Source organism: Schistocerca piceifrons, chromosome 1, assembly GCF_021461385.2.
Source record: "Schistocerca piceifrons isolate TAMUIC-IGC-003096 chromosome 1, iqSchPice1.1, whole genome shotgun sequence".
NCBI lineage: Eukaryota > Metazoa > Arthropoda > Insecta > Orthoptera > Acrididae > Schistocerca > Schistocerca piceifrons.
The window spans coordinates 696777325-696849413 of NC_060138.1; positions in this window are offsets into that span (position 1 = coordinate 696777325).

Genomic DNA, 72089 nt, shown 5'->3' on the forward strand with positions numbered 1-72089 from the left:
GTGCAGTTTTTCAATAGCGTCTTTTGTTTCCTTTATACCTTTCGTGACAATCGCCAACTCGTCTGCAAAAGCCAGGCATTTAATCTGTAGGTTTCCTAAGATTATCCTCTGTTGTGATGTTTCCCATTCTTTTATTACCTTATCTAACACCAGATTGAAAAGGAGAGGTGAGAGGCCATCGCCTTGTCGGACACCTGTGCGAATTTCAAAGGGCTCTGATAGTTCCTCACAGAACTTTACTTTGGAGGTCGTGTTGGTTAAAGTTTGCTCTATGATAGCCCGTGTTTTGTTGTCTACTTTGTATTCTGCTAGAATTTTGAAGAGAGTTTTCCGGTCGATAAAGTCGTACACCTTTTTGAAGTCGACAAAGGTAATGATCAGGTTCTGTTTGTGTTGTAAAATCATTTTCAGGTTCCAAATTTGTTCCGCACAAGACCGCCCTTTACGGAAGCCTGCTTGGTATTCCTCAATCAAGTGGTCGGTCTGGCATTCTAGTCTGTTCAGTAAAGCTTTAGAGAGGATCTTGTATGTGACCGGTAGTAGGGATATTCGTCTGTGGTTGTTCGGGTCAGTCTTGTCACTTTTCTTGTGTAGTGCGTGTATCAGAACAGTTTTCCAATCGTCAGGAATTTTCATGGTCTTCCAGATATCTTCCAAGATCCTGTGGATGTCTTTGGTGAGTTCTGGGTCTTGTAACTTCCAGATTTCCGCGATGATGCCGTCTTCTCCTGGTGCTCTACGATTCTTGAGTGACTTGATTATTTCTCTAACTTCTTCTAGAGTTGGAGGTTCACTGTCTGGATTGTACGTGCTCGCTTCTGTCATCGTTTCTTCCATAGGGGGGTCCGTGTTGAGCAGTTTTTCAAAGTACTTTGCCAGAATGTCACAATTGTTTTTGGTATTGGTTTCTAGGGTTCCATCCGGTTTTCTGAAGCACAAGTTGGGTGGTTGATATCCAGTCATATTTTCTCTGAACGTTCTGTAGAAGTTTCTTGAATTGTTCTTCATGAAGTCTGATTCGATCTCCGTCCCGTTTATCATAGTGTCGTTTTTCACTGCGAATGATTTTGCTTGATTGCTTCTGTGTTTTCAAGAAGTTCATCCAATTTTCTTGGGATTTATGGTTACTAAATTTTTTCCATGTACTGATTCGTTGGCCAATAGCTTGGTCACACGTGTGGTTCCACCAACGGTGTTCCATTGTGCGTGGTGCTTGTGCTAGTTTCATGGCCTCTCGGATTCTTCGTGAAAGTTGTGTCCAGTCTGTCGTTTTCTCCGTTTTAATTTTGTCTAATATTTGCGTCTGCTTTAAAGTAAGGTATTCTGGATCTGGTCTAACAATTTTGTTCTTCTGGAGCTTTTTCTTGGGCAAAAGACGAATCCTGATCTGTAGTAGGTGGTGGTCTGAGTCGAAGTAGCCTTTACGTGTGTCTATGTTCAAAATTTCTTTTTGTGAGTCTTTCTGGGTTATTACGTGGTTGATTTGTAGTTCTTGCTTTCCGCTGGGGAATTTCCATGTGGTAAGTTTCCGTGTTGGTTTCTTGAATTTTGTTGACATAATGGCGAGGTCGTGGCTTTTGCAAAAGTCTATCAGGTGTTTTCCGTTTTTGTTGGTGTCCTTGGGTAGAGTATGTTTTCCTGTGGTATGTCTGTATATCTTTTCTTTTCCGAGTTTAGCGTTGAAGTCTTCCAGTATTATTTTGACTCTATGTGCAGGAATTTTTCTGATAGTTTCTTCCATTGTCGTCCAGAAGTCATCAATTTCGTCCGGGGTTTTCCTGTTGTAGTCATTAGTCGGTGCATGTGCGTTGATTATTGTGTAAAATGTGTTGGCTGATTTCACTGTGATGGTGCTGATTCTTTCGTTTGGTTACGAAAAGTCGATTATGCTGTCCGTGATGGACCTGTGTACTGCAAATCCTGTGCCAAAAAGCCTTAGGTTTTCCTTTGTATATTCCGAAATTCTCCGTGTTGAAATGGTTTTCGTCTGTGAATCGTGTTTCTTGCAGTGCACATAATTTGATTTGAAATTTTTCGAGAGTGTCTGTCAGTTGTTTCATCTTTCCTGTCTTCATCAGTGTGTTCACGTTGAGTGTGCCGATGTAGTGTTTACGTTTGGTCTTGAGGTAGTTTGAGAAGTTCCGATTCTCCTCATGATGTCTGTGAGTCCCCGGAATCCGATGCTTACGACGATCCCAGTCTATTGACTGGGGCCCGAGGTAATGAGTTTTTTCTCGTTGTACCATCATGATGTTTAGTAGTGGGACGTATGGCATGCTGCCAAGTACAACCTGACTTTCCAGATCAGGGGGTTGGTTGAGGCCGCCACTGACATGTGGAGCAGACGCCTTTTGTAGCCGCCCACGGTGGGAACAGACGCTACTAGTAGTTTTGGTCCGCCCCGAGTATTTCATTTCCTTGGTACCACCTATATCTAGGAGGCATTCCCCTATCCGCCACCTGGGGAGGCGCTCGGTTGCGGGTCTGATATATATATATATACTCCTGGAAATTGAAATAAGAACACCGTGAATTCATTGTCCCAGGAAGGCGAAACTTTATTGACACATTCCTGGTGTCAGATACATCACATGATCACACTGACAGAACCACAGGCACATAGACACAGGCAACAGAGCATGCACAATGTCGGCACTAGTACAGTGTATATCCACCTTTCGCAGCAATGCAGGCTGCTATTCTCCCATGGAGACGATCGTAGAGATGCTGGATGTAGTCCTGTGGAACGGCTTGCCATGCCATTTCCACCTGGCACCTCAGTTGGACCAGCGTTCGTGCTGGACGTGCAGACCGCGTGAGACGACGCTTCATCCAGTCCCAAACATGCTCAGTGGGGGACAGATCCGGAGATCTTGCTGGCCAGGGTAGTTGACTTACACCTTCTAGAGCACGTTGGGTGGCACGGGATACATGCGGACGTGCATTGTCCTGTTGGAACAGCAAGTTTCCTTGCCGGTCTAGGAATGGTAGAACGATGGGTTCGATGACGGTTTGGATGTACCGTGCACTATTCAGTGTCCCCTCGACGATCACCAGTGGTGTACGGCCAGTGTAGGAGATCGCTCCCCACACCATGATGCCGGGTGTTGGCCCTGTGTGCCTCGGTCGTATGCAGTCCTGATTGTGGCGCTCACCTGCACGGCGCCAAACACGCATACGACCATCATTGGCACCAAGGCAGAAGCGACTCTCATCGCTGAAGACGACACGTCTCCATTCGTCCCTCCATTCACGCCTGTCGCGACACCACTGGAGGCGGGCTGCACGATGTTGGGGCGTGAGCGGAAGACGGCCTAACGGTGTGCGGGACCGTAGCCCAGCTTCATGGAGACGGTTGCGAATGGTCCTCGCCGATACTCCAGGAGCAACAGTGTCCCTAATTTGCTGGGAAGTGGCGGTGCGGTCCCCTACGGCACTGCGTAGGATCCTACGGTCTTGGCGTGCATCCGTGCGTCGCTGCGGTCCGGTCCCAGGTCGACGGGCACGTGCACCTTCCGCCGACCACTGGCGACAACATCGATGTACTGTGGAGACCTCACGCCCCACGTGTTGAGCAATTCGGTGGTACGTCCACCCGGCCTCCCGCATGCCCACTATACGCCCTCGCTCAAAGTCCGTCAACTGCACATACGGTTCACGTCCACGCTGTCGCGGCATGCTACCAGTGTTAAAGACTGCGATGGAGCTCCGTATGCCACGGCAAACTGGCTGACACTGACGGCGGCGGTGCACAAATGCTGCGCAGCTAGCGCCATTCGACGGCCAACACCGCGGTTCCTGGTGTGTCCGCTGTGCCGTGCGTGTGATCATTGCTTGTACAGCCCTCTCGCAGTGTCCGGAGCAAGTATGGTGGGTCTGACACACCGGTATCAATGTGTTCTTTTTTCCATTTCCAGGAGTATATATATATATATATATATCAGTTCATGATATCCAGTATTACAATTTTACTCTTTCTGGCGGACACACGTCCAGATCGTCCGCTCTCAAAATTCTGCCATCTCTCTCCCCACATCCACCACTGCTGGCGGCTCACCTCCAGCATGCGCAACGCTACGCGCTGTTCACATCAAAAAAAATGGTTCAAATGGCTCTGAGCACTATGGGACTTAACATCTTAGGTCATCAGTCCCCTTGAACTTAGAACTACTTAAACCTAACTAACCTAAGGACATCACACACACCCATGCCCGAGGCAGGATTCGAACCTGCGACCGTAGCAGTCCCGCGGTTCCGGACTGCAGCGCCAGAACCGCTAGACCACCGCGGCCGGCCTCACATCCAACTGCCCAACACTACAATAGCAAATTGCAACAATCCATACCAGCCACACACTGCACTCAGCACACTCAGTGATTTTCATACAGAGCGCTACGTGACGTTACCAACACTAAAACGTAAACAGCCTACTTACAAAGCGGACGATCTGGAAGTGTGTCCGCCAGAAAAAGGAAATTTGTGAAGATGGATGTCATCAATTGATAGATATATATATGATGACTTTTGAACACTATTAAGGAAAATACATTGATTGTTCTCTATCAAAATCTTTCATTTGATAACTATGCCTATCAGTAGCTAGTGCCTTCAGTAGATAGAATCTTTTATTTAGCTGGCAGTATTGGCGCTCGCTGTATTGCAACAGTTCGAGTAACGAAGATTTTTGTGAGGTAAGTGATTCATGAAAGGTATAGGTTATTGTTAGTCAGGGCCATTCTCTTGTAGGGATTATTGAGAGTCAGATTGCGTTGCACTAAAAAATATTGTGTGTCAGCTTAGTGATGATGAGAATAAGTAAAGAGAGAAATGTCTGAGTACGTTCAGTTTTGCTCAGCTGTTTGAAAATCAAATAACATAGAAGTTTACCAGCACAGTCATTCATAATTTTCTAAGGGGACGCTACAAATGGACTAATCTTCCTATAGTCCAGCCTGAATCCAATGGAACATTTTCGAGATTAGTTAGAACGTAGACTTCGTCCAGACTCAAACGACCAAAATGACTACCTTCTCCGATTTCTCCGCTTGAGGAACAATGGTATGCCGCTCCTCTACATTCAGATAACTCATTGAAAGTGTCTCCAGCTGACATAAAGGCGAAAGGTGGACACATCACATACTTGAAATTCGATAATAGGTGTTCAGATGTTTTTGATAATACAGCGTATTCTATTTAGTGGCTAGAAGCTGTTTCCCAAAAAAATGGTGTTCCATTTTTCTGTTTGCGATAGTACACAAATAAAGTCATTTGTTTCTCTCCGAAACACGACACGGCTGGTACTGTCAAAATTTAGAATTCCAAATTCTGCCTGGTTGTGCTATTGACGGCGAGATCTTGATGAGGAAGGGAACACCCGACTGTACGGTGGTGAGAATGTCATTACTGTGTGTGCATCTGGCAATGTGGTATCGATGCAAGTCTTTCCTGAGGACGATGGCGGACTTCCGTGCCGTGTCTCCTCGATGCGTGTCCCACTTACAAATCATTCCCAAGCAAGGCTGGAAGGGAAAGAAGAAAGGCTGGTTGATTGTAATGTTTAGTCGATTTCGAGATCGTTACTTGCATATCATTCTATGACACTGTCTAAGTACGGGGCAGTAGCTTACCCGCGGAAGTTTTCAGGGAACCATCCCGGAATTCGCTCCACAACCTGGTAGCAATCTGAGCGCCGCCCTCCCAAATATGCATCAAGCTCTTTGGTCACTCCACCATCTCGTTCCGTGCATGCTGTCGGTTGACAGTAAGATGCTTGCGGACCTTGCAAGAAAATTCAGTTGCAACTGTTTTCGACTGATATTATACGACAGTATATTTCTCTTTCATATTGCATCGAAAGATCCTTGTACAATCCATTTTACGATGTGCGGGAGTGTTTTCGCACCTTCTACAAAACTGTTTTCTTTCCAATACCGTTAGCACGTGTTCGCGTAATCTATAGGAATTCTGGAAATGGTTCGTAGATTGGTTCCAGGCGAGACGCCATCGGCGCTGGTCGCCTTCTGGGGCCATAAACAACGCCGGGCCAGCCAATCTAGCCTCGTGATTGGTTTTTCTCTTCGAGCCTGCAAGAGGCACGCTGCATGCGCTCAACACTGCTCTCTAGAAAACAGCGCCTTGGAATGGCGTCACAGTAGACCCTAATTTAAAATTCAGTGGCAGCTATAAGAAAAGCCAACGATCGGCTATTTCATATTTTCAAAGAAAAAGGGAGAATGTTATCTCCTTTTTACTGTAGTCTTTACATTAATGCCACAGTTCGTCACTGACTGTCGCTTCTTGTCATACATTTAAAAGAACACAAATGTTACTAGCTGCAGAAGAAGGAGAAGTTTATAAACACATCGATTATATCAAATGGTTCAAATAGCGCTGAGCACTATGGTACTTAACACCTGAGGTCATCAGTCCCCTAGAACTTAGAACTACTTAAACCTAACTAACCTAAGGGTATGACACACATCCATGCCCGAGGCAGGATTCGAACCTGCGACCGTACCGGTCGTGCGGTTCCAGACTTAAGCAGCTAGAACCGCTCGGCCACAACGGCCGGTCAATTACATCAGAATCAGGTTTGTTACAGAATGTTTCACTCACTCTGTAGCGAAATGTGCGTTACATTGAAACTTACTGACATAAGAGTAGTGCCACGGCGATAGGTAAGATTATGGGTTGGTAAACTGATCAGCATACAGTTTTACACAGTTTTCACCTGCCAGAAAGCTGCATCATATAGCATTTTACACTCGCAGTGACAATAGATTAACTTACATTAATGTTATCTTTTAATATGCGGACAGAAAATTAATCCGATGAGTCGCCGGCAGCGCCTAAACACGGACGTATTTATACTACTCTGTCTGTCTGTCTCTCTCTCTCTCTCTGTCTGTCTCGCCCCCCCCCCCCCTCTCACTCTCTCTCTCTCTCTCTCTCTCTCTCTCTCTCTCTCTCTCTGAATGTTTACACTTTTGAGGTTCATAGTGATAAGACGCGAGGTATGATGATTTTGAGCAGCAGTGGGCACAAGTGCCTCCTATTTTATGAGCCACACTCTTTGCATACTACGACCTCACGGTTCCAGTCGCGCCTAATGGGTGTATCATCTGGAGACGACTAGCTCACACACACACTTCGCTGCTTCAGTCACGTTTAATTGTACTGTTTAGTTTGACAGGACACGATCATCGTGCCACATGGTGACATTATCTGGTGTCAACCCATTGCTAAACATTACTTTGTGAGGATGGTATCTATCTGTTCTTTCGGATATTTCCGAAATAACAGATACCATTGGTGATTTTTCAGCTCTCGAAGAATGAAATTGCAGTGAAATCCAACCTTTAGCTGCTTACAGGCGTTGATAAATATCAACGGAGACAGTTGAAAATGAGTTTCCCGACCGAGACTCGATCCCGGGATCTCCTGCTTGCTACACATAACACTGATCCGATGTTTTTATTATTCTTTTTGTTGTGCTAGTGAGGTTAGGTGACGAAAATCTGGAGAGAAATTTTCTGTCGGTTACACTCCTACAATTTGTACTTTAATACGTCAAATATTCAATGAAATATTCTGTTACTTACAGATGGTGCGAAAATACTTTCCGACTTCCGACATATTGAACAGTGAACAACAAAAATAACATCGCTTATGGACTACTGCCCACAGAAGACATAGGCCTATTTAAGGATTGAGCGTAGCGTACTGCGCATGTCGACATCATCAGGTGGTAAACGTCATGTGACTGGCGTAAAACGTTGTCTTACAGTTTTAGAAAATGGTCAAAACTTTATGTACTTTTATTTTTACACATTTTTTTACTAGCAGCAACAGCGAGTAATGCCTGCTGCAACGAATTCAAATCGAAACACCAGTCCGTGAAAAGAATAACATTTACTTTTTACAGAAAATAGCACAAACTCAAGTGACTATGCGGGCCGTAACATTGGCAGAAAAAGTTCTGAATGCTCACGCCACACATATTCCTAGTCTATGACACAAACTACAGAGATATGTTTATACTGCGGTCAAAGGTGACTGTACTGGTAAGATACTGAACTTCAACATAAATATTGCTATAGGCCCATGAATTTCTCCAAGTCAGCGGTGGACCCCACATTAATGACATTGTGAATCCTTACGTAGAATTTAAAAACTGTTTTCGCGTATTAAATACTGTAGACAAATATTACCAAATGGATTTATACGAAGAACTTGAAAACTTCATAAACGGCAAAAATATGTTCAGTGATAAAGTAGAAAGTAATAACTTTTTTTTTCTTTCAAAATCTTCTCGCTGCTAGATTTTCTGTTTCAGTATCACCAGTAACACCAGCGCATTTCTTCACATTTTCCTTAACAATAAATTAGTATTTATCCACGAATGAAATATTTTCTCGTGACTTCTGTAAGGAAAATATTCATTCTGTACTAATAATTTGACGGAATGTTATTCAACTATAACAACAGTCATCTTTGACTCCAGCAAAAAATATAAACCTACGGCAGTGTAAGCTGTGTTACAGTTTTTGTTTACTGGTCTACGTAAAAGATATAGGAATGTATATTCACAACATAAATAATTAATGATTATTTCATTGAATATATGACATAAAACGCACAAAAAGCGTTGGATCGAAATTCGCGGCAAATTTCTCGGCAGATTTTTGCCACCTAACCTCACCGGCACGCACAAGAACAACAACAAAATCTCACGTGTGGCATATGTAGTCACAGAAAAAACCGTATAATTAATAAATGGATACATTATAATGGCTGCCTGTTGCCCTGCATTACCAAACTATTCATTTCTATTCAACGTGACTAAAGCAGAAAACTGCGTTGTTTATGGAATTCATAAGACTTATTTACAGTCTACTACATTTATTTGTCTTTATTGACGTTCCATCACCCAGTTAACTAAGTGGACAGTTTTTTATACATTACATTTGGAAAGATGTTGAAATAAAAACACAGCGAGTACCTTCAAAAATTACCTTCACCAAACATTACAGAAAAAATCTAAGAACAATAAATGGAGAGAACTAATAACTAGGTATAAAAATGAGAGAGAAGGATTATAAAGAAGGGAAGGACAAAGAAAGACATTTGTAACACAGCTGCAGACCTCAACCAGATTCATATAGTACGCAGAAATTTAAGTTTATCATGTTTCCTACGTTGTGAAGGCAGTCCTAACACATGTGTTTAAACGAGGATAGTTAGAGCAGCCAACGTTTATGACGTCACGCTTATGCAGATCACGATTGGTCAACAAAGTAAGATAGTTTATTTGCCTGGGGAAGTGAATGCATGTTACTAAGATGTGCCTCCTTGAGATCGGAGTATAGGCGTAGATTATATAATGGTAAGACAGAGATTTAGGAACCAGGTTTTAAATTGTAAGACATTTCCAGGGGCAGATGTGGACTCTGACCACAATCTATTGGTTATGAACTGTAGATTAAAACTGAAGAAACTGCAAAAAGGTGGGAATTTAAGGAGATGGGACCTGGATAAACTGAAAGAACCAGAGGTTGTACAGAGTTTCAAGGAGAGCATAAGGGAACAATTGGTAGGAATGGGGGAAAGAAATACAGTAGAAGAAGAATGGGTAGCTTTGAGGGATGAAGTAGTGAAGGCAGCAGAGGATAAAGTAGGTAAAAAGACGAGGGCTGCTAGAAATCCTTGGGTAACAGAAGAAATATTGACTTAATTGATGAAAGGAGAAAATATAAAAATGCAGTAAATGAAGCAGGCAAAAAGGAATACAAACGTCTCAAAAATGAGATCGACAGGAAGCGCAAAATGGCTAAGCAGGGATGGCTAGAGGACAAATGTAAGGATGTAGAGGCTTGTCTCACCAGGGGTAAGATAGATACTGCCTACAGGAAAATTAAAGAGACCTTTGGAGAAAGGAGAACCACTTGTATGAATATCAAGAGCTCCGATGGGAACCCAGTTCTAAGCAAAGAAGGGAAAGCAGAAAGGTGGAAGGAGTATACAGAGGGTCTATCCAAGGGCGATGTACTTGAGGACAATATTATGGAAATGGAAGAGGATGTACACTCCCGGAAATGGAAAAAAGAACACATTGACACCGGTGTGTCAGACCCACCATACTTGCTCCGGACACTGCGAGAGGGCTGTACAAGCAATGATCACACGCACGGCACAGCGGACACACCAGGAACCGCGGTGTTGGCCGTCGAATGGCGCTAGCTGCGCAGCATTTGTGCACCGCCGCCGTCAGTGTCAGCCAGTTTGCCGTGGCATGCGGAGCTCCATCGCAGTCTTTAACACTGGTAGCATGCCGCGACAGCGTGGACGTGAACCGTATGTGCAGTTGACGGACTTTGAGCGAGGGCGTATAGTGGGCATGCGGGAGGCCGGGTGGACGTACCGCCAAATTGCTCAACACGTGGGGCGTGAGGTCTCCACAGTACATCGATGTTGTCGCCAGTGGTCGGCGGAAGGTGCACGTGCCCGTCGACCTGGGACCGGACCGCAGCGACGCACGGATGCACGCCAAGACCGTAGGATCCTACGCAGTGCCGTAGGGGACCGCACCGCCACTTCCCAGCAAATTAGGGACACTGTTGCTCCTGGGGTATCGGCGAGGACCATTCGCAACCGTCTCCATGAAGCTGGGCTACGGTCCCGCACACCGTTAGGCCGTCTTCCGCTCACGCCCCAACATCGTGCAGCCCGCCTCCAGTGGTGTCGCGACAGGCGTGAATGGAGGGACGAATGGAGACGTGTCGTCTTCAGCGATGAGAGTCGCTTCTGCCTTGGTGCCAATGATGGTCGTATGCGTGTTTGGGGCCGTGCAGGTGAGCGCTACAATCAGGACTGCATACGACCGAGGCACACAGGACCAACACCCGGCATCATCGTGTGGGGAGCGATCTCCTACACTGGCCGTACACCACTGGTGATCGTCGAGGGGACACTGAATAGTGCACGGTACATCCAAACCGTCATCGAACCCATCGTTCTACCATTCCTAGACCGGCAAGGGAACTTGCTGTTCCAACAGGACAATGCACGCCCGCATGTATCCCGTGCCACCCAACGTGCTCTAGAAGGTGTAAGTCAACTACCCTGGCCAGCAAGATCTCCGGATCTGTCCCCCATTGAGCATGTTTGGGACTGGATGAAGCGTCGTCTCACGCGGTCTGCACGTCCAGCACGAACGCTGGTCCAACTGAGGCGCCAGGTGGAAATGGCATGGCAAGCCGTTCCACAGGACTACATACAGCATCTCTACGATCGTCTCCATGGGGGAATAGCAGCCTGCATTGCTGCGAAAGGTGGATATACACTGTACTAGTGCCGACATTGTGCATGCTCTGTTGCCTGTGTCTATGTGCCTGTGGTTCTGTCAGTGTGATCATGTGATGTATCTGACCCCAGGAATGTGTCAATAAAGTTTCCCCTTCCTGGGACAATGAATTCACGGTGTTCTTATTTCAATTTCCAGGAGTGTAGATGAAGATGAAATGGGAGATATGATACTGCGTGAAGAGTTTGACAGAGCACTGAAACATCTGAGTCGAAACAAGGCCCCGGGAGTAGACAACATTCCATTAGAACTACTGACAGTCTTGGGAGAGCCAGTCCTGACAAAACTCTACCATCTGGTGAGCAAGGTGTATGAGACATGCGAAATACCCTCAGACTTCAAGAAGAATATAATAATTCCAGTCCCAAAGAAAGCAGGTGCTGACAGATGTGAAAATTACCGAACTATCAGTTTAATAAGTCACGGCTGCAAAATACTAACGCGAATTCTTTACAGACGAATGGAAAAACTAGTAGAAGCCGACCTCGGGGAAGATCAGTTTGGATTCCGTAGAAATATTGGAACACGTGAGGCAATACTGACCTTACGACTTACCTTAGAAGCTAGATTAAGGAAAGGCAAACCGAGAAAGCTTTTGACAATGTTGACTGGAATACTCTCTTTCAAATTCTGAAGGTGGCAGGGGTAAAATACAGAGAGCGAAAGGCTATTTACAATTGTACAGAAACCACATGGCAGTTATAAGAGTCGAGGGACACAAAAGGGAAGCAGTGGTTGTGAAGGGAGTGAGACAGAGTTGTAGCCTCTCTCCGATGTTATTCAATCTGTATATTGAGCAAGCAGTGAAGGAAACAAAAGAAAAATTCGGAGTAGGTATCCATGGAGAAGAAATAAAAACTTTGAGATTTGCCGGTGACATTGAAATTCTGTCAGAGACAGCAAAGGACTTGGAAGAACAGTTGAACGGAATGGATAGTGTCTTGAAAGGAGGATATAAGATGAACATCAACAAAAGCAAAACGAAGACAATGGAATGTAGTCGAATTAAGTCGGGTGATGCTGAGGGAATTAGGTTAGGAAATGAGATACTTAAAGTAGTAAAGGAGTTTTGCTATTTGCGGAGGAAAATAACTGATGATGGTCGAAGTAGAGAGGACATAAAATGTAGACTGGCAATGACAAGGAAATCGTTTCTGAAGAAGAGAAATTTGTTAACATCGAGTATAGATTTAAGTGTCAGGAAGTCGTTTCTGAAAGTATTTGTATGGAGTGTGAACATGGCCGATAAATAGTTTGGACAAGAAGAGAATAGAAGTTTTTGAAATGTGGTGCTACAGAAGAATGCTGAAGATTAGATGGGTAGATCACATAACTAATGAGGAGGTATTGAACAGAATTGGGGAGAAGAGGAGCTTGTGGCACAACTTGACTAGAAGAAGGGATCGGTTGGTAGGACATGTTCTGAGACATCGAGGGATCACAAATTTCTTATTGGAGGGCAGCGTGGAGGGTAAAAATCGTAGAGGGAGACCAAGAGATGAATACACTAAGCAGATTCAGAAGGATGTAGGTTGCAGTAGTTACTGGGAGATGAATAAGCTTGCACAGGATAGAGTAGCATGGAGAGCTGCATCAAACCAGTCTCAGGACTGAAGACCACAACAACAACAACGACGTAGACACACATATTTGAAGTACAACTTTTCTCGAATTTTGGTATACTTTTAACGTTTCTAACAGTGTTTTATGAAGAAGACCAATCTTTTACAGAGCATGCCCGTAAATAAGTCATACAGACTGAGCTTAAGAATTAAAATTTTAATGGAACACCTGTTATTAATATCACGTGTTGCTTTGATGTATCTTATTGAAGAACCTAAAAACTATGAACAAATTCACAGTAGGTTTGTAAGTAATTTCCTTTGTGACTGTAGTACACTCGTTCGTATTACATAGTTCTCCTGCTTCGCTGTACACTCGTTCGTACCCAATACACTTGGATACATATAAAAGATGGCACATCACTGAATAGCGCCAGTGTAATTAATTGGTGATTAAAAATAACAAGTCGAGAATGTCTTGAACTCAGTTATCATAGAAAAGTTCAAGATATTTTGAGGATATGTCCGGTGTACTTTTGTACCAAAGGCATCCTGGTAGAAATCCTCTCAAGGTGTTTGTAGAACTACGTTTTTAAAAAACAGCTAGAAATTTCTTCTTCTGCTTCATCACTGTTTTGTGTGACATATTTTGAGTGTTGTTTCTTCACAACGTCCTGATTGAATTCTCAGAAAGGGGCATGGAGCGAAGGATGAATGTCCCGTCCACCGACTCCGAGGTCAGCACACGGGTAGCACATGTGGAGCTGAGGTTACAATGAGAGGCACCCACATGCCTTGCTCATACTGTGGCATCAAGCAGTCAGGCCTGCAAGATGAGTGGTCTGCCAAGCGAGTGGATTCATTCGTATTTATCGAGTAACATGAACTCTAGTACTCACAACTAAGTTACAAATTATCCTCCTATATGAATAATACGGAACGGAAACGCACATCTGACTATCAGTAATTTACAGAACTCTGACCACTACGCACTGGCAATACCACATTTTCTTTTTTTTTTTTATTTAACGGCTTTTATCAACACGTGGCCATCGCACTGAATATGAATGGCGCACACGTTATAAATTCTGGATATCATGACAACATACAGTTCGAAGGAAAAGACCACCAATCTTTTTCTTTTCACTATCTTATTTATTCTGATAAATTCTATAACCTAAACACACGAATTCTATAACCTACAACAATAACACATGAGAAATTCCGCCCAGTGGGCATGGCTTTACATTAGTGATTCTCTATCTTATGGTCTCGAAATTATTTAACGCTACAGTGCACTTTCTGGATAGGATGGTGGATCTTTTGCTATATCTCAGTCTTCGACTCTCACGCCCATCATTACGAAAATTTCCTCCAGACCGAGCGGTACAAAAAGGAACATGCATAACACACTGCCTCTGAAACTATCTTGCTACTCTCCCATGCAAACCACACATACTCAAATTACATGACATACACCACACTACAACATGAAATACAACACAGGGAATAGTCACAACATTATCACTTTCAGCTTTCCCACTTCAATTAATATTTATCCCAGTTTCACACGACACTGTCCCACTTCGTAATTCTACTTTCCTACTATGAACTCTGGAGATATATGCCCGTCTTCCTGTGCAATGTAAGCCAAGTGGCGTTGCTGGATAGACGGCTGACTCACCTTGTTTCTCTCTCAGAGCATTATAGTTTGAATCAAGCGTCACACGGAAACATATCTCGCAAAGTAATATTAAGAACATATTCTTCACACACACGAGTCCTCAACTGATACCATGGACGAGTACTTCTCTTTATCCTTTGTCTCCTACACGGATTGAGACTCACACAGTACTCACCACGTGGAAGTACTCGCCTCTAATTTCAAGTCCTGCACACGCTATTTCTTAAATATTTCAACTTATAGTACACACGCTAGTAATTCAGCTTAACTTAAGCACACGGAAGTACACTCCTGGAAATTGAAATAAGAACACCGTGAATTCATTGTCCCAGGAAGGGGAAATTTTATCGACACATTCCTGGGGTCAGATACATCACATGATCACACTGACAGAACCACAGGCACATAGACACAGGCAACAGAGCATGCACAATGTCGGCATTAGTGCAGTGTATATCCACCTTTCGCAGCAATGCAGGCTGCTATTCTCCCGTGGAGACGATCGTAGAGATGCTGGATGTAGTCCTGTGGAACGGCTTGTCATGCCATTTCCACCTGGCGCCTCAGTTGGACCAACGTTCGTGCTGAACGTGGAGACCGCGTGAGACGACGCTTCATCCAGTCCCAAACATGCTCAATGGTGGACAGAACCGGAGATCTTGCTGGCCAGGGTAGTTGACTTACACCTTCTAGAGCACGTTGGGTGGCACGGGATACATGCGGACGTGCATTGTCCTGTTGGAACAGCAAGTTCCCTTGCCGGTCTAGGAATGGTAGAACGATGGGTTCGATGACGGTTTGGATGTACCGTGCACTATTCAGTGTCCCCTCGACGATCACCAGTGGTGTACGGCCAGTGTAGGAGATCGCTCCCCACACCATGATGCCGGGTGTTGGCCCTGTGTGCCTCGGTCGTATGCAGTCCTGATTGTGGCGCTCACCTGCACGGCGCCAAACACGCATACGGCCATCATTGGCACCAAGGCAGAAGCGACTCTCATCGCTGAAGACGACACGTCTCCATTCGTCTCTCCATTCACGCCTGTCGCGACACCACTGGAGGCGGGCTGCACGATGTTGGGGCGTGAGCGGAAGACGGCCTAACGGTGTGCGGGACCGTAGCCCAGCTTCATGGAGACGGTTGCGAATGGTCCTCACCGATACCCCAGGAGCAACAGTGTCCCTAATTTGCTGGGAAGTGGCGGTGCGGTCCCCTACGGCACTGCGTAGGATCCTACGGTCTTGGCGTGCATCCGTGCGTCGCTGCGGTCCGGTCCCAGGTCGACGGGCACGTGCACCTTCCGCCGACCACTGGCGACAACATCGATGTACTGTGGAGACCTCACGCCCCACGTGTTGAGCAATTCGGCGGTACGTCCACCCGGCCTCCCGCATGCCCACTATACGCCCTCGCTCAAAGTCCGTCAACTGCACATACGGTTGACGTCCACACTGCCGCGGCATGCTACCAGTGTTAAAGACTGCGATGGAGCTCCGTATGCCACGGCAAACTGGCTGACACTGACGGCGGCGGTGCACAAATGCTGCGCAGCTAGCGCCATTCGACGCCCAACACCGCGGTTCCTGGTGTGTCTGCTGTGCCGTGCGTGTGATCATTGCTTGTACAGCCCTCTCGCAGTGTCCGGAGCAAGTATGGTGGGTCTGACACACCGGTGTCAATGTGTTCTTTTTTCCATTTCCAGGAGTGTATTTCAACTTATTGCTACACGTGGTTTCATTGTGACCGTTGGTCACTTCCGAAGATTACTACGATCCCATTAATATTACCTGCCTGACATTTAATTCTCCCCACAAAATTTCCTGAAATAGAGAAATTATTATTTCAAACTACTCTTAAATATTCCACATGCATACCATGTCTCCACTCTTTTGTCTTTACGGAGCACACCCAAGACAGGTCTTAACAGCACAAGATCCAGCGGCAGAGTGCCGAAACATAGCCATTCTTCAGGCCATCTCGCACCTCTGTCGAGGTGGGAGAAGACAATGCTACCGTACTTGTCAGCCACATTTCAGGCGCTCAAAGCTCTGGTAAGTTTCATCTCTTTGGTTCCACCAAAGGTGGCCAAAGGATCGTCTCAAAGATGATCATATATTCACATTCACTATCTGCGGTTAGCAGACGACCATACATTCATTCATTTCACAGATCTCACCAAACTGGATGTAGGGATTTATTTTGAGGGAGTGCACATGTGATCAATTAAATAAATAAATTGTCATTCTTTCCCACACTGGTATCCGGCTTCGCTGTATTAATTGAAATTGAGTTATTTTACAAAAAATGTGTTGTTCTGACAAAAATAATGAAGTATGTTGTACCTATTTTCAATGTCGGGCGGTACTGTACCCTTTCACCACCAGCTACCCATGCAGAAAAAAATGGCACGGTACTATCCTTGCAATGCGAGGGTAGTTCCGAACATTTTTTTAAGAAAACTGTATTAGAACAAACGTAGCAAGTCATCAAAATAACCAGGAGGAGACCTTAGCCCCTGATGACCTCAAATAGACGACCAAATGCTGTTACTTTACCAAATTATTGACACAGTTGTTGCATTATTGTACTCTCCAGAATCCGGAGTAATGTACACATACAAATTTACAACAATCCACATGACAAATAACACATTACATCATACAAATAAAAAATAATGTTGAGATAAAAATTTGCTTAGTTACTGGGATCTTCGTTACTTTTATGAGTAATCCAAACTTCACTTATACTATGACAAATAAAAAAATACTAATTGTACTCATGAAATTTTAAATAGCTCACCATCCAAACACAGAACAAGTAATCTGACATTCATAAATTGCGTTGTAATAATCTTTACATGGCAATGTCTAAATACAAAACAAAATCAACAAAAGAAAAAAGTTGCATACACTAGTTACACGTAGAAGTCGGGCTCCATATCAGTACTCTAAAATATACATCAAACCTACAAAGAAATAAAACTGAGAAGAAAAACAATGAAATATACCACAAGTTACATACTGGTTACGTAATATAGTCAACCTAAGACTTCATGTCATACCTCATTAACTATCAGCACTTAAGCAATTGCCACCACTACTCGACTGTGAGTTTAACCTTATCCTTGTCCACCAGTACAAATACCTGCTGCTGAGCCAGTCAGTCCATCAACTTTGATCAATACACGCAGTAAATAGTTTAGCAATAAGTGCTTGAATCCACCAGTAGCTCTCGTATCTTACTCTACTGCTCATTCCTCTGTTGTTACACATTTAGACGACAAGAACTTGCATTTCGACTAGCCTTCGTTACACTTTAATGTGAAATATCACCACTGTGATAACGAAAATAAGTGGCTTCAGTCAACACACCAGCAAGATCATTACTGTCCACGACATCAAAATGCATCAGTTAATTCCGATATTTGTTGTGCAATGCAAACTCTTGTCCCCTGTGACAACCTTACTGACCAATGCAACAAGAGCTGCTACGTTAGTATTACGCCACTGGCTAATAATTATAGCATCATTGTGCCAAATATTCTAATAAACATGCTACATGAACTTGATAACCCAGAACAAACAAAAAAACACTAACTATTCTAATCACAAATGTTAATGAAATACAATTACACTTGCTGTCCCTTCAGGGATGAAACATATAAAAAAAGTTACACAATTACAAGTACAAATACATTATTCCCTATCTCGCGAGTCACACGGAATCATTTCATTCTGTGATTTTCTTGGGGTCAAAAGAGTTGCTGACAGGTTCCCCAGAAACACTGTCTCGGTGTCAAAGCTCTCCCATGGTTACCCTGACGAAAGTCTTTAAGTCACTCAAATCGGCATTTTGAACACGCACTGAACAGTAAACTGTATCTCACATTAAACACAAATGTCATAGACACTCTCAGTGTACCATCCACACGAATCTAGTCGTCCAGAAATGGCCCTACAACTACTATTACCCACGGTTCTGTCCTTTCAGTTCATGGTGTAATTAAAAGTCGTAAGTTCCAACAAACAGCACTTATTCCCGCACCAATTAAAGAAATGTCTCCTACTACAAATGCAAATGTCAATGTCCCACTTTAGTTTCTTGCGTTCATACAATAATTAGTCACCAAACGACAACTGTCCTCTTTAAGTATACCAAGCGTCCCACATGCAATTCACAAAGCACACTTAACAAGTCACTGCAAAAAGTTTATGGATCCCACCGTTCAGTGGTCAAGACAAAACAAAACAATCGTCCTGTCTGCTAAAGACAAAATCTTTTCCACCACTCACAACGTGGGAACACCAGTCCTTCACTTTCCACTTTATGGAGACATACGAGCAGTCATCTTGTTTCACAGCTCCACAGTCCAGTACTAGTTAAAAGTTGCTGGTAACAAATGCCCGCCGGACTCTGCCGCGCGTCGTTCATTCTGCCGTGGCGCCGCCGCGCAAGCCGTTGAGCAGAAGAAACCACCTGCTGTTGCCTCCGCGGGATACTTTCCCCAGTCGTAAGGGTGGCGGAACTTATGAATGTCCAGTGGTACGTGCGTGTCGCCCCAGGCCGTTGACCTGCTGTAGCGGGCACGTGGAGTGTACCCCGACCGACAGTGGAGTGGGGAGCGCACCGGCTCTGTTGCCTCTCCCATGCCGACGTCTGCTTGGCTTATGTGGTACGGGCGCGCTCTGTGTAGCCCCTGAGCGCTATGACACCCAATCAGTCAGACCCTTCCGTGCATCTCGCAACATTACAGACAAAAGGATATTCTCACAGTATTTAAATACTCATTGATTACATGTATGATCTATTAGATACATTGGTAATAAAAGAATCTTTGTTCTAAAAAACATAAAATTATACACCCTAGTTTTCTACACATACAATATCAACATTTATCTCTTTTCTATATACAGCCCACACTTGTGCTATTGATTGTACCTGTCGTCCCTCATACAAAACATGATAGTGTAAAAAAAAAGGAATAAGAAACAATCTATACATCTCATAATTACAATATAAAATAGTAGACTACTCTAACATCCTATCACAGTGAAAATATTAGAAACTGTTGATTCTAAAGCTACAATATACAATGAACCTTTGTGCTTGTGACAGACTGAAATTAATACCCCTTGAAAGTGTTCTAACAAAAAAATAAGAAATAATCTACACAGCTCACAATAACTTACCACATGTTGTTAAATAGTAAAATTAGAAACTGATGACTCTAAATCTACAACATACAATGCACCTTTGTGCTTGTGACAGACTGAAATGAGTATCTCTTTATATATTTTACCTTTTTTATTATGTATAACAACATTTCTAGGACATGTATGAACCATCCACATGATGTCAGATCCTGACCTGCCATCGAGGTTCATCCAAATGAAACAATAAAGCACAATAATGTTTTAGTTATGGATCGGTAGCATCCCCTTTACAGGAGTGTGCGCATTGATCGCACTACTCTACGACTCTCACTCACCAGACATCACATTTTCCTTCTCATTCAATCCATTAATACACTAACAGAACAGGTCTAGAAGTCAGCTAACCTTAACACCACCACACTCACCACAACATACCATACCTTACCTCCCTTATACTCAACCACATAACACATGAAGTTGTTTCAGAGATAGCATTCCAGTCTCTGAATTCGTCCTTTCACTCTGGCATCTCTCTCCATCGGCTTACCTCTGCATTCACTTTACCGATCATTCATCCTGCTAAATATCAACTTAGAATTGCGACATTTCATCTAAGAAAAAAAATACACAAATTATTCATCCTGCAAAATAACTGTACACATTCTTGGTACCGTTTTGATTAGTTATACTTGTACCAGGCTTCAACAACAACAAAAAATATTATTTTTGCCAAATTGCAAATGTTATGGTAAGAATTAGATTTACACTTATATTACATCTTACATCAGTATTCCACAACGTTCACCACCTGGATCTCATACTCCCTTTATGTCCCTTCACGTTGTGCAGTTGTCTTCATCTCTTCATTCGTATTTCGGCTCTCCGTCCGTCCATTACTCCATCATTTCCTGGTCTTCCTTCGCCATTCGCATCAATCTCGATTGCAGCATACACACGCCTCTCTGTAACATACATCTAAGACATCTCCACATTATTAATTCTACTCACCTTCATTTACCACTGTTTCATCACGTCGAATCTCTCTTTATTAATCACACTGCTTCACGTCGCTTCTCTCCTTAAATATCACCTTTATCCACTACTATTTATCACGTCGCTTCTCTATCTACCATCTTTATCCACTCATTAATCATCACGTCGTTTCTGTTTGATCCTTATTCATATGACAAAAAATATGTACATACACCACTCTGTCGACTCCTGTTCATGACTCATTCGACCAGTCTATTCCGTCATACTTCCTGACATCCTGCCTGAAAATTCTTATGTTCGATTTGACCCTGCACAACGGTACACACCACACATAAATACACTGACTATCTACCATAAATTGCCTACTTTAGATCTATCCTTAACTTTTCCATAATTTGATGTTAGAAATGTGATGAAGCCCACGCGATTGTTTTCCCTTGCTCGTCTCAATCAATACAGCATTTTCATGGACAATCCGCCTCACTCTAAATGCTCCAATATACACAGTAAAGAATTTGCTAGTTAGGAATCTGAGCTTACATGAAAATTAAATAGAGAATATACAAGCTGGGAGAAATGGGACAGCCCATCTTTCACTAACACCAGATTCCGAACAACCATACGCAGCACCTCATTATAACTGTCACCATGACTATAACATACTATAGATCAGATGGCATCTAATTGAAAAACTTCGATCACAATGTTGACTTTTTACATTACGTGTTAAGTACCTGCAATAGTCAAATCGCACTGATTAAACTGGACTCATTGGCACTATTACATAACATTTTTTTAGCAACTGGTTTGTTTTGAGGAAACAGTCCTTTTACTTTTGTGTTCGAAATAAAAATTTGCAAACTTTGCTCTGAGAGACCAGCCTAACAGATGCCATTACTGGTGTTTTATTCTATAATCAGAAGTAAGGTATTTGCATTCCTACATATCAGTAGAGTATGTCTGCTACATAGACAATTTTCAGTTCCAGTGGCACGTGTTTTAAGGCAAGATGCTAAGGGCTGATATGTTGGATTAGTTTCTCCTATCCATCAATCTATTACAACAAGAAAGAAATGCCAGGATTCCATGCTCTCCTGTCATTCTGATGGTTTCTGCCGTTCCTAACCTCGACTCTGTCTGACCTATGAGTCGTGTCTCCGTTCACAATGTTGCTCTCATTACCAAGTTCCTGTAACAAGTGCTGAAATGACGCGGAATCGTCTAAGCCTCTGCCTGCTATCACTATATCTCTACGCAATCTCACTGGCAACTTCGTTATACAGATCCTAATGAGCTCCCCAGGTTCGTATGGCACATCCAAATACCTATTTCGTCTCAGCATTTCCTGATAGCACGCCACTGAATCTCTTATACCACCTTCGTTACAATTTGGCATCATCAATATGCTTTGCGTAACCTGGTCCTGCTTACTTTTCGACCAGAATTCATTTAAATAGCTACTACAGTCTTTAATAACTTCCTGCATTTTCGCTTTAGCCTCGTCCCTCAAATGGTTACAGACAATCTTCATTTTGAGGAGCAGTCCCCATGATGAAGGTAATGAATCTTGAAATTGAGACAGCCTTGGACTATACCCAGTTGGGTTTGGCACCTGCTTTATCCGACGCAACCGTTCTTCTGACTCTCTGAATTCGTCTTCCTCTTTCTGCCTATTTTCCTTTTTTGAGTTTATCTCACCCTCCGTCTGCAATCTACCTGGTGGTGTGTCACCTTCGCCACTGCACATTATTTGCAACTGTGCTAGTTCTTCCCTATGTTTCCTACTTATTTCTAATTTTGACTCTTTAAGCTGTAATAGTGATTGTATCTCCCCCTGGTTGGCATAAACCTCTCGCTGCATACTGTCAGAGCCTGTCTCGCCTCTTATACTGATCTTTTCTACATCTGCGCTAATCGTATTCATTCTGACCACTACCCCCGCAACTTCATCCCTGTGTTTATTTAGCGCCACTTCCTGCCGGGTGACTTGAGCTTCCACACTGTCTAATGCCCCTTGCTTATCTGCAAATAAGTCCTCCACTATCTCTTTGATTCGTTCATCCAGCAACACGCCCCTACGTTCTGTAATATCGCTCTCTATTGCACTTATTCATACCTCCAAATTATTGGCTTCTTCTTTCACGGCATCACATACTTGCTACACCGCATCCAGATTCTTCTCCCCAACCGATTATTAACTACTGGCAGACGCTCATGGATAACTGTGTGTAGCTTCCTCATTGCCTCTTTATTTCCCTTATCCATTGCCTCCAATCTTTCCTTATTATCTCTATCCATCGCTTCCAATCTTTCCTTATTTGCCTCCAATCTTTCCTTAGTCTCCCTATCCATCACTTCCAATCTTTCCTTATTCTCCCTATCTCTCTCCTTATTATCTCTATCCATCCTCTGTACAAACTGCAGTAGCACATTGTCATTTGCTACTTTCGGTGCACTCACCTCATTCGCCTGAGAAACCGTAGCTTCGCCAAGGGTAGCTTCACTTTCACTGCATACCTGACCTAGTCCCGGCTCGCCCGCGTCGTCGGGAAAAGCCCCCATTTGTGGACAAAGCCCGCTGCATAAAGGATCACCTAGCCGCTGTCCGCTGAACAATTCAGCCCCTTCCGAGTGTTTGCCGTTCTCGCTAATTAACCCATGGTCGACAGCTACTTCCTGCCGCACTGCTATGTTCACGCCAGAATCACTATTCTCCATGGTGACTACACTTTTCGACTGCGACCTAGTTACTACGGGCATTACGCAAAAAAAAAAAATTATACAACGATCTTCCAACCTTAGATGATGTAGCAAGCGATTACATAAAAAAAATAAAAGATCCTCACCACTCCAGAAAGAAATTGCAAACAAAACAAAATTTTACTTCTTAGCGCTATCACAATACATTCCATAAAAAAAAATCTTAACAGCAAACCCTAACAGCAGAATCCTGGCAGGGTCGAAATTATGAGAGGCACCCACATGCCTTGCTCATACTGTGGCATCAAGCAGTCAGGCATGCAAGATGAGTGGTCTGCCAAGCGAGTGGATTCATTCTTATTTATCGAGTAACATGAACTCTCGTACTCACAACTAAGTTACAAATTATCCTCCTATATGAATAATACGGAACGGAAACGCACCTCTGACTATCAGTAATTTACAGAACTCTGACTGTTCACTACGCACTGGCAATACCACATTTTCTTTTTTCTTTTTTATTTAACGGCTTTCATCAACACGTGGCCATCGCACTGAATATGAATGGCGCACACATTATAAATTCTGGATATCATGACAACATACAGTTCGAAGGAAAAGACCACCAATCTTTTTCTTTTCACTTCTTATTTATTCTGATAAATTCTATAATCTAAACACACGAATTCTATAACCTACAACAATAACACATGAGAAATTCCGCCCAGTGGGCATGGCTTTACATTAGTGATTCTCTATCTTATGGTCTCGAAATTATTTAACGCTACAGTGCACTTTCTGGATAGGATGGTGGATCTTTTGCTGTATCTCACTCTTCGACTCTCACACCCATCATTACGAAAATTTCCTCCAGACCGAGCGGTACAAAAAGGAACATGCATAACACACTGCCTCTGAAACTATCTTGCTACTCTCCCATGCAAACCACACATACTCAAATTACATGACATACACCACACTACAACATGAAATACAACACAGGGAATAGTCACAACATTATCACTTTCAGCTTTCCCACTTCAATTAATATTTATCCCAGTTTCACACGACACTGTCCCACTTCGTAATTCTACTTTCCTACTATGAACTCTGGAGATATATGCCCGTCTTCCTGTGCAATGCAAGCCAAGTGGCGTTGCTGGATAGACGGCTGACTCACCTTGTTTCTCTCTCAGAGCATTATAGTTTGAATCAAGCGTCACACGGAAACATATCTCGCAAAGTAATATTAAGAACATATTCTTCACACACACGAGTCCTCAGCTGATACCATGGACGAGTACTTCTCTTTATCCTTTGTCTCCTACACGGATTGAGACTCACACAGTACTCACCATGTGGAAGTACTCGCCTCTAATTTCAAGTCCTGCACACGCTATTTCTTAAATATTTCAACTTATAGTACACACGCTAGTAATTCAGCTTAACTTAAGCACACGGAAGTATTTCAACTTATTGCTACACATGGTTTCATTGTGACCGTTGGTCACTTCCAAAAATTACTATGATCCCATTAATATTACCTGCCTGACATTTAATTCTCCCCACAAAATTTCCTGAAATAGAGAAATTATTATTTCAAACTACTCTTAAATATTCCACATGCATACCATGTCTCCACTCTTTTGTCTTTACGTAGCACACCCAAGACAGGTCTTAACAGCACAAGATCCAGCGGCAGAGTGCCGAAACATGGCCGTTCTTCAGGTCATCTCGCACCTCTGTCGAGGTGGGAGAAGACCATGCTACCGTATTGGTCAGCCACATTTCAGGCGCTCAAAGCTCCGGTAAGTTTCATCTCTTTGGTTCCACCAAAAGTGGCCAAAGGACCGTCTCAAAGATGATCATATATTCACATTCACTATCTGCGGTTAGCAGACGACCATACATTCATTCATTTCACAGATCTCACCAAACTGGATGTAGGGATTTATTTTGAGGGAGTGCACATGTGATCAATTAAATAAATAAATTGTCATTCTTTCCCACACTGGTATCCGGCTTCGCTGTATTAATTGAAATTGAGTTATTTTACAAAAAATGTGTTGTTCTGACAAAAATAATGAAGTATGTTGTACCTATTTTCAATGTCGGGCGGTACTGTACCGTTTCAACAAGATGCGCTTTCGTCGCGCGGCTTTCGCACTGCCCGTGTACTTAACGATTTAGCGCGTCGCAGCACAACAGTCGCTTCGTAACGCCTACAGCATACAGGATGCTGTATTGTCGGATCAGAGCTCACCAAACATCTTCATAGTGGACCGAACAACTGACGAAATGAGGAACGCAGGCGGCATCATCATTCTGTACACGGTTGTGAAAACACTTTTGACCTCTTAGCAACAAATAATCCTGAGTTAATAACGAGCATCAAAACGGATACGGGAATAGTGAACACAGGGTTGTCGTAGCGAGATTGAATATTATAACCCCCAAATCCTCCAAAAACAAACGAAAAATATACCTATTCAAAAAAGCAGATAAAAATTCACTTGATGCCTTCCTGAGAGACAATCTCCACTCATTCCAATTTAATAATATAAGTGTAGAACTGATGTGGCTTGAATTCAAAGAAATAATATCGGCAGCAATTGAGAGATTTATACCAAATAAATTAACAAATGACGGAGCTGATCACTCTTGGTACACAAAACGGGTCAGAACACTGTTGCAGATACAACCAAACAAACATGCCAAATTTAAAAAAACACAAAATCCCCAAGATTGGTGATCTTTTACAGAAGCTCGAAATTTAGCGCGGACTTCAATGCGAGATACTTATAACAGTTTCCACAACGAAACTTTGCCTCGAAACCTGGAATAAAATCAAAAGAGATTATGGTCGTATGTGAAGTATGTTAGTGACAAGAAACAATCAATGCCTTCTCTGCGCGATAGCAATGGAGATACTATCGAAGACAGTGCTGCTAAAGAAAAGTTACTAAACACAGCCTTTCGAAATGCCTTCACAAAAGAAGACAAAGTAAATATTCCAGAATTCGAATCAAGAACAGCTGCCAACATGAGTAACGTAGAAGTAAATATCCTCGGAGTAGTGAGGCAACTTAAATCAGTTAATAAAAGCAAGTCTTCTGGTCCAGACTGTATACAAGTTAGGTTCCTTTCAGAGTATACTGATGCATTAGCTCCATACTTAACGATCATATACAACCGATCGCTCAACGAAAGATCCGTACCCAAAGACTGTAAAGTTGCACATGTCACACCAATATTGAAGAAAGATAGTAGGAGTAATCCACTTAATTACAGGTACATATCATTAGCGTCGATATGCAGCAGGTTTTTGGAATATATATTGTGCTCGAACATTATGAATTACTTCGAAGTTGAGTGCTATTAACAAGGAATTTCATATCGATTCCATATTTCTGGATTTCCGGAAGGCTTTTGACACTGTACCACACAAGCGACGTGTAGTGAAATTGCGTGCTTATGGAATATCGTCTCAGTTATGTGACTGGATTTGTCATTTCCTGTCAGAGAGGTCATAGTTCGTAGTAACTGACGGAAAGTCATCGAGTAAAACAGAAGTGATTTCTGGCGTTTCCCACGGTAGTGTCATAGGCCCTTTGCTGTTCCTTATCTATATGTAAACGATTTGGGAGACAATCTGAGCAGCTGTCTTAGGTTGTTTGCAGATGCTACAGTCGTTTATCGACTAATAAAGTCATTAGAAGAGCGAAACACATAGCAAAACAATTTAGAAAAGATATCTGAATGGTGCAAAAATTGGCAGTTGACCCTAAATAACGAAAAGTGTGAGGTCATCCACATGAGTGCTAAAAGGAATAAAGCAAAACGCCGTAAATTCAACTAAATACCTAGAAATTACTATTACGAACAATTTGAAATGGAAGGAATGCATAGAAAATGTTGTGGGGAGGGCTAACCAAAGACTGCGTTTTATTGGCAGGACACTTAGAAAATGTAACAGATCTACTAAGGAGACTGCGTACACTACGCTTGTTCGTCCTCTTCTAGAATACTGCTGCGCGGTGTGAGATTCTTACCAGATAGGACTGACGGAGTACATCGAAAAAGTTCAAAGAAAGTCAGAACGTTTTATATTATTGCGAAATATGGGAGAGAGTGTCACTGGAATGATACAGGATTTGGGCTGGACATCATTAAAAGAGCCGACTGCTGTGGTCGAGCGGTTCTAGGCGCTTCAGTCCGGAACCAAGCGGCTGCTACGGTCGCAGGTTTGAATCCTGCCTCGGCCATTGATGTGTGTGTGATGTCCTTAGGTTAGTTAGGTTTAAGTAGTTCTAAGTCTAGGGGACTGATGACCTCAGGTGTTAAGTCCCATAGTGCTTAGAGCCATTTGATCCATCTGATCATTAAAAGAAAGGCGTTTTCCATTGCGACGGAATCTTCTCACAAAATTCCAATCACCAACTCTCTCCTTCGAATGCGAAAATATTTTGTTGACACCGTTCTACATAGGGAGAAACGATCACCATGATAAAATAGGGGAAATCAAAGCTCGTACGGAAAAAAGATACAGGTTTTCGTTCTTTCCGCGCGCTATACGAGATTGGAATAATAGAGAACTGTGAAGGTGGTTCGATTAACCATCTGCGAGGCACTTAAATGTGATTTGCAGAGTATCCATGTAGATGTAGATGTAGATGCTGCATTCAGTCAAGACAGTTAGTTTCAAATGTTCATTAGCAAATCTCGTTGGATATGTTGACTTCTGATACTTCATTTCTGTAAAAGGTTGTTCACCGACATAAGTTGCTCAAAACACTGATGTACCACCAGCAGCAAATTTCTTCCGTTTCGGAAATTCAACATCATATAAGCAGCGGTAAAATTCAACATGTTTTCTTTCTCTGTGCTCCTCTTTCAACAAGGCATTTTTCTGCAAATCAATGAGCTCCGACAGTAACGAACAATAAGTCATCCACCACATCAACAAGGTTACAATCAAACAGATTCTGGAACAGAACAACGTCACTCTCAATGTTGCAAGATTTTTTTTTTTTTTCGGAGCATCAAAGTTGACATCTTTGGAGATTTTAGCAGATTGTACTTGTGCTTCGAGCAATGACAGCTTTCTCCGAAATTTATTAAGATTCTGTAGAGAACACGAGATTGTCCTTTCCCTGAAGTTTCAAATTCAGTTCATTGAGACGGGATGTTATGTCTGCCGAAAACGATGACTTCGAGAGCCATCCAGGATATAACAGCTGTGGATCACCACTTTCTAAAAGTGAGAAAAAATCAGTTTTGTTTCTGAGCTATTAAAAACAAATCAGGACTTACTGCAGCTGATCTGCCTCATTATAGTAGGATGTGGTAAGTCACACAATTCCTCGTCAAGAAAAACCTGCAACTGTTTGCAATTGAGCGCATGTTACCGAATGAATTTCGTACAAGATAAAACAGGTTTTGACAGAGTCTGTATGCAGTATGACACGAGAACACGTCCGTAGATCCTTGCGTACAAAGATTTCCCGGTCCATATGTGGATGTCGGCGACTGGCGAAATTTAGAGATGGGACTCTTCACATGCTGAAGCAGGGACGAAGGTTCTCGTGATGGGTGGCTACGTTGTTGCTCGAAAATATTCGAAGGGAGTCGTTCACCATACACGTATTCTGCTGCAGAAGCTCCAGTTTCAGATTTAACAGCTGTACGTAATCCTAATAACACCAGCAGTAAGGCAGACGCGTCTCGTATTGAATTAATTTTATCAAGCAAATTCAAGAACCGTCGGCAGGCCGGATGAACTGACGTCGCCGTCCCTATTCGGCCCGCGGGCCGTGGTTTGGAAACCTGTGTGTTAGATTACCAACGCTGCCAGAGGCCGGACTCAAAACATCTGTGGGACGAAGTTGATAGTCTTCTACAGACTTCTGCCGATCCAAAACAAATAGCGTGCGGTCTTGAACAGTTTTGATAAAGGCTAGGAACTGCATCTGCATTACGGAGTTGTACTTATTTTTATTTTGACAATCATCGGGCAAAATGAAAATGTGCTTAAGTGTGTAATGCCTGATATCGTTTCTTTAATTTTTATTTTATATTTTTTTATTTTTTATTTCTTTTTTTGCTTGCACATTTACTTTCACTCTCTCTCTCTCTCTCTCTCTCTCTCTCTCTCTCTCTCTCTCTCTCTCTCTCTTAGTCTTTCTCTTTTTCTTCCACAGACTTCTTCCGACGTACAACACATCTAGTGCTTAGTAACATAATAATGACGTGACTGAAGGCAGTTGTTTTAGTCAGGTATGTCGTGACTGTTCGTCTTCCATGATGATGGTGATGTTTACTTTAGGGGGCGCTCAACAGTGCGGTCATCGGCGCCCGTACAAAGTCCCAACTTTTACTAAGTCCAATTTTTATTTCAGTCCAGACTAGCAACTGTCACGAATGATTATGATAATGATGATGATGAAATGATGAGGACAACACAAACACCCAGTCGCCAGGCAGAGAAAAATCCCCAACGCGGACGGGAATCGAACCTGGGACCCCGTGATCCATAGGCAGCAACGCTATCCACGGGGCCAGGAGCTGCGGACTCTGTGTTCCATGGTGCCTGGTGAGAGCCAATATATTAAATGTGGTTTCACGCTCTCACCTGCCGTATTTGAAAACGGCCTATGGGGCCGAAACTGGCTAGTTGTGTATATGAACTGAACAAAACTGCAAATCAAGTAATAAACAGCTGAGGTGAAACGATGACTTTGTCTATGGAGTTCACCACAAACAGAACATATGTTTCCTTTACATTTCCACGTCGAAACATTTATCAGTTGTGAAGATGTCGTGTCAACACAGATTAAGCTGCAATTTTGTTTGATCTCGACTTCAGAGGGGCTTTTTAGTAATGTGTTGCATTTTCTCACGCATGAGGAGGGGTTTCAATAAACACTGTAATTTGTAAAAAATCTGGAAATTTGTGGTAAGTTCCTATGGGGCCTAACTGCTGAGGTCATCTGTCCCTAGGCTTACACACTACTTAATCTAACTTGAACTAACTTACGCTAAGGACAACATACACACCCATACCCGAAGGAGAATTCGAACCTCCGACGGGAGAAGCCACCAGAACTGTGGCAAGACGCCTTAGACCGCTGTAATTTGGAGGTATGCTTATATATCTTATGTGTAAAAGTCCGTCGACTATCCGTATTTCGGTTTACTAGCGTTTTGTTTCCGATACTTATTTCGGAGTGAACGCTCCACCAACGGAGTTTCGAATATTTACTTGAGGCTCTTCGCCGTGACCTGGTGAAGCAGTCGCAACCAATACATAAACGGAGAAAAAATTAAGCTCTAGTAAAAAGCAAACGAGAGGGAAATTTTGGAAATTTGTGGTAAGTTTTATGGGATGAAATTGCTGATTTCATCGGTCCCTGAGCTTACACACTACTTACTCTAACTTAACTTACGCTAAGGACAACACACAGAGCCACGCCAAACGGAGGAATCGAACCTCCGACGGGGGGAGCCGCGCGAACCGTGGCAGGATCCCATAGATCATGCGACTACCCCGCGTGGCAAAGGACAGGGCTATGAAAGACTTTCATGCCGCGGGAAGCTGCTTCACTTGTGGTCCATGGCGAAAAGCTTCTATGTTGTTTGTTCTCAACGCATATACGCTGTCTGATCAGAAGTGTCCGCAGACCAGTATGTAGTGCTGAAATGACCAGTAGTTACAGGTAGCGGACTCGCCAGTGTACGAGGAAGCGGGGAGTACTGTGTTGTCAGCAGAGAAGCAGTGACACCACAGTGGATCTGTCTGGAGAGCTCAGTGACTTGGCACATGTACAAGTCATAACAAATCCATCAGAACATTTCAACCCTTCTATTGGTGTCGTAGTCGACTGTTGGTTACTTGACTGTGAGGCGGAAACGTAAGCAAGAACCACGGCTAAAGCATGACCAGGCAGACTCATGTACTGACGGACGGTCGAGCATTGCGGTGGGTGTTTGTAAAACAATCACATGAAATCAGCAGAAGGAATTACACGTGAGCTCCAAAGTGCTACCAGCAGCAATGGCTGTGCTTAAGTAGTTAAAAAATTGGGATGCAGTACTTGCGCAGCTGTTCATGAGCCACACTTTGCTGTTGTCTGTGCTAACGGGCACTTACAATGGTGTAAAGGCCGACGTCATTGGACAATGGATGACTGGAAACGAGTGATTTGGAATGGTGATTAACGCTGCACCTTGTGGCAATTCGATGGAAGGGTTTGGGTTTGGCGAATTCTTCGAGAGCGTTACGTGCCATCATGTGTAGGTGCGAAAATTGAAGTCCGGAGGAGGCTGTGCTGCGATTTCGGTGTGGTAACGACGTGGTGCCATTATTGCGCTTACGAAGATGATAAACAAAGTAGGACACGAACACACTTCACAGCACCGTGTTCTGCGTACGGAGGAGAAAGAGTTCGGAGGCGATGATTCTTGGAATCAGCGTGAGAGTGCACTTTGTCTAAGAGGCATCTGTGAGCCAGTGGATTGTCGACATTAACATTCCTGAAATTTGATGACCTGGGCAGATTTCCGACTTGAACCCAACCTTTAGGATGAGTTAGAAAGTCGATTTCGCTCCATACCCGAGCGTGCAACGTCGCTACGTTCTCAGAGAGGAGAAAGGTGAGGGCGTTCCACGATGCGCTCCTGAATAGTGCGAGTCGTTTCCCTGTAAATTATTTGCACACAGGTACTTGGAACTGCCTTGCTGAACTCAAAGTCCTCCTTGACTGAACCCAGAAGCGTTAAAAAATTTTGGTGCGAGACGAAGATCACTTTAAGCATACGTTTTCTTAGCATGCTGCCTGTTTCCGTGGAAATGTTTCCAATATATGGCAGGTAAGCTGCTGTCTTCATAGCCTCTTTCTCTTCCTTGTTATGCTATTTGTGTGTCGGTAGGGCTCTCCGCTCTCTATATCTGCTGAGACGAATATTCATTTTTCCAGGAACATAGTTTGGAGGTTATCAGCATCCGAGATCGTATGGGCTCGATAGCCCAAGGTCTTCAGAACGCTCCAGCCGCTGTGGCCGAGCGGTTCTAGGCACTTTAGTCCGGAACCACGCTGCTGCTACGGTCGCAGGTTCGAATTCAACCTCGGACATGGCTGTATGTGATGTCCTTTGGTTAGTTAGGTTTAAGTAGTTCTGTCTAGGGGACTGATGACCTCAGATGTTAAGTCCCATAGTGCTTAGAGCCATTTAAACAATCTTCAGAACGCCCACCGGTTGTACATCATAGTGTCAGCTAGTTTTCTATAAAAACAGGTGCGTATGAATGGGCTTACGAAAGACCGAATATCCAATTGTACCATCGTTCCAACGTCACACTACACACGCAAGTACCTTCTTTCTGCATCGGTGTAGTAAATTTAATGTTTCCATGTGTGGAATTAACATATTGAAGGGACTTTCGGAGACTGTCCAACTCATGAGGTCAAACTTTAAAAGTGTCGTCATTGTATCACCAACTTACTGTTCGCTTTAAAGTAAGGAGTCGAGCGTTTCCTCCTCAAAATTTTCAATAAAAAGTTTAACTCCCAGGTAAGTGAAGGGATTCCTCGTGGGGACACTGACAGATTGTTGATAAAACTCGTTGTACGAGGGGCGTTCAATAACTAATGCAACAGATTTTTTTCTGAAAGCAGATTGATTTTATTCAGGATTCCAGTACACCACATTATTCACCACTCTTTTGGCTACCGGGAAACCCCATTTTTCCATATAACCTCCGTTAAATGCGACGGCCTTACGCCACCATAGTGGAACGTCCTGCATGCCCGCATGGCACCACTCTACTGATCCATCGTCTTTCTGCACCAATAACCTGCCCATCATCCACGTACTGCTTCCCGCGGAGTGCATCCATGTATCCTTAATTGGGCCAAACATATGGAAGTCGGAAGGGGCGAGATGCGGGCTGTTGGGCTGTGTAAACACTTTGCAAGCGCCTATGAATATCTGCGATGCTTTGGTTTTTCGCCAAAAGAAGCTCAAAGACAGCTCTCCGCCTAGAATGCACCTCCGTTTCAGACACCATTTTGAAGGCTGGGTATTGCGCCACCACATATTGGAACTTCATGAGACTATAGGGGCTGAAGAGGAAATATTCCACCATGTTCCACAACAAACCGAAATTGTCCGAGTAACGTAAAAAGCACGTTGAGGATAGACTGTGCTCGAACAATGCTGTTATGTCAACAGTAAACCTGTTGCCGATATGGTGTAGTGAGATCAACAACAACAAAACTGAGCACTTAGCCGGTGCTTCGCAGCTTAAGTACGCCAAACGACGCACGCTATTGAGGAGTGCATAGTGGAACTCCAGCGGCAAACGGGGGACTACACTATCTCAAAATACTGAATGTTACTGGTAGTTCAATAAACACAATAAACAAAAATTGTGGTACATACTTCACCCTACTGTAGCTCTGTTATCGATGAATGATTGGAAGTATTTTTTGGTAGTTTCCAGTTAGATAATGTATGGAATGCTGTTATACAAAAGCTTCCTACTCTGGTTAGTCTGAGTCGTTCTCCGTTATTTCTCTGTGAAGACGTTCGATGTGATACTGATGAGGCGATCTCTGACGCCAGCGGGCGCTCACGGGAGGCAAAGACCTCCAGCAGACGCGCATGCGCTCCAGCAGCGCAGACGCACTGACAACTAGGTACACCACGCATGCGCCGGCTGGGCCTTACATAGAAGAGTTCAGTGGGTTTTCGTTAATATACACCTGAAAATGGTCAGAAAACTCTGTGCCGGAATATCGCAGCAGCAGGTTATTGTCATCTGGGAGCTCGTACGAAATTCCATACAACAAGTGTCGAATTTGTACACTACTGGCCATTAAAATTGTTACACCAAGCAGAAATGCAGGTGATAAACGGGTATTCATTGGACAAATACATTATACTAGAACTGACAAGTGATTACATTTTCACGCAATTTGGGTGCGTAGATCCTGAGAAATCAGTACCCAGAACAACCACCTCTGGCCGTAATAACGGCCTTGATACGCCTGGGCATTGAGTCAAACAGAGCTTGGATGGCGTGTACAGGAACAGCTGCCCATGCAGCTTCAACACGATACCACAGTTCATCAAGAGTAGTGACTGGCGTATTGTGACGAACCAGTTGCTCGTCCACCACTGAACAGACGTTTTCAATTGGTGAGAGATCTGGAGAATGTGCTGGCCAGGTCATCATTCCAACATTTTCCGTATCCAGAAGGGCCCGTACAGGACCTGCAACATGCAGTCGTGCATTATCCTGCTGAAATGTAGGGTTTCGCAGGGATCAAATGACGGGTAGAGTCACGGGTCGTAACACATCTGAAATGTAGCGTCCACTGTTCAAAGTGCCGTAAATGCTATCAAGAGATGACCGAGACGTGTTACCAATGGCACCCCATACCGGCACGCCGGGTGATAAGCCAGAATGGCGATGACGAATACACGCTTCCAATGTACGTTCACCGCGATGTCGCCAAACACGGATGCGGCCATCATGATGCTGTAAACAGAACCTGGATTCATCCGAAAAAATGACGTTTTGCCATTCGTGCACCCAGGCTCATCGTTGAGTACACCATCGCAGGCGCTCCTGTCTGTGATGCAGTGTCAAGGGTAGCCGCAGCCACGGTCTCTGAGCTGATAGTCCATTCTGCTGCAAACGTAGTAGAACTGTTCGTGCAGATGGTTGTTGTCTTGCAAACGTCCCCATCTGTTGACTCAGGGATCGAGACATAGCTGCACGATCCGAAACAGCCATGCCGATAAGATGCCTGTCATCTCGACTGATAGTGATACGTGTCCGTTGGGATCCAGTACGGCATTCCCTATTACCCTCCTGAACCCACCGATTGCATATTCTGCTATCAGTCATTGGATCTCGACCAACGCGAGCAGCAATGTCGCGATACGATAAACCGCAATCGCGATAGGCTAAAATCCCTCTTTTATCAAAGTCGGAAACGTGATGGTACGCATTTCTTCTCTTTACACGAGGCAACACAACAACGATGCACTAGGCAACGCCGGTCAACTGCTGTTTGTGTATGAGAAATCGGTTGGAAACTTCCCTCATGTCAGCACGTTGTAGGTGTCGGCACCGGCGCCAGCCTTGTGTGAATGCTCTGAAAAGCTAAACATTTGCATATCACAGCATCTTCTTCCTGTTGGTTAAATTTCGCGTCTGTATCACGTCATCTTCGTGGTGTAGCAATGGCCAGTAGTGTAGTTTGCCATAGGTTTGATGAGTATGTGAAATTGGCTCCTTTCCTTGGCTGAAATGGTTTCTGGCCATCCACTTGGGGTAGATCTCAGTTAGTCAAATTAAAAATATCCAATATTAAACATAGGTTGTAATTTCTAGAATTCCTTGTCATTTTCGAGACTTCCAGTTTTCCTGCTACAATGTTCTATGAACGTCAACTGAGAAATTTGGGAACTGCTAAATTTTAAGATGTAAACGCTTCTAATAAAATGTTCTTGGGGAGGATCATAGCCCTTAGACAGCCCCCCCCCCCCCCCCACGTCCCAAAAAAAAAAAAAAACACTTCGCCCTATCATCCTCCATCATCTTTAATCAGTGCCTTTCAATCTAGGGGTGCTGGTGACGTTTCCTTTGTTTTGGACGACCACCACAACTCCGCTTTCCTTAAGCCGTTGTCTGCCGGCGGCGCGTCGTCCCACGTCGCTCAGCACGGCGCCTCTGAGATCCACACGGCGTTGTTTTCGTGCGGCTCACGCGGCTCTTGCGGTGCGAATTTACGGCTTCCGCGCACGGGTAGTGGCGGCTGCCGGCTTCTGTCCTCGTATCGTTATTACGGTTTACAACCCAGTTTACGATCTCACTACTGCGAGCCTTTATGCTGAAGGCCATGTCGGACCTTCTCTCTCTTTTGTACGATTTTGCCGCCGTAAACCTGCAGCCCACCTTAAAAATGTTCTTGATTATCACAAAAGACCAGCAAAGAAACTGAAGTACCCACGCGATGCTTGCCAGGGCGTAAAACGCTGCCATTATGTTTGAAATGTGGTACGTTTCTCTCCCGTGCCTGAATGAAACGGATGTAAGTCTAGGCGAAATTTCCATCTTATGTGGGGAATGCGATAGTCGTTACTGTTAAACTAAAATTTTAATATTCCTAGAATCTGGTTTTATGCTCGTGGAGGAGGTGTGACGCAAAGGAGGATTTTCTGCTATACTCGGTCGTGGGTAGAAACAATGTTCGTGATCACTCACACAGTCAGTGATGCGGAGACCGGTGAGACAAACACGCAGTACCGTGTGGACTCAAATGTATGGCTAGTGAACAACTGGTCAGAATCAAAGTCCAGAAGACAGAGACAGTTGTCATACAGTATGATAAACGCGTCTAGGGAGGGCTGCAAATCGAAAAAAATAAATAGGCAAGTTGGTGCTCAGAATAATACACTACTGGCCATTAAAATTTCTACACCACGAAGATAACGTGCTACAGACGCGAAATTTAACCGACAGGAAGAAGATGCTGTGGTAAACAAATGATTAACTTTTCAGGGCATTCACACAAGGTTGGTGCCGGTGGCGACACCTACAACGTGCTGACGTGAGGAAAGTTTCCAACCGATTTCTCATACACAAACAGCAGTTGACCGGCGTTATCTGGCGAAACGTTGTTGTGATGCCTCGTGTAAGGAGTAGAAATGCGTACCATCATGTTTCCGAGTTAGATAAAGGTCGGATTGTAGCCTATCGCGATTGCGGTTTATCGTATCGTGATATTGCTGCTCGCGTTGTCGGCATCCAATGACTGTTTCCAGAATGTGGAATCGGTGGGTTCAAGAGGGTAATACGGAACGCCGTGCTGGATCCCAGCGGTCTCGTATCACTAGTAGTCGAGATGACAGGCATCTTATCCGCATGGCTGTAACGGATCGGGCAGCCACGTCACGATCGCTGAGTCAACAGATGGGGACGTTTGCAAGACAACAACCATCTGCACGAACAGTTCGACGACGTTTGCAGCAGCATAGACTATCAGCTCGGAGACCGTGGCTGCGGTTACCCTTGACGCTGTATGACAGACAGGAGCGCCTGCGATGTTGTACTCAACGACGAACCTGGGTGCACGAATGGCAAAACGTCATTTTTTTCGGATGAATTCAGGTTCTGTTTACAGCATCATGATGGTCCCATCCGTGTTTGGCGACATCGCGGTTAACGCACATTGGAAGCGTGTATTCGTCATCGCCATACTGGCGTATCACCCAGTGTGATGGTATGGGGCGCCATTGGTTACACGTCTCGGTCACCTCTTGTTCTCATTGACGGCACTTTGAACAGTGGACGTTACATTTCAGATGCGTTACGACCCGTGGTTCTACCCTTCATTCGATCCCTGCGAAACACTACATTTCAGCAGGATAGTGCACGGCCGCATGTTGCAGGTTCTCTACGGGCGTTTCTGGATACAGAAAATGATCGACTACTGCCCTGGCCAGCACGTTCTCCAGATCTCTCACCAATTGGTCAATACGCCAGTCAGCAATCTTGATGAACTGTGGTATCGTGTTGAAGCTGCATGGGCAGCTGTACCTGTACATTCCATCCAAGCCGTTATTACGGCCAGAGGTGGTTGTTCTGGGTATTGATTTCTCAGGATCTATGCACCCAAATTGCGTGAAAATGTAATCATATGTCAGTTCCAGTATAATATATCTATCCAATGAATACCCGTTTATCATCTGCATTTCCCTTTGGTGTAACAAAGTTAATGGCCAGTAGTATATTATGCCACACACCCAAAGGCCTCGTAGACTAAACGTGAGAGTGGTTGATATCAGCGGTAAACCGTCAGCGGCCATGCCCATCTCTTATTACAGCTACGACTTCCACGGGACACTGCGTCAACTTGATAGCCGCACAGCCCGAGGACCACGTGTCGCGCGTCTGTATAGGTAATCTGGATTGGTTTGGAATGTAAAATACTGTCATCTACTAAAGAAAGCGTGACAGCTAATATGGCTCTCTGATCTCACCGGTGAGGACTTGAAGGTTTGTACTATACAGGAAATTGAATCCAAACAACTACCTTTCGTGGTGCTACTGCCATTGAACTACGATAGCACCTCCAGGCCATAGTATTGGACAGCGTAATGTGCTGTCTCAAGGTCCTAACAGCAACAAGTCCTGCGCCATTGCCTTTGCCTGTGACGTTTATTATCGATACATTACTGTACAGAGGGGTCCAAAATAATGTATCCACTGTTTAAAAGTCAATAACTGGCAAACTAATTGACGGAGTTGTCACATCTTTGGTAGTGTAATAGTTTGTAGTTTTGGCAATCGCCACAAAAGCGTTGTATTGTGTTGTTTTGTTTTGTCAGATGACAGTCGGTAGATAGTGTTTTGTTCTTAGATGCACCTAGTTACTCGAGTAAATATGGCTGGCGCAAGGCTTACATTCGATGAAAGGAAGTCAATTTTGAAGTGGTATTTTAAGTACGAAAACATTAATGAGTTTCAACGACAATGGCGAAATGAGTATCAAACAGAGCCACCGACACGGTTAACGATTCGTCGCATTCGAGACAAATTTGAAACCGAAGGCTGTGTTAAAGATGTACACAAACAACGATCTGGACGACCTGTAACAGTAACAAGTCCAGCTAACTCCCGTCGTAGGTTACAACAATTCACTCGCTCACCATAGAAGTCTGTGAGACAGTGTGCCCGTGAAACTGGAGTGAATCGCTCAAGTGTTCGGCAAATTTTGAAGACAGCAAAGTTGAAGTGCTACATCACACGATTGCTACACGCAGTGAACGAGGACGACCCAGATCGTAGAATGGAGTACTGCGAGAGGTTTACTAACATGGTGCGCAACGATGAAGAGTTTGCAGAGATGATTGTGTGGTCTGATGAGGCACAGTTCAAACTCAATGGTACAGTAAATCGCCACAACTGCACCTACTGGGCTGTCGAAATTCCAAACGTCCATGTAGACAAAGCCGTGAATTTGCCAGGAGTAAATGTGTGGTGTGGGTTGTCTTACCGGGGCTTGATTGGGCCATTCTTCTTTGACGACACAGTTACCGGTGAGGTGTACCTTCAGAACTTCAGACATCCATTTTACCTGCCATCCGAGACTTGTATGGTGACGGAAGAGTTTACTTTCAACAAGATAGTGTCCCAGCCCACTAACAAAATCGTGTTAGGGCGTATCTCGACATAAATCTACCAGGAAGATGGATAGGCCGTAGAGATGCTGTAGAGTATCCACCACGTTCCCCAGACTCATCTGGACTTTTACCTGTGGGGAACACTAAAGGACGTCGTTTATCGACAAAAGCCACGCACATTGGATGAACTTCGAGAATCCATCGTACATTCATGTGCAAATATCCAACTGAACACGTTGCAGTCAGTAGTTCGTGCTGCAGTTCGGTGGCATCGTTTGTGTGTGGATGTTAATGGTGACCATTTTGAACACCTACAGTGATATCTTTAAGTTGGCCTTTAAGCTACACTTTCAGCAAAAATGAGACAACTCTGTCAATTAGTTTGCAAGTTATGGACTTTTAAACAGTGGATACCTTTTTTGGACCTCTCTGTATAATCGCATTGTTCCCTCCAAATGCAAGTTATCCCGCTGATGCACAGTCCGAATGCGCGCCTGCCTGCTTCATCGTTTCCTTTGATCACAACCTCAAACATCTCTCCTACATCACAGAATTCCCGCATCAACACCATTCACACACTCGATCCGTACGTTTCAGTTTACTTTCTATACCTCTACGTGTCACAAATGTTTACCACAAGTATTTCTGTTTGTAAATATTGAGCTGTAGAATAATGTGCACCGTACGTAAGATTTGTTAAACATTTCCTTTGTTTCAAAAATCAATACTCAACTCACAACATAATTGTAAATCTGCTTTTACCTGTCGCTGAATGCCTGTATACCACAATTTATAGTTCTAGCGCTGTTATGCGAAGTCTTAGGCACGTTAACCACTGCAGTCTCGTATAGTTACTAAGCTGTCCATCACTTAACATCATGGACCAGAAATTAAAAGTGAGCTGTATCATTGGTATTCAAACTCTAATTATAACTTAAAATCAGCGTAGAAAGTAACTAACGGCCATAATTACCGAGTTCCATAACAAACATATGATCTTAAGATCTTTGAAGTTCATATTTGCTGCTTGGTTCGGTTCTTTGCCTCCCATGTGAAGATAAAATTTTATCGTGCAGATATACTCCGTAGCTCATTGTGTTAAAACGTGAGAAACTTCTCCATTAAGCATTCGTCTTATTTCCATCAACATGTTCAATTACTGTAGCTTCAGTCTTCTGTAAGCATGAACAGTAAATGCCAAATATTTAGAGATTACTTTGCAACATTTTAGAATAGATGCTTACTAATATTTTACATCGAACCTATAACTCTAAGTCAGTTGGCTTTTTGAGGTATTAGTCTTGTATCCTTGCCTTTGCCTAAAAGAAACCCAGCCTCCGACTCAGACATCGATGTCGACACAGCATAATCACTTGACAGACATCATGGACCGCGCTTGCAGACGCTCCCGACACACTCTGAACTACGGCGCAAGGCCAGTATCTCATGACTCTGTATGCAATGTTTACGCCTTCTAATCATCATTGGTGCAGATAACAACGGTTCTTCTAACCATTATTATCTTTGTATCACTTCACCAGTAGGAAAGTAGTAATGAGTGAGTTCTACTACATGTCTTTACTTTCAGTGGGACAATGCTACAGCTCTTACAGCCGACAAGACCACCACTTTTCTGGATCAGTACTAACACGTAAATGTGATTTAGAAGGGGTTTTTGGTTCCCTGGCTTTGCTAATTCATTCCCTCTTGACTTTTTCTCGTGGAATGCCATTAATACGCTGTTTACAAAACTCAGTTTCACACTGTCCCCGAATTACAGAAAGATATTGGACAATATACTGCTGCATTTCCTCAACAAATATAACAACATATGCGTGACAACATGGAGTTTTGTATTCAGTTATGTTGATCGCGTAATGGAGGTCATTTTCAACAATTTCTGTAACATTTCCCATAAACATGCCCTACCTTTTGAATTCACTGTAAAACCTGAGCTTATCAATCAGCTAAGTTCGCAAAAGACAGGAGACGAGGGAGATTCGGCCAGATGCTGAAAGTTGATCGACTTATTATAAACGCATTAATGACGTAGACTCAATTAGCTGTGTGGAATACAGACATATCAGTGCGCAGCCCAGCACCTTAACGAAACCGTATGAACTAAACAACACCGACTTTTCTCTCCTACACGTGAAATTAAAATAAAATTTACGACTATGTCACCGAATAAGCGTTGCTCGCAGGACACCAGCATTCCCTGTCAACACAAAAGCGCTGCGTAAGATAAACCGCGCGCTCACTTTGTGGCCCACACGCTTCCCGGCGTCTGATTTACCGTGACAGCGACACTTCGAGTCGCGTACGTCGCCGTGATGCACGCCGGGTCACGGTCTACGGCACTGTTGCGGGGAAGATCCGGCGACTGCGGGCGACACGCTATAGGCGCCGGCCGGCGCGCCATTACGCCGCCGAGGACAAACACGGCGACGCCTAATTTACAGCTTCCTGCCCACTGTTCGCCGCCGCCGCAGTCGCCGTGTATTTTAAACACAGGCGGCGCCCAGTCGTGACTTATGGCCGTCACAGGCCCGAGAAAAATTTGTTGCACTCACCGTCATGACAACCATTCCCGCTTGTACGGCGCCGGAAAACTGAACTGCAGTGAGGACCGCCAAGCGTGCGTCGATCAGTGGCAGTCATAGCAGCATCTGCTCGTCTATAAATTCCTTGTCTCCTTAGTGACGATTGTTGCTGTTTATGGAAATCATTCTTGAGTAAACAAGACGAAAACGTAACAGGATACACAGAGGTCGTGTTTTATAAAAATCCTACTGGTAAAATAATAAGAAATGATTGGTACACATTTGCGCTAATCCAGATCAGTGGCTGTGTGTCAGAGTTAGCAATATAATGTTCTTTTATACGTCGTGTAAGAATTGTTTCAAAAGCTGCGGATAGGGAACTGAATACCTGAGCAGGTCTGTAAGTCAGAATATGAGAACAGTACATAAGAACCAGATATTGGTATTACAGCAAACGTATAGATAAACCGTTATTCAGACACATACATGTTGGAGGTACGTAGGGACATGCATTTACAGGTGGAGTGTTACCACATCCTGCTGAGCTGCACGTGGGATAAATGTGCTTTCCCATTTCCCTGGCATTCTAAATACCAGGAGCATTAGATTAGCAGCGCATCGAGCTATGTATTAGGATGTTCTCTCTGTTGACGATACGTACATTATTTTATACGTTGGTATATCGTTGGATGCTAACAAGGTTTCGAGGTTCTTGGAAAGTGGTGAAAAAGAGTCTAAAAGTTATCTGCATGTACGTTTATGTGATATGTATTCTGAGGACATTGCAGGAACATATATTTTAGGTCTTCTCGCTCTCTGCAAATATGGAGATGTGGCGCGTATGTTGAGCCGATAGAGGTTTTTTCGAACTTGCATGCCGACACTGGTCTTGCAGTTTGATTTGAAAGGTTACAGGGGACTGCAAGTTTACACCCTGACAGCAATCACTTTAATTTGTAAGCCTTCCACTTGTCTACCTAGCCATGCGTCTCCTAAATTAAATCTGCCGACTAACAACGGCTGCTATTACTAGCCTGCATTGGAGGCTATCACTTCTATCAGAACCGTAAATAAAAATTGAATGCTGAGAAAAATTAATAATATGGTTGCTCTGTCATTATTGTTCACAGTTAGTGATTGGTGATTAATACATCAACATGACTTTAATCTTTTACAAAAATGGCAAGAGTTTATAAATCGTAAAGTAGGACGAAGAACACGAGTTAAGCGAGAAGACAAATGAATCATGAACTGTTGGCAACACAAATAGAAGTAATAAGTAATTAACACTCCATTGAGTATTGTTTGGTTGTGCAAAAATTAAGATTTATCTGTTCAAAATGGTTCAAATGGCTCTGAGCACTATGGGACTCAACTGCTGTGGTCATCAGTCCCCTAGAACTTAGAACTAATTAAACCTAACTAACCTAAGGACATCACACACATCCATGCCCGAGGCAGGATTCGAACCTGCGACCGTAGCAGCAGATTTATCTGTGTAATCTGTTTACTGTCACGCAAACCATGGATAACATAATCTGAAATTATCTAATTCTGAATAGATTTTGATGGGTTTATTCTACACGGAAGTTACACTACGTTGCTGCAGCTGAGAACAAGACTGTGATTCTGTTTGTCCTAACGAGCCGGAGCAGCAGTACTGTACCCATTTCTCGATGCATAACACTGTCTCAGGTGATGGTCGTGGCGCAAGAGTCGACAGAGTAGCCTTGTGCTGCGCCTGTAATTTATTATCGCGGGCAGGAAATACGCAAAGTGGCGGGCAGGCGATCAGTCAAACGAATCGCAATTACTCTCCAATCTAGTCCTGAAATATCGGAAAATTCCAGCCTGTAACACTGCCATTCGCCAGTCATACCATGTACCAATTTGACACACTTTTACGGCATTGGCCGGCCGGTGTGACCGAGCGGTTCTAGGCGCTTCAGTATGAAACCTCGCGACCGCTACGGTCGCAGGTTCTAATCCTGCCTCGGGCATGGATGTGTGTGATGTCCTTAGGTTAGTTAGGTTTAAGTAGTTCTAAGTTCTAGGGGACTGATGACCTTAGATGTTAAGTCCCATAGTGCTCAGAACCATTTGAACCATTTTACGGCATTGCGCACAAGGAGATCAGACGTCAAGGCGGCAGACCTAATATAGTCATGGGAACAACTGAATGAAAACAATCGATTCATTCGGTTGTTGGAAAACAATCGACTCATTCGAGTGTAGTTATACATATCGGCTGAATTATTCATTTATTCTTTTGAATGAAACTAGTCTGTGGAAGCACCCGAATGAAAACAATCATGCCAGTCGGTTGTAGTTTTTCCTGCCGGTTGGCTTATTATTCATTTGTTTCTTTTTTCTCGAGTGAAAGCAGTCAGTGGGAGCAAGCGAACGAAAAGATTAGACACCATTTTAGCTTTGCATATTGACTGAATTATTCGTTCTTTCTTTTCAAGTGACAACAATCAGTTGTTTTTCTGTCGGTTAAACCATGTATTCATTCTATTAACTGTAACCACTCTTTAGTGTTTTAGCTGACCGAGCTATACATTCACTCATCTGAGTGAAACCAGGCTGCAATACTTTAATTAGTTGAACAAAAGCACCGCCAGAGGCTGGTCCTGATTGAAGACGTATCTCCGGAGTATGCCAAAGTTAAAATAAGCAGTACACATTTTCGTTAATTATGTACCGAATGGAGTAATTTTTATTTTCATCATCCAAAACAAATTTATATATTCTTGTGAGTTAAATTGATCCAGGTGCCGTTAACGAGTAATTAACTGATCTGACATATCGCTGGTGTAGATCTGCAATCACTTAAATTGCCGGCTCCAGACAAAAACTTAAACCCCGGACATCTGGATCAGATTATTTTTCCGGACACAAACAGTCTGCAGATGATAAGTTCGCCGATGGCCACGATGTTTCACGTGGAGCGAGGACATCTGAGGAGAACTGTTTCCGCGCTTGCGTTTCAGTGCTGAGAATACCAGCGGGCTCGCGCCTCTACAGATCATCAGATATAGATTACCCTTGAGAGTAACAAGGATTTGTGAAAGCGCATTATAGAGGCTTTCATGTACTGACGGAGTACTAATTTGCAGTAAGGACTATGAACGTAAATGAAATCAGTTTTACACAGCTCAATGAGTGGAAGGCAAACGACATTTATGATATTCAGTTGTCTGGCGGGCTGGGCTGTTTGCCGACGACATTGTAATTCTGTCAGAGGCAGTAAAGGACCTGGAAGAGCAGCTGAATGGATTGGACAGTGTCTAGAAAGGATGATATAAGATGAACATCAACGAAAGCAAAACGAGGATAGTGGAATGTAGTCTAAATAAATCAGGTGATCCTGAGGGAATTAGGTTAGGAAATGAGACAAAGTAGTTGATGAATATTGATATCTGGGAAGCAAAATAACTGATGATGTCCGAAGTAGAGAGGATATAAAATGTAGACTGACAATGGCAAGGAAAGCGTTTCTGAAGAAGAAACATTTGTTAACATCGAGTATAGATTTGTGAGGAAGTCTTTTCAGGAAGTATTTGTAAGTAGTGTAGTCATGTGTGGAAGTGAAAGATGGACGATAAATAGTGTAGACAACACGAATATAAGCTTTCGAAATGTGGTGCTACAGAAGAATGCTGAAGATTAGATGGGTAGACCACGAAACTAATGAGGAGGTACTGAATAGAATTGGGGAGAAGAGGATTTGTGGCACAACTTGACTAGAAGAAGGGATAGGTTGGTAAGACACATTTAGTATTGGAGGGAAGCGTGGAGGGTAAAAATCGCAGAGGGAGACCAAGAGAGTAATACACTAAGCAGATTCAGAAGTATGTAGGTTGCACTAATTGCTCGGAGATGAAGAGGCTTGCACAGGATAGAGTGCCATGGAGAGCTGAAGACAATAACAGCAACAACCCCAAAGATTGTACGTGCAGGCATATAAAGGATATACCCTTGTGTAATCGGGTGGTTCCTCTGAAAATAAAAATTCTGTAGGTAACTTAAAATTTCCCAAAAGTTTCTATCTTTATTCATGTAGGAGATATAGTCTTTTGAAATCGGATGAACGTTTTTGAAACACCGTGTATATAATTAATCTAGTGGACAATATCGGAAGTTCCGTGAAGATGTTAGCGGATGATGCAGCTGTCTATCGGAAGGCTACAATGCCACGAGATTGTAGCGACCTGCTGAGGATCATTGGTTGGTGCAGAGGGGCAGTTAGTCCTGAATATTAACAAATGTAACGTGTATATAGCCGAAGACGCCCATTTCTGGTCGATTACATTATTGGCGACGAAAGACTGGAAAAAGTAAAAACAGAGAAATACCGATGAGTAATCGTACGGAGAGCCAACAGCCTTGCCGCGGTGGTAACACTGGTTCCATTCAGATCGTCGAAGTTAAGCGCTGTCGGGCTGGGCTGGCATTGGATGGGTGACCATCCAGTCTGCCGAGCGCTGTTGAGAAGCGGGGAGCACTCAGCCCTTGTGGGACAAACTGAGGAGCTGCTTGATTGAGAAGTAGCGGCTCCGGTCGCGTAAACTGACATAGGGCAGGGAGAGCGGTGTGCTGACCACATGCCCTTCCATAACTGCATCCATTGACGCCTGTGGGCTGAGGACGACACAGCGGCCGATCGGTACTGTTGGGCCTTCCAGGGCCTATTCGGACCGAGTTTAATAGTATGGAGAGACGTATAGTGCAATGTGCACATAAAACTAATAGTGGCGAAAACACGTTAGGCTGTGGATCAGTGGAAGGATCTTATGGTAACGCTGTTCATCCACGAATGAAGTGGCTTGCAAAACAGTTTTAAGGCCGATTCTTCAGTATTACACATCAGCCTGTGACCACTATAAGACTGCGTAAGTAGTAGAGCATTGGGTAAACAGTAGAGCCAGATGAGACGCATCGAAGAGCGACGCATTTCGTCACGGGATCGTTTAGGAAGCGCGGGAGGGTTACGGAGCTACTCAACAATCCAACTCCATTGGTATACGCTGCGGTAGACTCGTGCACCACAGAGAGATTTACGTCTGAAGCCCGGAGAGAGTGTGCTCGAAGTACAGTTACACAACTCGTTACTTCCTCTCATAAATTTATCGCGAAACGACCTTGAGTATCACTGCTGTTGTTATTAACGTCATTAGTTAAACACACACATTAACTTGAACTAAATCTTAAAGCGTAAGAATTCTACAGAGCAGCAATACTTTGTTCCTATTTGTGAAAACTGTTCACCGAAACAGGCATAGAATCAGTAATAGCCCACCAAAATAAGATAATACGATGAATAATACATGTGTTTATCTGCCCTTTTCGTTATTTTGTTAGACATGACAAGACAGAAAACGAAACGAAACTGTAAAGGTGAAACAACAACAAAACTTTTCATTCAATCGTGGGTTGATTTGGGGAGGAGACTAAACTGCGAGGTCTTCGGTCTCATCGGATTAGGAAAGGATGGGGAAGGCAGTCGGCCGTGCCCTTTCAAAGGAACCATTCCGGCATTTGCCTGAAGCGATTAAAGGAAATCACGGAAAACCTAAATATGGATGGTCGGACGCGGTATTGAACCGTAGTCCTCCCGAATGCGAGTCCAGTGTGCTAACCACTGCGCCACCTCGCTCGCTGTGTCACATAGATCAACCTACAATATTAAAAAATATATATATATAATTATAAGGAATGAGAGAAAGAAACGGAGGGGTGAGCTGAACTATTTGCAAAAGAATTTAAACGAAAGCAAACAGAAACGTAAACAAGCGTTCGCTTTTAAGCCCGTGCCTGTTAACACATGTTGTGCAAAGCTAACAGGCGCTGAAACTACACATACGCCCTACTGCTAAGTATCATTCGCCGCAGCAGAGCATTCTGCCGCATTCCAGCAGCCTGGTGTTTGTGTCTACACAGCTGACGCCGAAGAAAGCCTTGCCATCGGAAAAAGATTCTAGCAGTTTCAAAAGGGCATCGTGGATCTTCTATATATCGTGATAACATGTTGTGGACTCAAACAGGCTTTATATACACCGCTAGAAATACTGTAGAATTATCAGTAGTGTACAACCGAGTGGGCATTTCAACTCTTTTGGTTACTCGACAAGTGCGATGAGGGATTCGTCCAGCAAAGAAGTCCTGGACTTGTTTATCGATCTACGCATATTTCATATGGCTGTAACAAAGAACAAAAGAAAGAAGATTGCGATTTAACCTCTCGTAGACAACGATGTCATTATAGATGGAGCAGAAGGGAAGAACACGGAAGGTAATCGCTGTTCCCTTTCAAAGAAGCTAACCCATTTTGTGTAAGTGGTTAAGAGAATCACGAAAACGTCAGTCATAATAGCCGAAATGGAACATGAATCGCCATTATCCTGAAAACAAGTCCAGTGATTTATCGCTGCTCCCTCTCGCACGGTAAAACAAAGAACAACAGAGTATCCCTGAGCTTCCCTTGCTGCGCGTAGAAAAGTAATGCCCTAACGAAGTACAAACTGTAAGGGGGGAAAAAAAACCAAAAGCTGCTCACAACAAACAAATTATCCGAATATCCGAATGAGACGGGATCTATAGATATGATACTCATTTACAGACAAACAAATGATTACCATTTGGAAAAAAAAGATGGATGATTTAGTCAAGAGAAAGAGCTCCATGAGTTAAGAAAGTCAATAACACGATGGTTCGCCTCCGGCCATTATGCAAACATTGATTGCCAGGGATGTAGCATGTCCTCCTGAGCGATGTCGTGCCTAATTATGTGCAATTGACGCGCTAGATCCCCAAAATTCCTAGCTGGTTCGAGGATCCTGCCCATAATGCTCCAGACGGTCTCAATGGGGGAGTGACCCGGCGACCTTGCTGGCCAGGATACGGTTTGTGAAGCGCGAAGCCAAGCAGAAGAAACAATCGCCATGTGCGGGCGGGCATTGTCTTACTGAAATGCAAGCCCAGGATAGCCTCCCGTGAAGAGCAACAAAACTGGGCTTATAATACCGTCGCCGTACCGATTTTCTGTGAGAGTGCCGCAGATAACAACCAAAGGTGTCCTGCTACGAAATGAAATGAACATCAGACCTTGATTCATGGTTGTCGGGTCGTATCGCGGGTGACAGTCAGTTTTTATCCCAAGACTGTCTGGCGTGTCGCCAGACACGTCTTCGCCTGGAATCTCATTGCTTGGAGTAGAATTTTCTTCAGTGATGAGTCCAGCTTGGAACTCACTTCCGATTACCAGGAAAGGTGTGTCTGGGGACGGCTCGGACAGTCTACCACCATGCGGCCCGATCTAACGCTGCAATTGGACAGAATTTGAGACAACATTCCTCAAGAGAGCATCCAGCAAATCTGCCAATGAATGCCAAGCCGAATGAACAGCTTGCATATGTGCCAGAGGTGAACAATTGCGTTACTGACTTCCTCGGTTGGCGAAGCTCTTTTTCTTGAATGAATCAATATTCTTTTCTGAAATTGTAGTGATTTGTTTGTCTTTGCATGTACATCACATCTACTGATTTCCGTCGCAGTCGGATAATGCCTTCGCAGTGCTTTGTTTTCAGTGTATAATGAAGAGAGGACATCATTTTGACATGTAGAGCTTCTCCAATAAAAACGTTTTTAAGATTACAAGCAATAGTTTTAAGATTACCTGTAATTTAGAACGGCCTGCATGGTCCGTGGTACACGCTGTAGCCCGAAGGTGAGAAAGCCGCCCAGGATACAATTTCAACCACCAAACCGTTCTAAGCGAACTCAACCGTAATCTTGTAATAAACTGTAGAGAGATATTTGCAACGTACTGTCTTCAAAGAAAAATTTCATTGCTATAGTAAGCAGGAGGAGTATCTGGAGCAAAAGTAAGCACATAGGCACTACTAAGTGCATCAGATGTTGACGAACAATGGGGTCAGACTATGGTGGTACCTTTGTAGTAGATTCCCAGTTTTGTGTCATCACGTGAGATGAACCTCTGTCATTCTGCCCTACCAGTATGTTAACATGTTTGTCATTTAGAAATGATGTCGACTGTCACTCAGATTTCACGTTAATATGTGGCCTAGGTGGGCTACATTCAGACAGGGGCACATAATCTCTAGTATCACTAAGCTCTATATAGCAGTATGGGGTTCAAACTAACTCCTGAAATGAAGATAGATTTAATTTACTGACGGTACTTGGTTTGGACCACTGCCGGATTCGCGTCTCATCCGGTTCTCTTCAGCCAAAGTCGTTCATGGGGGTAACGCGAGATGGCGAACCTCAGTCGCAATATATGGCCAGTGTCCAGCCGACTGATAATGAATGGGAAGCTACAGGGTGATAATTATTTAACTATATGAATAAAAAAGTAAATTAGTTACGAACTACGGGATGCAAATACTTTATTCGACGTATAAATGTCACAACAAGTATTCTAATTAGGTTATGACATGTGTGATATGCCAGTCATCCTTGGCGAGGATGTTGGACAGACGAATAGCGCCAATTTTGCATAACCCACTGAAGTGTCGGAACATCGTTGCTGTCGATGACCTCCTGAATGGCTGCTTTCAGCTCAGCAATGGTTTTGGGGTTACTGCTGTACACCTTGTCTTTAATGTAGATCGACAAAGAGGAGTATCATGTGTTCAGATCCGGAGAATATGGCGGCCCATCGAGGCCCATGCCAGTGGCCTCTGGGTACCCCAGGGCCAGAATGCGGTCCCCAAACTGCTCAGCCAGGACGTCAAACTCTCTCTTGCTTCGGTGGGGTCGAGCTCCGTCTTACATCTTGTCGAAATCAGGATCGCTTTGGATAATAGGGATGACATCATCTTCCAAAACATTCACGTACCGTTCGGTAGTCACCGTGCCATCAAGGAATATCGCATCGATTATTCCGTGGCTGGACATTGCACACCACACAGTCACCCGTTACGGGTGAAGGGACTACTCGATAGCGAAATGCGGATTCTCAGTCCCCCAAATGCGCCAATTTTGCTTATTGACGAACCCATCCAACTGAAAGTGGGCTTCGTCGCTAAACCAAACCATATTCACATCAAAGTCCTGTTCGTCAATTCTGTGGACAATAAAAAAATGGTTCAAATGGCTCTGAGCACTATGGGACTCAACTGCGGAGGTCATTAGTCCCCTAGAACTTAGAACTAGTTAAACCTAACTAACCTAAGGACATCACAAACATCCATGCCCGAGGCAGGATTCGAACCTGCGACCGTAGCGGTCTTGCGGTTCCAGACTGCAGCGCCTTTAACCGCACGGCCACTTCGGCCGGCTGTGGACAATAGTTCTGACGAAACACAACCACTGTGTCATGGCCCTGGGGTTTAATGGCTGATGAGTTTGAATTTTGTATGGGAAGAGATGCAGGTCTTCAACAACAATTTGTCGCAGTGTCTCCCGATTGATTTCTACCTGTTGCGCAGCTCATCTGATCGATTTCCTGGGGCTGGTTTGATTCGCAGCGCTTGTCTTCTCGATGTTTTCAGTCGTTTTCACCATTTTTGGCCGACCGACATTGCCAGCACTGTCAGCAGGAACACTCGCTGTTCTCTCAAACTTGCGAATCAAATTCTTGATTGTTAGCACACTTGGACCGGTTGTCTTCAGCTTGAACTTGGTCGCAAACTTCCTTTGAGGCCCAGTTGAGCGATTATTGTTCGCATAGCAGGCTTTCACAAGCGCAATATGCGCAGACAAGCTGTACCGCGACTTTTCACGTGCAAATGGCCGACAACCACAAGGAGCCTGTGCATGCGCACACTTTTCCCATCGTGTCCCGCGGCCAACCGTGCAGTTTGAACGTTGTAGCGCAAACCGTTCAGAAGTTATAACGATTTTATTTCATATAGTTCAATAATTGTCACCCTGTATGTAATAGACGTACCGTGTCAAAAATGGTTCAAATGGCTCTGAGCACTATGGGACTTAACAGCTGTGGTCATCAGTCCCCTAGAACTTAGAACTACTTAAACCTAACTAACCTAAGGACATCACACATATCCATGCCCGAGGCAGGATTCGAACCTGCGACCGTAGCAGTCGCACGGTTCCAGACTGCGCGCCTAGAACCGCGAGACCACCGCGGCCGGCCGTACCGTGTCGATGATACGGGAACTAACTAGTAAAATAACGTATCCCACTTCTCCGCATCTATTGCGCGAAATACCGTAGAAGAGAGCAATTGAGACAGAAATGTGAAACGAAAGAAATGTTACTTAGGAGGAGATGAGGAAAACGATTAAGGAGAAGACGGAATTTCTCATCGGCAGTGTACAGCAAAAGGTCAGCTAGACAAAGATGGGCCAAAAATCCGACAGCAGTGTTGTTTGGAGCTATGCTCTGATGCTATAACGTAAATGAGGATGGCAAAGCCGACATTGAGTCTCACTCCTGCCGAGTAACATCACAGTGTCTGAGCCATTATCTTCTACGCATATTACTAAATTAAAGTTCCCCGCCCCATTTTTCTGTCTGTGTGTGAAGCAGGAACTACTGTAGGGTACTTAGATACGGTTTTCACTGATCCACGAGGGACGTTTGCGTATGTAATTTACAAGCGAACCCGGCAATCCTTCGCAATTGCTAAATATGTATAGTGATTGGCTACACCTCCGAACTTCTTCTGCCTCCTCTCTCTGTCCATCACCTCCTCTCTCCTCTCTCTGTCCAATTCCTCCTCCCCATATCTCTCTCCTCCTCCTCCCTTTCTCTATCCATCCCCTTCTTTCCCCTCTCTGTCACTTTTATCCCTCTCCCTCCCTGTCCACCCCTCCTACCCCCCCCCCCCCCCTCTTCTCGCTGATCCGGAGCCAATGAAACCTTGACTGTGAACTGAAGACCATCAAAATCAGTTAGTCAGTCGGTTGACGTCATTGGCATTCCGGTTACGAGAGACCTCTCTTGCTGCCGGAACTGTGAGAATAGTAGCTTCAGTAACAGTTTCGCATTGTTTTAATCTGCAAGTTGGTGGGATTAGGAAGATTCTGACGATTCAGATTCCGTGGTAGCTTTCTAATCTTATACCGATAACCATAACTACGACTTACCTATTTTTACTTTAAATAGACTGTGTATACAATTTACATTATTTAAAAGGGTGTAGAAGAAAAAATAGTAATGGGAGAAACAATACTTTTAATGGCTGTGTACTGCATCGAAATGTAAACTGAGTGCGAGAAAGACAACGAAAATGCACATTTTCACAGAACTGCAATGTACAGCGTTACCTTTCTCGCATTTGATTTCAACAGAAAACCTTTACATTATTGTGTAAAAAATATGTATAATTTATCCATCTGAAAGTTCATTCGAGCCTCATACAAAAATCTAAAATAAGTCGGTCATATCCTTTCCGAGATATTTGCTCGAAAATTGCCCTTTATATAGCTCAAAATGGTTCAAATGGCTCTGAGCATTATGGGACTTAACATCTATGGTCATCAGTCCCCTAGAACTTAGAACTACTTAAAACCAACTAACCTAAGGACATCACACAACACCCAATCATCACGAGGCAGAGAAAATCCCTGACCCCGCCGGGAATCGAACCCGGGAACCCGGGCGTGGGAAGCGAGAACGCTACCGCACGACCACGAGCTGCGGACTTTATATAGTATACGTAGATTTATATACTGTAGACATTAAGAATATTATAGCTTAGTCCTTTCGTGCTTTTATGAAGGAAATTGGTCAACACCTTTTCGAGAAATTTGCTATCATTTCCCTGTTATATGGTACATATACATTTATATACAATATATATTTCAAAAATACGTAGCCTACATCCTTCCGGACATTTACTACAGTATCATTTAAAACTGTGACGTTAATCGGTCAAGAACTTTTCGAGATTTTTGGTAACAACGCTAAACAACGACTTGTCTTTACATAGCAGTATGTATATAAATTGCTGCTACGCCAAGCAATTCGTTCGGCCGCGGGTACATAACGCTATCCGTGCGAAGCCGAGGTGGGTCGCTAGTGTCACATACTTCAGTACGAGAAAGAAAGCGCCTGTAGTAATTGTAATTTCGATGAAAAGAATTATTTCTAGCATGCCTCTGTACGTATAATGGTAATAACCTGGTTTTAAACAGACTGCAAGCATCTTAGCATGTTAACACAATGCAGGGAACTGAAATTGTTAATTACTTCGTGGCCCTTTTGCGTGATTCTAAGAAGGAAGATAGTGGGTGGCTATACAGAACGTCAGTGGAATTTAAAGAGAAAAGTAGATTAGAACTGAAATTAAGAAATGGAAAGACGATGTAAGAAACATGGAAAGGTTGTTTAAATGGAAAGTAGTACGGTGGCCGTAGGGTATTACTCTTTATAAAATGTGCTAATTTCTTGAAACAAGTCCTCTGTAATCCACTTAACAGTTAATTATTTTCTTCACTAATGAGATATCGTTGCGATAAATTACCCTTTCAAGACAGGAACTTCTTAAGTGTTCTTAACAAGCAGAGGCGTAAGTCTGGAAATTAAAAAGTTAGCAATGTACAGTAAGCGTGCCAGAGGACCATTAACTAAAGATGTTGGGAAGTTGAGCAGCAGCGTCGAACAGAGAGCTACTACGTAACGCTATCTGCGTCTCAGAGGCTTAAGAGTGTTGGCGGAAGTACCCAGCGAACTTCGATAAATTGTCGAGGTTTAGGACTTGAGCTGTCTTCACAAATTCTTGTTGGAAATAATTTTGTAGGTAGACAGGATCCTTGACACTAGTGGCATAGACATGCACTGCGTAGTTTCCCTGTGGAATTGTGTTAGATACGAGACGAACTTCATCAGTATGTTGAGGTGGACACGAACTCCACACTTCAGCAAAAGTCGATGAAGGGTTCACTAATACCCCTACTCGAATTCCGCAACTTCACCTTCAGATAGATGAGAGTTTACATGCCAGTTACTGTAAGTCAGTGGGTGATAGCAGACATGCCAGTTGTGTCTACTACTATTGGCCATTGCTTTCCTACCCAGAGACATCTACGCAACAGTACATTTGTTAACCTTTGTTGGAAACGTTATGAAATGTGTTGTAATCATGCTGACCATATTGGAGGTGGTAGGCGTGCTGGAAGAACAGGGAGTTCTGATAATAGTGAACTGACGAGGGTTAGTAATTCTGCTACAACTACTACACATATACTATGCCCAAGACACGTAACAGCTTGGAGGGATATTACGGGTGAAAAACCAGTACATGTACTAGCTACAGAGAGTTAATTTAAGACCAGACAATTTCGCACCTACTACGAAATCTGTGCATCGGTTTTTCCATCAAAATTTCCCTTTCCTTATCGTTCATAGATGAGACCTACTTTAAACGATATGGTGACGTTAACAGCTTAAATGCACACATCTAAAACTATGAGAACCCAGATGTGACTGAGGATCTGTTGTGACTTTTTAAGCTGGAACGGTTCATGATCATGTGGGGGGTTTGTACTACGGCTAGCTCTCTTAAATGTGGCAACTTACCCTCCGTTCCTGCGTACCTCGCTTATGGAACTGTTGGAAATAATACCGGTCACTGGGAATCGCAGCCACACAATTTTAATAGTCCGCTGGAGCGCATGCAACTCGATGTGGATCACTAGATGTCACTGCTACGCCTCTGAACGCTAGTATCGCCGTGTTGCAGTGCTGGCCTTGGTGAGCTACAGTGCCGTGCCCATCCTGCAGGTCAGTTGGTGCTGACGGTCGTACCACAAAGCTAGTCACATTGTGAGTCTGCCTTCGGTTGTGTGTCTACGGTGCCCTCGTGTCACTCACATAACACATCTACATCTACATCTACATTTATACTCCGCAAGCCACCCAACGGTGTGTGGCGGAGGGCACTTTACGTGCCACTGTCATTACCTCCCTTTCCTGTTCCAGTCGCGTATGGTTCGCAGGAAGAACGACTGTCTGAAAGCCTCCATGCGCGCTCGAATCTCTCTATTTGTACATTCGTGATCTCCTCTGGAGGTATAAGTAGGGGGAAGCAATATATTCGGTACCTCATCCAGAAACGCACCCTCTCGAAACCTGGCGAGCAAGCTACACCGCGATGCAGAGCGCCTCTCTTGCAGAGTCTGCCATTTGAGTTTATTAAACATCTCCGTAACGCTATCACGGTTACCAAATAACCCTGTGACGAAACGCGCCGCTCTTCTTTGGATCTTCTCTATCTCCTCCGTCAGACCGATCTGGTACGGATCCCACACTGATGAGCAATACTCAAGTATAGGTCGAACGAGTGTTTTGTAAGCCACCTCCTTTGTTGATGGACTACATGTTCTAAGCACTCTCCCAATGAATCTCAACCTGGTACCCGCCTTACCAACAATTAATTTTATATGATCATTCCACTTCAAATCGTTCCGCACGCATACTCCCAGATATTTTACAGAAGTAACTGCTACCAGTGTTTGTTCCGCTATCATATAATCATACAATAAAGGATCCTTCTTTCTATGTATTCGCAATACATTACATTTGTCTATGTTAAGGGTCAGTTGCCACTCCCTGCACCAAGTGCCTATCCGCTGCAGATCTTCCTGCATTTCGCTACAATTTTCTAATGCTGCAACTTCTCTGTATACTACAGCATCATCCGCGAAAAGCCGCATGGAACTTCCGACACTACCTACTAGGTCATTTATATATATTGTGAAAAGCAATGGTCCCATAACACTCCCCTGTGGCACGCCAGAGGTTACTTTAACGTCTGTAGACGTCTCTCCATTGATAACAACATGCTGTGTTCTGTTTGCTAAAAACTCTTCAATCCAGCCACACAGCTGGTCTGATATTCCGTAGGCTCTTACTTTGTTTATCAGGCGACAGTGCGGAACTGTATCGAACGCCTTCCGGAAGTCAAGAAAAATAGCATCTACCTGGCAGCCTGTATCTAATATTTTCTGGGTCTCATGAACAAATAAAGCGAGTTGGGTCTCACACGATCGCTGTTTCCGGAATCCATGTTGATTCCTACATAGTAGATTCTGGGTTTCCAAAAACGACATGATACTCGAGCAAAAAACATGTTCTAAAATTCTACAACAGATCGACGTCAGAGATATAGGTCTATAGTTTTGCGCATCTGCTCGACGACCCTTCTTGAAGACTGGGACTATCTGAGCTCTTTTCCAATCATTTGGAACCCTCCGTTCCTCTAGAGACTTGCGGTACACGGCTGTTAGAAGGGGGGCAAGTTCTTTCGCGTACTCTGTGTAGAATCGAATTGGTATCCCGTCAGGTCCAGTGGACTTTCCTCTATTGAGTGATTTGAGTTGCTTTTCTATTCCTTGGACACTTATTTCGATGTCAGCCATTTTTTCGTTTCTGCGAGGATTTAGAGAAGGAACTGCAGTGCGGTCTTCCTCTGTGAAACAGCTTTGGAGAAAGGTGTTTAGTATTTCAGCTTTACGCGTGTCATCCTCTGTTTCAATGCCATTATCATCCCGTAGTGTCTGGATATGCTTGCTTTCAGGTTTCACTACGCCTCTGGTTTTCATTCTCAAGATTGGTCATTGGAAAAATTTGGCAATTTGTGGTAAGTTTCTATGGGACCAAAGTGCTGAGGTCATCGGTCCCTAGGCGTACACACTGCTTAATCTAACTTGAACTAACTTACGCTAAGGACAACACACACACCCATGACCGACGGTGGGCTCGAACCTTCGTCGGAAGGAACCGAGCGAACCGTGTCAAGGCGCCCTAGACTGCGCGGCTATCCTGCGAGGCTTGGCCATTGTATCTTGCTTATCTGCCACGCTGTCTCCGTTTCCACTTTCATCTTGTGGTTTGTCCTCATGTTCACACTCGGCGATCTGCTGTTGACAACCCACTGCATTATGTTGTTGGTACACGAGCTAGCTTTCCAGTCTGCGGAACACTGACTTTATCAAGGAAGACCTGTTATGTGCTCAGAACGTTTACCTTATTTAATGTTCCCTGACATTTTTTCTTTCTCGACATCTCCAGAGTTTCACCTATATAATTCCAGATGCCGACAGAGCTAAGCAGATAACGCAAATCAATAAATCAATTAAGTATTTTATCTACATCTACACTCTGCAAACCACCGTGAGGGGCTTGGCAGAGGGTATGTCCCACAGTACCAGTTATAAGGGTTTCTTCCTGTTCATTCACGTATGGAACGCGGGAGGAATGTTTGTTTGAATGCCTCTGTGCATGCAGTAATTATTCTGATATTATTCTCACGATCCCCACCTGAGAGATACGTGGAGATTGTAGTAGGTTCCTACAGCAATCATTTAAATCCGGATCTCGAAATTTTGTTAACAGACTTTTTTGAGATAGTTTACATCTATTTTCAGGAGTCTTACAGTTCACTTCCTACAGTATCTCTGTGATAAACTCCCATAAATCAAACAAACCTGTAGCCATTCGTGTGGCTCTTCTCTGTATTCGTTTAATACTCCCCGTTAATCCTTTTTGGTAAGGGTGTCACACACTTGAGCAAAATTGTAGAACCGGTCGCACGAGTGATTTGTCACCAATCTCCTTTATAGAGTGATTGCACTTCCCCAGTATTCTCCTGATAAACCGAAGTCTACCACCTGCTTTACCCACAACTGAACCTATGTGATCTCACATGCACCTTCAATTTCTATCTCAGCGGAACTGAGTGTCTTGTTTACTGCAACAAATACACCACCTTCATTTCGCTTTTGCGTATCCTTTCGACATAAACTTCAATTTTCTCAATCATCTCAGTAATATCGATTTCAGGTTTCAATCAGCGTTCTGCACCTAGTATTATATGAGCTTCATTGCTTTTCATGAGCGCTTCAAACTCTGGCACTTTGTCGCGAATCCTTCGGCACTTTACCATTACGATTTTAATACTCTCACCTAGGCATTTTTTCGATCTTGCACTGATACTTCTGGGTCTCCTACAGCTGTCGTTTTCTGGCCTGGATGGAAAGTCACCTAATTTAAAATGCCCTTGCGAGCACCCCACATACAGTCAGCTACCTGATTGTCAGCCTCTGATGTTTACCAACCGACCCATTTAGGGGGACCGTTCAGTTCTCATCCTTACGGGGCAACAACAGACTACTGTCATAGTCAACATTGCTTTGAAAGTATGAAGCATTTGGTGCGGCTCAGAGCTGACTGTCTGAAAACAAGTTATAAATTTATTCCAACAAGCCTTTAATAAAACGTAATCTGTGTGCAATTGTCGCTATTCACTGTCAAAGCGTAAAGGATATCTCAGTCGCTAAACTCATAATTGAAGGTTGAAAGGAACACATTCCTTAACAAAAATAAAATAAAATGATTCTTGGTGTTAGACCCATCGCTGCTCAGAGTTTGTCAGTGAGTCATTGTAACACCCTACATGAGTTGTAATTCACAGCTGAATAAAAACTGTATTCTGCCGCAAACGTCTTGTCTATTAATTCAAAATACGCAGCTTACTCATCCACTGGAAGTTTGTCATTTCTGTGCCTGTTATTAAAATATTCTTGTAGACCTTCTTCTGCAGTGATATAGAATTATGTTACTGTGAAGATATACTGTAAGGTACAGCCATAGTCGAAATCATTTCCACTATGGATATCTATACTAATAATAAAACTGTAAAATCGATGTGCCTGTTTGAACAGCCTAACCTCCAAAACTACTGGACGAATTTTCATGGTGTTTTCACGGGTAACGTGAGCGTAACTTGGGGCAACTATAGGCTTTATTTCATGAAAATTAGACACGGAAAAAAGATATCTTAAATTAAATCTTATAAATGCCACAGTGTGTTCATCTGTTATCTTTTCAGGACTAAATTGCTGAACCGATTTTGATGAAATTTGGTGCAGACACAGCATGAATGCTGAGAAAGAACGCTGGCTACTTTAGGTTCAAAAAATGGTTCAAATGGCACTGGGCATTTTGGGACTTAACTTCTGAGATCATCAGTCCCGTAGAACTTAGAACTACGTGAACCTAACTAACCTAAGGACATCACACACATCCATGCCCGAGGTAGGATTCGAACCTGCGACCGTAGCGGTCGCGCCGTTCCAGACTGTAGTACCTAGAACCGCTCGGCCATCCCGGCCGGCCTACTTTAGGAAGCGTGTAGTAGAAGATATTGTTGATTTGAAGAATATTAATGCAAACCAGGAAAAAATATTTACTCTTCGAAAAAGCTTTTCAACTTTACCATATTTGCGAAAATGCATTTACTGATTGATATGTTCCTCATAATACTATGCACCACATTGAATACAATGCTGATGTAATCCTCAATGTGTTTATTCCATACTATAATATACCAATTTTGATGAAATTTGGTATGGAAGTTGGTTGAACCCTGAGGAGGAAGTAAGCTAATTCAGAAATTCAAAAAAAAAAAAAAAAAAATGAAAGCCGTCACCTGCAAGTGTAAAGTAGGGGACGGAACAGTTTTTCCATCAGTAAACATAATCGACGTCGAAAATTATTAAATTAGTTGAATAATGAACATGATTTACAGTATATAGGTACTTCAACAGCACGATACATAGCTACGAGCTCCTGCCCACACCCATCCACATGCACCACACTGTTCCGCAGCAACACTGTGTGCGTGCCACTTTGTCATGCATCATGTGTTAATGTGTTCGTGAAGAAGGGGGGGAGGGGGGTGGGAGCGAGCACGCCTCACAGTCTACACTTACACAACCAGGCAGACATGTAAGGCCACCTGACGTTATTGCGTGTGCAGCAGCTTACTTACCTACCATCACTCAGCCACGATAACAGCTAGTTACGGAATACACCACATATTAAAGCTTGCAGTGGGACACATACAAAAGAGGAAAAAGGACCGTTGCAAAACAGTAGAAGACGGATAATACCAACATCATGCAGTTTAGTTCATTTGTGTGATGTTAACACAGTAGAGGACGTGAAAGATTTACTCATCTACATTTACGAATAAGTCGCTGCAAATTGACAAGCATTATGTCGTTTTTCCTGCCTTTCCAATAGTTATCGAATCATATTTGAAAAGGAAATAAGGCCGTTCAATTTTAAAAAGCTGTCGCAACTTCTGTATTCATACAGAAAAAGAAATGCATCTTTGCAAACATTCAGTTGTATATGACGTTGTTTGATATAAAACGTTCCTGGCAGATTAAAACTGTGTGCCGGATCGAGACTCGAACTCGGGACATTTGCCTTTCGCGGGCAAGTGCTCTACGGTAGAGCACTTGCCCGCAAAAGGCAAAGGTCCCGAGTTCGAGTCTCGATCCGGCACACAGTTTTAATCTGCCAGCAAGTTTCATATCAGCGCACACTCCGCTGCAGAGTGAAAATCTCATTCTGGATTGTTTGATATAGTGAAGCCCCCATGGAATGTCTTGGGTACTCTCTTTCCGCGAGAAACCAGTTATGGTGACTGATTCAAAATGAAAAACACTGTAAACCGTATGTTTTGTAGTAAATAACATATTAAAAGAAATTTACAAATGTATTTTACTTATACTTTTGATAGAAATTGGTTAATATGATTAAAAATAAACAGACACAGTTACCTGTAATTGGTTAAAACTGTGTGATAGATGGGAACGGAAACCGTGCTTTTGTCTTTGGCGGAATATGTTCTCCCTATTTTTACTTCTTGCATACTACAGTACATTCTATTTAAATGTAAACGTAATTCATCTCAAGGAGAAAATAGTTGCTTCACCAGTTGCAAGATTTTTAATACCTTAGTCAAAGTCGAAAGTATTGCAATGACAATTCCTCGCGGATTTCTGCGTCATTCTCGAAACTAGTTGTTGTCTAGAAGTATTCACACATTAAAAACGTGTCAGACGCGATCAGTTTCACTACTATATGCAAGTAATTTTTATCAAAGACCCGTACAGTGGAGGCCGTTACTGAATGGGTTTACTAGTATAAAAATTTGATTTTTTTTAAATTATAATTTGATTTTTATTTTTCATTTGATGTTCGTTAGTGCCTTCTGCCTGGCGGTAAGTTGCAGCGTCTCAGTCACGTTGCCCAAAATCGGATAGAACCATCCTGAAACTGACGTGTGCTGACGAGGTAACGCTACCGAACTGCGCGTCTTACGATCTGACCGACCAATAGAGAGGCTTGGTGGTGGTCAAGTGGGGTGGAGCCGCGGCCAGCTGCCGGGAGCGGTCACGCCGTTCGCTCTCTTCCGCTGGCAGCTTCCAGACCGACCAGACACCCTCCTCTCCTGCCCTCTTGGGCGGTATCCCATTCAGTCCCGGCGGCTTCTCTAGGCCTGCCTGTTTACGGCATTAAACTCTCATGCATGTAAAAATATGTTTTCTTTACGGGTGCCTAGAGCCTTCCTTCCTGGTCAATCCTGACGCATTAACAGACCTCCCATTGTCTTAGGTAATAAGGTACTGCCGTCACTCTATGTTTTTATGTTTATTTCGAAACGTTTTGTTTTGAGTGTAAGTTTACACTGAGGTGACAAGTCACGGAATAGGGATATGCACATATACAGATGGCGGTGCAATCGCGTACACGAGGTATACAAGGGCGGCAGTGCGTTGGCGGAGCTTGAGAGGTGGCATGAACCCACTCTCATATTTCTGTCTTACTCTGAGTAATTCGATTTTCCTCTCTAATTACATGCAGTGAAAAGCCGCTATTCCTTCACACGCGGACTTCCCACGCAGCGTCTCTCGTCACCCGGGTGGTCCGGTGACAGGCGGGCTCTGCTGAACTTGAAAGGGTTAAGCCGACGGGTGTGAGGGAGTCGAGTGGATGCTTTCCAGACGCTGACATTGTCATAAGAGCGGGAGCGACATGCCCACAGGGGTCTGATGGAGCGGCTGGGCTAGAGAGTCCGTTACTTCACAGAAACTTACTGAAAACGCTTTCTGACGGGCTACCAACGAGGCGTGAGAATGACTTGTGTTCTCAGGCAGTCTTGGCGGGAAAATTCCCACGTTTTCTGCAAAATCATAACTGTGATTGGCTGGCTCAGGGGATAGCTCTGTGACGTAGCAAAATCGGCCCAGAAATTGGCGCCAAGTATCTCCATTGGTGGAATAGTAGTGCGTCGGCAATAGTGTGGAATTTTCCGCCGGTTTTCGAGTTGCTGATTGGAACGTTTAACCACGGCCACTGTCGTGGGGGCAGGAATGTTCTGTGTTCGGCTTGTACAGGTGCTCTTGAGAGGGTCGGCTCTCGCCTTTCGGTCGGAGTAGGTTACAAGACTGAGCTCTCGCTGCTCTGGACAGCCTGACTTCTGTTGGCTGTCTAGTGTACTTTCATTTAATTGTAACCATTTGACGAAGTTGCTGAAGTTTCGACTTCAACGTAACTTTCCGAGCACAGTTGGCAATTGAGCGTTCTGCGTACAAGCGGCCTATGTTGTCTGTCTTGAGCAGTTTTGGCTAAAGTTGACTGTATCGGAGTTACTGAGTGACTTCACTGTACCATCAGTGATTATGTAGCGAGCCTTCTTCGTCTCCCTCAGAGGCGCATTTGTATTGATAGGAAGTCTTTAGTCTGGAACAACCAGACCAGGAGAATTTGTTTCAGGCTATAATCGCGACATTATCATCACCAGGACGGGACGTCGAAGCAACCAGCCATCGCCTCCGGTACGCCAGATCGTGTCCTTGCAGTTAAGAAGACGGCTTGGTAATGTATGTCCGCAGCACCGGCAGATTAGGGAATTTTGCTCTGTGATACTCAGAGCTCAGCAGAGCGCGCCTGTTCCCGTCTTTTCTTACGTGGTTCTGTCTTGGATGTTCATTGTCTGAGTTCTCACTACTGTAGCAGCAATTAATGTTGGGTTGGCTGGGTGTTTCTCTTAAGATTTGAGTTGCAAGGAATTGGCTCCACATACCACTTGGCCATAAGCATCACAAGCTAGTTTATGGATAACTTCACCTTCACAACATTTATTTGAGTATCCAATTTGACGTATTGTAAATGTTTCATATGTTTTGTTTATTATTTTGAGTTAAGTCATAATAAATCAAATTGTTATTTTGTACAGAACTTTCATTCTGTGAATCGGTAATGCAACCCTTTCATTTCTCACTACGTTAATGAAATTTTTCTTTATCTAATTAATTTCTATTCAATTAAATTATTGCAGGTGCCAAACTCTTTTCTGCTCCACTTGCAGGGGCGATTACAGTCAGTTCGCGTTTCTTCTTAATCCATGTGCAACAGCAGAAGTCGAAGTTAGAAAAGGGGGGGCTTAGAGCATCATTTTCATATGAAGATTCTAGAAGAATTTAGCGTTAAACACACTGCTAGCCCCGATACTTGCAGATGATTTGCAGCCATTCATGGAATTCATGTTCTCAAACAACAATGTCACATCGCCGGACCACAGTCGTTCGCGATTGGTTTGGAAGAACATTCTGGAATGTTCGAGCAAATGATTTGGCTATCCAGATCGCCCAACATGGTTCAAATGGCTCTAAGCACTATGGGACTCAACATTTGAGGTCATCAGTCCCCTGGACTTAAAACTACACTACTGGCCATTAAAATTGCTACACCAAGAAGAAATGCAGATGATAAACGGGTATTCATTGGACAAATATATTAAACTAGAACTGACATGTGATTACATTTTCACGCAATTTGGGTGCGTAGATCCTGAGAAATCAGTACCTAGAACAATCACCTCTGGCCTTCATACGCCTGGGCGTTGACTCAAACAGAGCTTGGATGGCGTGTATAGCTACAGCTGCCCATGCAGCTTCAACACGATACCACAGTTCATCAAGAGTAGTGACTGGCGTATTGTGACGAGCTAGTTGTTCGGACACCATTGACCAGACGTTTTCAATTGGTGAGAGATCTGGAGAATGTGCTGGCCAGGGCAGCAGTCGAACATTTTCTGTATCCAGAGAGGCCCGTACAGGACCTGGAACATGCGGTCGTGCATTATCCTGCTGAAATGTAGGGTTTCGCAGAGATCGAATGAAGGGTAGAACCACGGGTCGTAACGCATCTGAAATGTAACGTCCACTGTTCAAAGTGCCGTCAATGCGAACAAGAGGTGACCGAGACGTGTAACCAATGGCACCCCATACCATCACGGCGGGTGATACGCCAGTATGGCGATGACGAATACACGCTTCCAATGTGCGTTAACCGCGATGTCGCCAAACACGGATGGGACCATCATGATGCTGTAAACAGAACCTGGATTCATCCGAAAAAATGACGTTTTGCCATTCGTGCACCCAGGTTCGTCGTTGAGTACAACATCGCAGGCGCTCCTGTCTATCATACAGCGTCAAGGGTAACCGCAGCCACGGTCTCCGAGTTGATAGTCTATGCTGCTGCAAACGTCGTCGAACTGTTCGTGCAGATGGTTGTTGTCTTGCAAACGTCCCCATCTGTTGACTCAGCGATCGTGACGTGGCTGCCCGATCCGTTACAGCCATGCGGATAAGATGCCTGTCATCTCGACTGCTAGTGATACGAGGCCCTTGGGATCCAGCACGGCGTTCCGTATTACCCTCCTGAACTCACCGATCCCATATTCTGCTAATAGTCATTGGATCTCGACCAACGCGAGCAGCAATGTCGCGATACGATAAACCGCAATCGCGATAGGCTACAATTCGACCTTTATCAGAGTCGGAATCATGATGGTACGCATTTCTCCTCCTTACACGAGGCATCACAACAACGTTTCACCAGGCAACGCCAGTCAACTGCTGTTTGTGTATGAGAAATCGGTTGGAAACTTTCCTCATGTCAGCACGTTGTAGATGTCGCCACCGGCGCCAACCTTGTGTGAATGCTCTGAAAAGCTAATCATTTGCATATCACAGCATCTTCTTCCTGTCAGTTAAATTTCACGTCTGTAGCACGTTATCTTCGTGATATAGCAATTTTAATGGTCATTTGTGTACTTAAACCTAACTAACCCAAGGACGTCACACACAGCCATGACCTAGGCGGGATTCGAACCTGCGACCGTAGCAGCAGCTCGGTTCCATACTGAAGCGCCTAGAACCGTTCGGCTACAGACGCCGGCCGCCCGACATGAATCCCATCGAACATTTATGGGACGCAATCGAGAGGTCAGTTTGCGCTCAGCGTCGTGCACCGGCTACACTTTCGCAGTTATGGATATCTGTAATGTCAGCATGGCTCAATATTTCTTCAGGGGACTTCCAACGACTAGTGTCTGTGCCATGTGGAGCTGCTGAAGCACGCTGGACAGAAGCAAGTCCGATACAATATTAGTACGTATTCCATGACTTCTGTCACCTCAGTGTAATATACAGCGAAATCACGTACCTCTCGTTCTAATTTTCGTACGAAGATTATGGCAACATTTACAGTCTTAGATTATAGTGTCACAGCCATCCAGTGGGGAAAACATTTTTAATGCATTATTGCCCCTCATCTGTGTCACGTAAGCAAACAAAATGTTATTCTGAGGGCTGAGTTCACAAACCCAGGAGCTGTCAACAAAGGCACGCGCCCACACGCCAGGAATATGAGCGTTTATCGACGGCGGCTGGGTACAATGACCCCCCTGTCATGAACGCGGCGGCACTGACGATAAGGGCCGTGTCAGCCGAGGGAATCCTGTTTACCTGCTTATTTGGAAACTGAGATAAAAGTTAGCCGGCACTCGCCTTTGATTATAAATTAAAAGCACACAACCGGAAGCTCTCCACTGTTTTAACAAGATAACACGTAGAGGTCCAAATTTATTGTCAGTTCATTCCAACTTTCCTCACTGCGGCACCTCGAAACAAAATTACTCTGCTTAATCAATATAATTCCAGTTGCATTAATCATGGATATATGTCACATCGAATTAAATTCCATTATCATCTGAGACGTCCGATCAGTATCTTATCTACGGAACTATATTGACAGACTTTAGCGTATAATAACAAGTTAATTTTTCTGCAAATGGAGATTACTGTAGTATCTTTCTGTCTTGGCCTCAAATTAGATAGATAATGAATTGTACTTGTAAAATGTCCCCGCCTATGTTCAGTTTTCTTCGCATAATTCAATCCTGCGTAAGTCATGTTTATGTCACTAAAATTCGACCCACAGCATGTTAAACGAAAGAAGAGAAAAGCAGAGAGAGGTAAATAAAAAAAAGTATAAGCCAATCTTTCACAGAACATTATAAGTATCAGGAAAAAACACGGTGTAAAAAAATGTTGAAATGTGTGTGAAATCTTATGGGACTTAACTGCTAAGGTCATCAGTCCCTAAGCTTACACACTGATTAACCTAAATTATCCTAAGGACAAACACACACACCCATGCCCGAGGGAGGACTCGAACTTCCGCCGGGACTAGCCGCACAGTCCATGACTGCAGCGCCTGAGACCGCTCGGCTAAACCCGCGCGGCAAACACGATGCAGTAAATTATGGAAAGGTACAAACTGTTTTGAAATTATGAATATAAAACTATTAACCATTTCTCAAAACTGAAAAAAGAGAAGACATAGGATGAAGCCTGATGTAACAAATTTCGGCGATGGCTTATTTGAGGTACAGGATGCAACTCACCACAGTAATGGAAATTAGCTTTGGACATTCTTTCAATCTGTTAATAGTGACTGCGACTTAACTAATTCAGTAATTTACGTGTTTAAAGCTTGATATTAAATTACCTATGACATGAAGTAAATTATTACTAAAACCTATCTATTTGTAGGACTTGTTACTGCTGGAAATAACATACCACAATAGTTACCGTGCAAATTGGCACAGTACTTGGTAAGATATTGGACTCGTATTCTTATGGTCAATGATTCAAATATTCAGACAGATTAAGGTTATTTATTACGGATATTTTAGAACCCGTGACTGTTAGTTGAATGTAAATACATAAAACTAGAACTACTCACTTTTTTTGAATAGTTATTTATTGAATATTATTCCATGAATATGTCTTCGAAAATTTTTAGGTTAATCGTAAGATGGTTTTCTGGATGTTACATCATTACTTCTAGCATACTGCTGAGTGCTGGCTTGCGACAGTATGGGCGGCTTTTTTCGTTAGTGTCCATATGTCTGCTTCCATTTTGATGGCCAGCTGATACATCACTTCACACACTTTTACACAGTCTGTATTCGTTTACACTGTGACAGCGTAACTTTGCCAGCATCCAGCATATGCTATACAGCTGTTGCTTGTAACAAAGATCTTCCGATCTCCTGATTTACATTGTAATTTTTATTGGTACACTTTTGTGAATAGGCAATTGCTCCGTCAGTAGAGGAGTCCTCAGCCTCAACTTTAATGTTGAGGTGGATTATACTCTTTCACCTGCGTTCTTTTACGAATTGTAAAAATGTAGAACGAGTTGTTTATTTATATTGTCGTTCTCGCCATAAAGTAATTCCTCGTTCCGCCGTTAGCTTGCTCCCAGATAAACAACCAGATGCACCAATCAGGGCAGTAGTAGTTTTTGGATCGACGATAGTACTTTCCAGCTGAAGGGCTGAACTATACTGAGAGGACGGGAGCGATACCGTTACGTTTCACGATAATGTCATTCTGCACAAGCAGTGGAAGGCGGACGAGAACGTTGCGAGCGGCAGAGCCGGTTCGCAGCTGCGCAGTGTTATCTGGGCGCTCTTATTTCGTGCGCGGCACTCTCCGGCAGCGATCTGCCCGGGATGGAAGTTCGAAAAACGGCGCTGCGCATGCGTCCGCAGACGCGACAGATAGGCCGCTAGCGCAACGGCCCGTCGGGCCCCGGTTCCACTGTATACCATCGGCTGCGGTTATGGGCCTCTCCGGGACTGCGCCCGCACGTTTTGCCCCGGACCGGAGCGCTTGTCTGATAGCTTTCGCACCGAGTGACAGCAGCCTCGAGCGTCCGTAGCGACGAGCATCAAATGATTTACCACCATAAGGCCGATTTAAGCACACGAGACAAAATATTAGACGCACCAGGAGATGTCAAATTAACACCGCCCTACATAGTCTCTAGCTATGTTAATAATCCCACTTCGGCAGAACAGTGTGTCCTCCAGTATCTTCTGGTATGCAATGTCCAGCTGAAGCCATTCTGTCCTGTATAGCTGTAAGGTGTCAGGCCAATCCAACACCTTCCATGAAAACCCTAGCATGATAGCAAATCCGGCAATATGTCACATAGCTCCGAATAAATCCTGACATTAAACTAACCAAAGTAATACGACCAATGAGTGAGCAAATTGAGTACCACAGACTAACACAAGAACGCCTAAATGCATGTCATACCTTCCCACCGTGACACAGACGCAGTTCCGAGGGGAGAAACGAGAACAGAAGCCGAGAGCAGAGCCGTGTAGGCTAGAAGGCCCTATGATAAGAGCGGGACAATGGGACACCCACATCGCCGGCCGACCGCCAGGAGGTCCATCCCCCAGCCCGTGTTAAAAGATGAGCCCTCCAGAAGAACAGTATAGATCTTACTGTAACACTAAAAGGGCCACACCAGCCGCAAGTTTTAGCGTGAGACTATACGCATCTCTGTTATGTAGCAAACATTAAAAACATTGCCCCACCATGAAAAGTATAACGTTTCTCATTGGATAAACACATTTTTTGGAGGCGGTACTTAATGTTAACATTGAGTCGCTGATTGGTCAGTTGAAAACACAGCTAGCTAGCTTTTTCTTAAACCAACTTCGGTAAACGGTAGTAAGGATAAGTTCGAGAGAGTTGCTACCGAGACAGCGAAGTATGTGGAGCTGTGTCGCCCACCGCCCCTGACACTGCCTAACCACCAACAAGGTAATGAACGCACGGGATGCCGCATAAGAGCGCATAAGGCTTCACTCAGAACTGCAGAAGTTTCATCTGTTACATCCCCTTTTTACGTAATGCTAGTGTCGATCGTCAATTAAACTTCGTGGTATTCACATTTGCTACTTGAAGTTAAAATCTGAAGCGCGATGATTTTTCTGTTATATAATTATTGAGAAGCCACATCAGCCACTGTAATTTACAACAAGTTAAATAAGTAATTAAAGATAATTGAGGCTCACTTAGACCATTTTGGGTAGTTTTCTGCCAGCCAGTGTGGCCGTGCGGTTCTAGCCGCTTCAGTCTGGAACCGCGTGACCACTACGGTCGCAGGTTCGAATCCTGCCTCGGGTGTGGATGTGTGTGCTGTCCTTAGATTAGTTACGTTTAAGTAGTTCTAAGTTCTAGGGGACTGATGACCACAGATGTTAAGTCCCATAGTGCTCCGAGCCATTTTTTGATAGTTTTCTCTTTTATGAAACTTAATTTAAACCTAGATTACAGATGTGATATGGCATAGGTCATCCTTCGATCCATTATAGAACTTGGAAACCCATTCAGGGAATATTCGTTCACATTTTTGTTGAATGCAGTTGGTTTTTATCATCCTGTATTAAAATATTTCCTTTTATCAATAGTACAAAAAAAATGGTTCAAATGGCTCTGAGCACTATGGGACTTAACATCTTAGGTCATCAGTCCCCTAGACTTAGAACTACTTAAACCTAAGGACATCACACACATCCATGCCCGAACCTGCGACCGTAGCGGTCACGCGGTTCCAGACTTATCAATAGTACAATTTATAAACAATGTTTTGTGAGTAGAGTAAAAATTCCAATGGTAAACTTAACTGCTTTTTCGACGTTAACTAAAAATAGGAAAGCCTTGAACGCCTTCCACTAAATTTAGTTAGTATTAATATTCTTTTACAGGGAGTGCAGTGGAGCTGACACTGAAATCATTAAGTATTTGATTATATCATCTCTAGTCTCACTGAACTCTTCTGAACTCTACATGTCATGTGTGGTCTGGCGTCTCCCAGGTTCAAACTAGTCAATTCCCTAAAAAACAAGCTCAGAGAATCGTTGCGCGAAAGTGGTAGGGAGACACGACTTAGAACAAACAGACACCATGCAAAATGTTAGAGAACTACCAAATTATTGGGATATTGATTGCTATATTTCTAGCGTTGTCAAAATATACCCAGGCGTTTTCTACAGAATTAAGATCGGGTGATTAGAGAGCCAGTCGAGGTGCGACATGTTGCCTCAGTGTTCGACAAACCTGCAATATATACACTGTCCATTCACATTAACGTGACAAACTGTCCAAATCCTTTTCCAGCTCGGACCACTGCAAGACGTGCAGGAAGAGAGTCAGTTAGGATCTGGATGGTACCGGCAAGGATGTGGAGCCATGCCGAATCCAGTGCCGTGACCAGCGCGCAAAATTTCTAGGCTGAGACCCATGGCACGTACAGCCCAATCGAGTTTGTCTCACAGATTCTCTATTGAGTTTAGATCCGAGGCGTTTGGTTGCCAGGAGAGTACGGAACTCACCTTCATGCTCATTGAATCACGTGTGTACACTGCAATCTGTCTGACACGTGCATTGTCCTGCTGATAGGTGGCGTCCTGCTGACGACAAAACAAACTACATGTACGAGTGAACATGATCCCCAATTACAGATGCATACTTGTGTCGATACAGTGTAACTTCCAGAATCACGATATCACCCAGAGAATGCCACCGAATCATTCCGCAGACCATAACGCTCCCTCCCTTGTTGCAAGGTGTTTGCTTCTAGACGTTTAACGCCTTACACGCCAGCGGCCAACCGTCCGATGGAGGATAAAATGTGATTCATCTGAAGAGACCATCTGTGGATATCCAGTTGCGTTATTAGCGTCCAAATCCACCCTTCCTCGCCGATGAATAGCAACCAGCATGGGTGCATAAACCAGGCCACCTCTGCAGAGGCCCATACACAGCAACGCTCGTTGGGGAGACAATCTTTGCAGCCGCTTGGTTCATCTGGTCGCTCAATTGGTCAACAGTTGCACGTCTGTTTACTGTACGAGTCTCCGCAGCCGTCGTTTACCAAGCTGTCAA